The 72089-nt window shown below is 32.1% G+C and overlaps 1 protein-coding gene and 1 pseudogene across 1 annotated transcript; both read left to right on the forward strand.

Moving 5' to 3' along the window:
- Positions 1–26927: 26927 nt before the first annotated feature.
- On the forward strand, positions 26928–42925 carry LOC108487814 (uncharacterized; annotated as a pseudogene).
- An 8162-nt stretch (positions 42926–51087) lies between these two features.
- On the forward strand, positions 51088–51716 carry LOC108488904 (flowering-promoting factor 1-like protein 3). The gene has a single exon (XM_017793179.2). It carries the CDS (start codon positions 51214–51216, stop codon positions 51550–51552), a length of 339 nt encoding a protein of 112 aa, XP_017648668.1. The 5' UTR covers positions 51088–51213; the 3' UTR covers positions 51553–51716.
- The last annotated feature ends 20373 nt before the right edge of the window (positions 51717–72089 follow it).

Here is a 72089-nt window from a genome sequence, read left to right on the forward strand (position 1 = left end):
AATAAAAAGACTTAATCGCGTAAAATGAAAATTTGATGGTTTATAGTAAAAGGGCTGAATGGTGGTTGATCTTTTAATGTGGAGGGTTTATGTTGCAATTAGTCCATTGACATATTAAATGGATGGCATTAGGCTTATATTATATGGTTTTGTTATAAATTCATTAAGGTTAAAAAGGTAAATTAAATGTTAAGTTATTATATATCATAAAACATAAAATTTATAATATGGTTTATATTATCATCTTCATCCACTGAAACTTAAACAAAAGAAAAGAGAAAATATTTCTAGGGTTCATCCATTTCAAAGCTCAATCAAGGTATGTGTTTAGCTCGGTTTTTGATAATTTCTACGTTTTTGAGATCGTTGCTTCGAGTACTAGTAAACCCATGCTTGAATTTTTTATTTTGGTGAATATTTTGAGTTATGTCATTGTTGTGAGCTTGTGATTTTTGTTGTTTGATGATGAACTATGAAAAATATGTTTTAGATTAACATGTTTTGTATTGAAGTTATTGATGATTTTGAGTAATTAGGACTAAATTGCAAAAATAATAATTTGAGGGACTAAAATGTGAAATAAATGAAATATATGGACTTGTATAAATATGGGTAAGATTCGGCCTAACATGGGTATAGTGAAATTTTGCATATTTTGTGTTTTGTGCAATAGGGACTAAATTGTAAAAAAGTGTAAATGTCAGGGATAAAATGGTAATTTTCCCATTTATGTGTTTTTGGACTTAAATTGAATGAAAATATGTTTGAATAAGCTTAATTTGAATATTTTTAGATCAAGAACCAAAGAAATCAAATTTGGATCAGGGGAAAACAAAAGTTGTCGACTAGCTATCCTATTTCGTTTTATATCGTCCGAGGTAAGTTTATAAGAAAATAGACGTACTTAATTTTAATTAAATGCAAAGTATATATGCTGAAATGAAATATATGAATTTATATATGCTATTGCCAAATGTGTATAAGCATGGTAACCATGTTCATGCATTCGTTTCGACCGAGTTACGACATCCGAAAGCCTCGTATGAACATTAGGAATAGTTAGGATACATATTTCATGACATAGGATTCCAATATATGTGTGCAAGTAAGACCATGGCATCAATATGTGATTCTGATATATGTGTGCGAGTAAGACCCTGTCTGGGACAGTGGCATCGATATGTGACTACATGTAAGACCATATTTGAGACGTTGGCATTGTATGATATGTGTGATTATCTGAGTGTCCTATCCAATTCTGAATGGTTCATCGGGCAAAGATAAGTTGTGTTCGAATGTCTAAAATGAACTAAATGGCCAGGTATGAATCAACTTGATATCTACTTGAGATAAGGTAAGTAAGTACTTTTAATATTTGTTTTAAATCATGTATGATGCAAATGAAGAATATATGTGTGTGTGGTATGTGTATTCGGCTTGTGAATGAATAACTTGTGTATCATTGAAATGTTTCTTAAATATGTGCGTATATGATTTGGTATATTCGGTCATATAGGTAATATATATATATGATGTTATACTATGATTTTTGAGCTTGCGTATATGAGTAAATGTATATATGGTTTATTATGACTATTTGGTTTGGAAGTTGATTAATAATATGTTAAAATGACTATATGAGTATTCGGCCAAGGTGGGCAATTGTCTATGAAAATGTATTAATTATGGAATTTGTAGGTTTGAGGTCAAGCATGGAAATGTTAATGTAATTCGTTTAGTTCATATGAGTTGATTATATTATTGAATTGTTAATTTGCTTATGATTTACTAAGCTATGATAGCTTACTCTGTGTGTTCATGTTTACTCTGTTTTATAGATTTTTGGAATTCAAGTTACGAGCTCGGGGATCGTCAGCGAAGCCTATCACACTATTGACTGTTTTCGGTACCTTTATAAGTGAACTATCAAATCTATGACATGTATAGGCTATCTTTGGAGTTGGTTTATTTTGAAAAGTGTATGTATAAAGGCCATGCGAAAATGGCTTAACTTCCATGCTTAAATTTAGTTTGTTGGATTATTACTTAAGTTCTTTTGGTTATTATGCAATGTGTCATGGTTGACTATAATTTATGTTATGTGTTTGTATTTTGTGGTTGGTTGTTGAATTCGGATATGGCATGAATGAATCGGCCATGTTATATATAAGTTTGGTCTTGTTTTGAACCTATATTGAAAGTGTAACTAAAATATATGATGTTTGTGAAGATGATGTATTCAGTCATATGGTTCATAATGGAAGTTAATTGAACTAAGGTAAGTCATGTATTTGTTAGGTAAAAATTAGGACATATGCATGATATAAATTTGGTGTTCACTTATGGATTATATTAAGATATGTGTACATGATATTCGGCCTTATTATATTAGTTGAATTTTTATATGCTTTACATTTGTATGAAGGTGTTTATGATATGGATGTTATATATATAGGTATGACAATATAAATTGTTAGCTACTTGTGAGTTTACGAATATGTACAATTCACCTATGTTAACCGAGTAGACAAAGAAATGAGATGAGTTTATTTATGACTGAATGTTGGTTTTTAATTTATGTTAATATGCAAAAATATATGAGTTTCATATAGATTAATATATTAATGTCGCATATATGAAAAAAAATATTAGTAAGGAAATTTATTTCAATTGATGTTAACTTGTGTATGTGCATGTCTTATATAAAAATAGGTTTAATATTCAATAATGAAGTTATTGATGTCTTATATGTTAAGTATATGTATAAGTTGTTGTAACACCCCTTACCCGCGTTCAACGCCGGGATAGGATACGAGGCATTACCGAACTTAAACATGCATATACATGTAAAACCGGGCCATAAAATTTCAATCATATCAGAATCATTTGATCACATGCAAAATGTCTCATACACGAGCCTTCGAGGCTCTAAACATGCATTAAAAGCGATTTGGGACTAAACCGAGAACTCACGAACATTTTTACAACACTTAGAAAATTTTCATGTTTGGAGAGTCACACACCCGTGTGGGTAGGCTGGGTGGTCTCACACGCCCGTGTCCTCAGCCCGTGTAACTCTCTGTTTATGAAGTCAACAAACATTTAGGGTCACACGGCCAAGTCACACGCCCATATGCTAAGGCCGTGTCCTCCACACGGCTGAGACATACGGTCGTGTCTTTGCCTGTGTGGTTAACACTTAGGCTATTTTCCAAGCCTTTTTGTTACCCTTTACATGCACACACACAAACATGGATCCAAAAGCATTCAACATCCTCAATTATGATGTAGACATTTCATTTACCTATCAACATTCATTTGTTACACACTCTCACATTAAACCAAGTCTAGACACACCATATCTTATTCATTTGGCTTTGCCAAATACCTTACCACTTGTACTTTTATACCATAATTATCTTTATACTTTTATACCATAATTATCTTCATGTCCATTTAATTCTAACTTATCATCAAGCATACACCTTCTAGCAAGTCATTTCTTTATAGAGTATCCACATTTCAAATGCATAAAACAATATGCTCGACTAAGACATTCTACACCAATTCCATATTCAGTTTAACATTCTACACCAATTCGATATTTAGTTTAACATTATTACAATTTCTCACTTTATACCATTGTGCCATGGCTATCCAACTATCCATCAAATGTCCATGTTCAATGCATTATCATTTTATTTCCATATTACACATTTAAGTCATGGTCATGACCACCTCGATTGGTCATAAAACATGCATTCAACACACATGACATATTACCAACCATGCATGGCAAACAGGCATAGTCACATCACAATTATTAGACACAACATGAATAGCTAGATTCACAAGTCATAATCAATAGCTCAATTTAGGCCAATACGTTTGGCCAAATTATAATAACACATGTTATAAAACTAGGTCCCTATACATGCCACTCACTTGATATTTCTAACTTATGTATAAATACTCCAAAGGTATTGGCTTGATAGTGTGATGCTGCCTCCGATGATCTCCAACCCCGAGCCGACCTGAGAGCACTAAGGAATGGAAAGGAGGGAGTAAGCTTTATGCTTAGTAAGCTCGCATGAAAAAATAATAAGCAATGTATTAACATGTTATTTTTAAATTCTTTCTATTTATTCAAAGTCCAGTCAAGTTATTTTCTCGAGTTGCAGTGATTAAATTATTTATATCCAGAGCTACAGAATTCCAAATTAAGATCTGTTAATTTTATCTAAAACTAGACTCATATATCTTCTTACCATAAAATTTTCAGAATTTTTTGTCTAACCAATAAGTACAGTTTATTCTTTAAATTCACCCCTATTTCACTATCCAACAGTTCCGAACCCTCTGCACTAAAAATTAATTATCTCTTCGTATAAGATTTGGATAATGTTCCCATTTGCTTCTTTCAAAAATATACTTATTAAGGATTTTATGCATATAAATTATAACCCATAATTATTTTTGTAAAATTTTTAATGATTTTCCAAAATCAGAATAGGGGATTTTGAAATCATTCTGACTCTGTCTCACAAAAATTCAAATATCTCATAACATGAAATTATTTTGCTTACATCGTTTCCTTTATATGAAAATAGATTCAATAAGATTTTATTTCATATTTAATTCAACTTCTAGTTTAATTTCCACCATTTTTGGTGATTTTTCAAAGTCACACAACTGCTGCTGTCCAAAACTGTTTTATTACTAAATTTCACTCTTTCATGTTTTCTTTGTAGTAACTTTCATTGTAACACTTACTCCATATCAATCTTACCAAAGTTCGATCACATATCGAGCAAGTTGCTCATAAGTTTACACACATGAAATTTCACTTATTCATCACATAGTCATGGTCATATATATTTTCACTTAGTAAATTTCCCGTTGAAGTCATCGGAAAATAACAGATACCCAGTGGCCAGTACATATTACCACCCTTGTAACCGAAGATCTCTGGTATGCATAGTAGCCTGCACTTAGCCCTACACATGCGACCTAACAATCTGGTACACGTAGTAGCCTGCACTTAGTACTACACATGTGACCTAACCATCTGATACACGTATTAGCCTGCACTTAGTACTACACACGTGATCGAAGCTATCGGGTACGCATAGTAGCCTGCACTTAGTACTACACATGTGACCTAACAATCTGGTATACATAGTAGCCTGCACTTAGTACTACACACGTGACCTAACCATTTGATACACGTAGTAGCTTGCACTTAGTACTACACACGTGATCGAAGCTATCGGGTACGCATAGTAGCTTGCACTTAGTACTACACATGCGACCAAACAATCTGGTACACGTAGTAGCCTGCATTTAGTACTACACACGTGACCTAAAACCGTCTTAAATACATAGTAGCCTGCACATAGTACTACACATGTGTTCTCACAATGAATCATTTGTATCGTTTCTATTCCGAAGGTCCAACCGGGAAATTCTTCACTTTTCACAATTTTACTAATTCATTCTTAGTCAATTTCGATTCGTAATTTACATCAAATGATCATTCTATAGGCAGGTACATCTCATATGATAACAAAAGATAATAACATAAAAAAAGAATGGATATATTATTTACAGACAAACTTACTCGTTTCAAAGAAATATCATGTTTCATCAAATTTCCATTATATTCAATCATCCAATCACATGTTATCGACATTTAAGCTATCGATTACTTCATGGGTACATCACGTTCCCGTACACAATATCATTAACATATAAATCAATACAACCATAGCAAAATAGATTTCAAGTGTAACAACAATAACATGACTATCATGCTTATTTAATCACATGAACTTACTTGTCAAAATCTCATCGGGTACAACCGTGTAGCAATTCATACAACTCATGTAATAGTAATTTAACATTCATCACATTTTCCACATCATATTCATCATCCATAAATTCTTTTAATATATTAAATCAAAAATGTTATGCCATAATAAGATATAATTACAATTCAAGCATGATATTGCATTATTATTACCATACGAACTTACCTCGGGACCAAAACAGCAAAAAGGAACCTAACTGTCGAATTTCCATTTTTCACCCGATCTAGGTCCAATCCTCGTTTTCCTTGATCTATAATATCACATTTAGTCTAATTATTAGTCACATTATTTAATGTGATCCAAAAACCATATTTTGGAAAAATTGTGTTTTTACCCCTAAACTTTGTCAAAATTACACTTTTCCCTTAGCCTCATAAAGTGATTTTTATTCAATTTTCTCACTCTATAGGCCTAGCCGAACCATTTTCATAACTATAGAAAACTAAAATTCTCATCAAAACATCATTTTATACCACTTTTACAACTTTTACAAAATGGTCCTTTCGGACGTTTTCATCGAAAATCGCTTAGTAAAAGTTGTTTATTTAACACCCAACACTCATTTTCTACCATTAGACATCAAAATTCATGCACGTCATACATGATTCAATTTTTAAACATGAACCCTACCTCAAATTAATGGTAGAAATAGATAGATCTTGTTACGGGGATTGCAAAAATGTAAAAATCATTAAAAACCGGGCTAGAACGGACTTACAATCGAGCTTGGAAGCTTTAAAACCCCTAGCCATGGTTTCTCCATGCATGGTTCGGCCAAGAGGTTGAAGATGGGCAAAAATTGACTTTTAATTTTGTTTTTAATTCATTTTAATAACTAAATGACCAAAATGCCCTTAATGAAAAACTTTGGAAACATGCCTACCATATTCATTTTTGTCCACCAACTTAACCAATGGTCTAATTACCATATAAGGACCTCCGATTTAAAATTTCATAACAATTGGACACCTCTAGCATGTAGAACTCAACTTTTGCACTTTTTACGATTTAGTCCTTTTGACTAAATTGAGTGCCCAAACGTCAAAATTTTCAAACGAAATTTTCACAAAATCATTCTGTGAAATTTTAAACCATAAAAATATAATAAAAATAAAATTTTCCTCATCGGATTTGTGGTTCCGAAACCACTGTTCCGACTAGGCCCAAAATCGGGATGTTATAATTGTTTTGATATATTTTGGATTATATTTTATTTATGCTATGTTGTGAATGATATAATTTTTTTTAAGTTTTGATATTTGATTTTATTATAAAAATTGATGTGTTTATAAATCTCGAACTGTATTATAATGCGTGTTTGTATGAATTGTAATATGATCTGTAATGCCTCATAACCCTAATTCGGTGACGGATACGGGCTAGGGGTGTTACAATAAATACAAAACTGAAGATGCTAGTGCTAAAATATTCTTAGTTGCAAAGTTTTTAAACTTTGTAATGGTTGATTCTAAAACTATTGTAAATTAGGTACAAGAATTCCAATAGATCATTCACGGTATGCTCGCAAAAGGGATGGGGATAAGTGAATCCTTTCAGGTGGTGGCCATTATTGAAAAACTTCCCCCTACTTGGAATGACTTTAAGAACTATTTTTAAGCACAAGAGAAAAGAAATGACAATGGCAGATCTAATTGTCAAACTTCGAATTGAAGAAGACAATCGAGGTGCGGCTAAAAGGATAAACAAAGCAACCAATCCTAACTTTGCCAAGGCAAACGTAGTGGAAGTTAAGAAGGAATCTAAGAAAAGAAAACATTCACATACTGGGTGTAACCCAGGACCAAAAGGCGGTGTTTTTAAGAAACCAAAATTCCAAGGAAAATGCTTTAATTGCAATAAGATGAGACACAAGTAATCCGATTGTAGGCTTCCAAATAGGGCTAGAACAAACAAGGCCAACACTGTGGAAAATATTTCTAAGGAAGTATCTGATCTTGACCTCTGCGTTGTGATTTTTGAAGTCAACTTGGTTGATTCCAATCGAAGAGAATAGTGGCTTGATACTGGTGCCACATGTTATATTTGCTGTAACAACAATTCCTTTATTGAGTTGGTTCCTTGTGATAAAGGAGAGAAACTCTATATGGGCAACGCTACAACTTCCAAGATTAAGGGGAAAGACACTGTGATTTTGAAGTTGACTTCTGGAAAATTGCTAAAACTTCAAAATGTGCCTGACATACACAATAATCTTGTCTCTGGGACCCTCCTAAGTATGCATGGCTTTACGATGGTATTTGAATCCTAGAAGTTAGTTTTGTCAAAAGGGGGAACATTTGTGGGAAAAGGATATGTATTAAATGATATGTGGAAACTCAATGTTATCTCTGTAAAAGCTAATACTATGAATAAGAATAATGCTTCTTCTTCTGTTTATATGCTTGAGTCATTTGATTTATGGCATGGTCGGCTCAGACATGTTAATTCTAATTCTTTATGTAGATTAATTAACTTAGAGCACATTCTTTCATTTCACATTAATTATAATCATAAATGTGAAACGTGTGTTGAGGTAAAACTAACAAGGTCTTCATTTCAATCTGTTGAAAGAAATAGTGAATCACTTGATCTAATACATAGTGATATTTGTGACTAAAAGTTTATTCAAACTAAAGGAGGGAATAAATATTTTATTACCTTAATTGATGATAGCACACAATATTGCTATGTATATTTGCTTAAAAGCAAAGATGAAGCTATAGAGAAATTTGTTCTCTATAAGCAAGAAATTGAAACCCAACTTAATAAAAGAATTAAGAGGATAAGAAGTAACCGTGGTGGTGAATATGTTGAACCATTTGGTAAATTTTGTGCACAACATAGTATTATTCATAAAGTGACACCACCATACTCTCCTCAATCCAATTGAGTAACAGAGCGTAAAAATAGAACCCTAAAGGAAATGATGAATGCAATCCTACGAAGTTCTGGGTTGTCACAAAACATGTGGGGGAAAGTTGTTTTATCAGCGAATTACCTTTTAAATAAGGTGTCCCATAAGAAAAAGAACAAGACACCATATAAGTTAAGGAAAGATAAACCTTCCTACAACTACTTGAAAGTGTCGGGGTGTCTTGCAAAGGTAATGGTTCTTTTGTTGAAGCAAATGAAAATAGGTCCTAAGACGGTAGATTTTATTTTCATTGGTTATGCATGCCACAGCAATGCATACTGATTTTTTGTACATAAATCAAAGAATCCTGAAATTTAAAAGAATACGATAGTGGAATCTAAAAATACCTCATTATTTGAAAATATATTCCTTTGTAAGACTAGGGAAGATGGGTCAAGTTCAACAAGACGATCTTCAGAAACTATTAATAGTCAAGACTTCCAACAAGAAGTTGAAATCAAGGCAAAACCAAGAAGAAGTAAAAGGGCAAGGGTGAAAAAGTCTTTTGGATCAAATTTTCTAACCTATATGCTAGAAAATGGACCTCAAACTTATAGTGAAGTTATATGCTCATCTGAAAGCATTTTTTGGAAAGATGCTATCAAGAGTGAAATTGATTCCACCATGAAAAATCATACGTAGGAATTAGTGGATCTACCCCAGGGAATTAAACCACTAAATTCTAAATGGATTTTTATACGAAAAATGAAAGTAGATGGAACAATTGATAAGTACAAGGCCAGATTGGTTATAATAGGTTATAGACAAAAGGAAAGCATTGATTACTTTGATACATTTTCTCCTGTATCAAGAATAACTTTTATAAGGATGATTCTTGCTATTACTGCTTTGCGGAATCTAAAAGTTCATTAAATGGATGTTAAGACAACTTTTCTAAATGGGGATCTTGATGAGGAGATTTACATGGAACAACCTGAGGGTCATGTAGCTCTAGGGCAAGAAAGAAAAGTCTGTAGATTGGTAAAATCTTTGTATGGACTTAAGCAAGCACCAAAGCAGTGTTATGAAAAGATTGACAGTGTCATGATATCAAATGAATTTAAAATTAATGAGTGTGACAAATGTGTGTATGTCAAAACCACTATTGATGGATATGAAATTCTATGTTTATATGTTGATAACATACTTATTGTTGGAAGTAACAATAAAATGGTAAAATGTAACACCCCTTACCCGTATTTCACGCCGGAACAAGGTACGAGGCATTACCAGACTTATCATACGAACAAACATACAATTTTAAGTTATACATTTGTATCCAAATTAAAACCATTCTCATCTAATCATAAAGTCCCTAATATGAGCCTATGAGGCCCAGAACATGCTTTGGAAGTGGTTTGGGACTAAATCGAGAAATTTAGACAATTTTACAAAAACTTAGAATTTTTTTCATTAAACAAGGGTCACACGCTCGTGTGGATATGGGACACGCCCATGTGGGCAGGCCGTGTAGTCACACACCCCTGTGTCCCGAACCAGTGTAACTCTCTATTTGTCACCCAAGAATAAATTGTAGACACACGGCCGAGTCACACGCTCGTGTGCTAGGCTGTGTGGTCGATTTAAAATTCATGATTTTTCATTAAATAGGTGGAAACTTCACACGCTCGGGGCACACGCCCGTGTCCAAGGCCGTGGTCCTCACACAGCTAAGACACACGACCGTGTCTCTACCCGTGTACTCAAAATTGGGCATTCTATTTTGCAAAAATTAGGGTGCATGCGACACATAGCCTAAACATATGCACATGGGGCAAGCCGTGTGTCGCACACGGCCTAGACACAATCCCGTGTGGACAAAAATAAAGTTGTTTACCAAGCCATTTTGCCCCCCTTTAGTGGTCACACCTACACAACATAATATAGCACCAATCCAAACATATACATACAACCAACATCCACAATCAAGATATCAACACATCATTCATGAAAGGCATCATTATATAAATATTCTTATAGCCAATATTAGTTCATTTCCACTGGCCTTATACAAAATGAACTTCTAACCAATATAAGCCAACACATTTGGCCAACACAATTATGACACATAACAAAATCACCAAGTCCCCTATACATGTCATAACTCAAAATGTTGAATTCATTAGTACCAAAATAATTGTTGATAGTGTGAGTGGACCTCTGACGATCTCCGAATCTCGAGCTACCTTGGTGACACTATAAGATAAGGGAAAGGAAGGGGAGTAAGCTATATAGCTTAGTAAGTTCCTATGCAAATAATAAGCATCATAACCACACAATTAACATGATGAAGATTAACATGAACATTATTAAAATCTCATAGTCATAACTTACTCAATCATAATCCTACCAAGGGTTTATCACATGTCAAGCTCATTACTTATGAGTTTTACGTACATACCTGTACCAACTCGCAACATAACCATATCCTTTCACAACTTTGATCTTCTCGTTGAACACTCAGAATATTAACAGATACTTGGAAAACTTGCACATTAGTGCCATTTATGTAGCCAAAGCTACCTCATATCTCATAATAAATATTGGCTCGTTTTCGAGCTATTCACGGGTCTGCTCACACAAGCTGTCAGTCAGAACGTAGCTACACAGCGTTGCTCACACAAGCTGTCAGGTATTTGCAACACATGCCTGACTACCCAGCCACTGGTAGCACATACGAGACCAACACCCAGATTACATAATCGCATATACATAAGGGTTCCTAGTGACATGTCACTCATATCCTATTCTATTCCTAAGGCTCAACCGGGAATTCTTGCTTGTCGAAACTTTGTAGAATACGTCGAAAGAGTCAATCACAATTCATACAATATTAAAGCACTTAATACATAAATATAAAAATGCATTATTTACATATGAACTTACCTCGGTACAAAAATAGTAGAATTGGACCTAATCGTCAAACATTTTGTTTTTCCCCCAATCTAGGTCTGAACATCATTTTTCTTGATCTATAATGAAAATTTTAACTAATTTAATATTTACATTGTTCAATTCAGTCTAAAAATCTATTTATGGTAAAATTACATTTTTGCCCCTAATGTTTCACATTTTTACAATTTAGTCCCTAGGCTCGTAAAAAGAAATGTATTCAATTTCTTCAAAATCCAAGCCTAGCGAACCATTTTCATACTCATACCAGCCCTCAATTTTCATTTAACCACACTTTTACTACACATTTTTGTAACTTATACAAATAGGTCATTTTCAACATTTCCATCAAAAATCACATAGCAAAAGTTGTTTATCTTGCATCTAACATACATTTTCTACCATTAGGCATCAAAATACACAATTATCTATCATGGTTAAAAATTTATACTTTGATTATTTCTTAAATTAGTGGTAGAAATAGATAGATCGGGTTACAACGACTTCAAAAACGTAAAGAGCATTAAAAATAGGGCAAGAACATACTTACAATCGAGCTTGGAAGATGAACAAACCCTAGCTATGCCTTATTTAGAGATATTCGGCTATCAGAGAAGAAGATGGACAAGATTTTGGCTTTATTTTGCTTATTAATTCATTTATTAACTAAATGACCAAAATGCCCCTAACTTAAAACATAAAAATTCTCTTACTTCATGTCCATTTTGTCCACTAACTTAACAACTAGTCTAATTACCATCTAAAGACCTTCAATTTAAAATTTCATAGCAATTAGACACCTCTAGCTTCTAGAACACACATTTTGCACTTATTGCAATTTAGTTTTTTTTTTACTAAATTAAGTGCCTAATCGATAAAATTTTCAAGCGAAATTTTCACGAAACAATTCCATGAAACTGTATACCATAAAAATATAATAAAAATAAATCTTTTTACGTCTGATTCGTGGTCCCGAAACCACTATTCCAACTAGACCCAAAATCGGGCTGTTATATCAAAAGTACCAAAAACTTGTTAAATTCAAGATTTGATATGAAAGATATGGGGCTTGCTGAATGATATTGGGCATCCAAATCGAAAGGTCATGTGAAGGTCTCATATTGACTCAATCACACTACATAGAAAAGATTCTTGAGAAATTTGGCAAGGATGATTTTGGTGTAGTAAGAACTCCGATAGATAAAAATCAACATCTGTCCAAAAAAAAAAAAGGTGAAAGTATTAACCAAGTGGAATATGCAAGAGTCATAGGTAGTTTAATGTACCTTATGAGTTGCACTAGACTTGATATTGCTTTCACTGTAAGTAGTTTAAGCAGATTCACAAGCAATCCAAGGGAGAACCACGGGAAAACGATTGTGCGGGTACTAAGATATCTCAGATATACTCGAAACTACGGATTACATTATTCTAAAGATGCTGCTGTGTTAGAAGGATTCTCCGATGCCAATTGGATATTTGATATTCAAGATGCCAAAGGCACAAGTGGTTATATTTTCACATTGGGAGGATGAATTGTGTCATGGAAATCCTCAAGGCAAATGATTCTAACCAGATCCACAATGAAATCTGAGTTTGTAGCTCTAGACAAATCTGAAGAAGAGGCAGAATGGCTATGAAACGTTTTAGAGGATATTCCTAAATATCCAAAGCCTGTGCCCACAATATGCATATATTGTGATAACCAAGCAACAATTGGTAGAGCACAGACGTAATGTATAATGGTAAGTCGAGACACATTCATCTTCGACAGAATATTGTTAGACAATTGATCTCAATTGAAGTTATCTCTATTGATTTTGTAAGATCAAAATATAACACTGCAGATCTGCTAACCAAAGGGTTAAACTGAGATCAATTTGATAAAACATCGAAAGGAACTGGACTAAAGCCCATGAACATTTAACGCGCTATGTGAAGGAAAACCCAACCTAGTTGACTAGAGATCCCAAGATCTAGGTTTAATGGGACAACCTACTTGCATAAACCTTGTGAGGTCACTATAGGGGTTCTTGTCCTGAGTCCATTCCTATGATGAAAACAATGATTAAAATGCGCAAAAGGTTAAGTAATGCTTTTAATGACCATTGTCTGTTTTGGTGAAATGGACAACATAAGTCACCTATGTGAGAGTGAAGTGGGGTCGCTTTAAGGAGACTATTGGGGCATAATTCTCTAAGCTCTTGTAGAACCAGGAGGATGTTCACGGCCATATGAACATTCCCATTAGAACAAAAAATCTTGCCAGTGAGGTATTTGCATGAAGAATATCATCGTTTACACAAATAGCAAAACAGTTCAAGGACATCGCGTCTACTGGTTAACTAGTAAAGTAAATATACTTTCACAAGGGAAGGTTCAAGGGTTAATGCCTACCTATCCTATGCAAATATTGAATGTAGAATTTATCACCTCTTTGAGTATTTGAGTCTCGTTGATCCATCAATTTCATTCATGTAGGGGATTGTTGAAAAATAATTATTGAGTGAAGAATGATAATTGAATATTGTTGGAAAATAATTATTGAGTGATGAATGATAGTTGTATCTCTTCGTTTAATATTGTATTTTTCCATACAGTTGTATCTTTTGAAAAAAGTATCTCTTGGTTTAATCTTGAATTTTTTTCATTCATTGTCTCTATTCACCCATGTCTATTAATTTTTCAAAAAATCTCTTTATTTATTTCCTCCTCTCTATATAAAGCCAAGTTAAGAGATTTCAAAAACATTTATCAAAAACTATCAATATCAAAACTTCTTTCTAAATTCATTTCTCCTGATAATTAAGAAAAACAAGATTGTGTGTGATTGATCACTATTGTTGTGCTACGACTATGATTGTTTGTTGTTGTATCCTGGGAGACAAATGTTTAACGTTACTCAAAGCATCGAGAAGAGGACGAATCTATCTTAAGGAGACTGTTTATACAAGCCTCAATAAAATTCTTCTTCTAATTTTCAACTTTTTCCTATTAAAGGTATTCTATTGTGTTACTATTACTGCATTATTTTGCTTATCATTGTTACTGACATATTAATACTACATACAATATCAGATTTTCTTACATGTATTTATGGGCTTAATTCAATAAAAAGTCTTCAAATTATATTGATTTTTTGAGTTACTTACTTACCCTCTTTTTCATCAAATTAGGTATTTAAATTATTATGTAACTATTATGTACCTCACAGCTTATTTTATTTTAAAAAACTCATTCAATCAATCAAAAGTTGACACATGGTAATTTTGTATTAATCTTATATTTTCTCATAAAAATCATTAAAAATTATTTTACAATTTTTATAAAGACCTGGCTGCAATTATATTCAAAGAAATCAAAAAAGAAAAACAAAACAAAAACAACATAACCAAAGTCATGGCCCAGGCTAAAAAGCCCAAACCCATCCTAACTAGAAAAACAAGCCCTAAACAACTAGAGAAATTCATTTCAAAATAAACCCTAAAAAACAATCATCATAGCCAACCACCATTTCAGAGGATCTTTTTTCTTCTTTGCAACGCTTTTTCAAGCAAACCATCATGATTCTTAACTTCTCTGTCCTTGGTAAAAGTATTTCCATGATAAGTGATTTTTCTCACTATTATGGTCGTTCCTCTATTGGATCAACATAGGTCTTGAAATACTTTTCCATTTTTTGACTTCTATATTTCTTTAAAATTCCAGAACCCAATCCCTAAGTCTTTCAAAACAAAAGAACCATCCTCCTTTTCCTTCTAAAAATTTCACCAAAGAATCTTCAATATGGTTGACCAGCGCCTTGCCTATCGATTTCAACGGCCCTTACAACTGTACTGGAGAGGCCAAAACTAATATATGTATTTTCACTTTCCTTTAAACCTTCTTTTGCTAAAAGATGAAATACTTTATTTTTTTTGTCTCCTTGCATGTCGAAAATCACAAGTAACTAAGTTACTGCATAATAATTTAGCATCAACAATATACGCTCTAATTTTAAATCCATCTTCCTCCCCACTTTGTAATTTTCTAATGATAACTAACGCATCACCCTCGACTTCAACTCGTATGTGTAACACCCCTAACCCGTATCCATCGTCAGATTAGGGTTACAAGGCATTACCGTACAAAACACAGTTCAACACAGTCATTTATCACTCTTCATGCACTAAAGAATAACGATACATTTACAACATTATCAAACTTGAATTTCCACAATTCAATTATTTTAAATTTGAATGCATGAAACATAATTCCAAATCAAATCAATCATACCCTACTAATCATGTATCACAAATAAGCACATTTCAAAATTTTCAACTAATTCAATTAGGACATACATCAAAACTCAATTGAACATGTTCCATACTTACCAAATTCTAACCAAACTTGTATACATCAAAGCCATGTTCACATATTTAACACTTTCAATATTCGATTCCCTATATCCATTACATTAATGGCATTTTCATAAATAAAACATATTCAAGCATATATCCTCACTTTTCATATACAGAAAATATGCTAGTACATAATTTCATTAGCTAAGTATCAAACACTTCATTTCATAACTTCTATATATGTACATAATGAAACCAATCGAACCAATATGTATACAACTTAATATCCAATCACATATATGCGACATTAACAACATTACAATATGGTCGTACCTACCTTTGATGTCATTATAATATACTCATTTTACCTTAAATGCAACCGCCTTTTTTATGTATATTTACCGAATCTATATTAACCTTTTCCATTAATTAAGTCATGACTAAACCAATTCACATGTTATACATGTTTGTCTAGATTTAAACATCCACACGGCATAATAGGCATGCGTATATAATACACATAAACAACCATATTCATTTAGCCACATACAATTATGATTATAAACAATTTTAAACACTAGTATCGAAGCAAATCATGCCAAAGTACCTATTTATTATATACCAAATTATTTAACCACAAATATGGCACAATTTCTAATCAAATATTAAACCTAACATCTTGACCTTTCATTACTGAACCTTAAACAAAGCATATCAACCAAACCAATCATATAACATATTCATTATTTGCCTTCACTAACCGTACTTAATTAGCCAACCATTCAAGCATAATATATGCACATACATTGCCATTACAAATCGAATCAAAATAACCAATACACAATCGAATATATAATTATCATTTTACCCCATTACTAAGCCGAATTATAAAACCATTCACAAAGACAAAACATACCATGCATTAAACTTACCGAAATTGAGCTAATCATAGGCTATTCTTATCATTACTCAATCAAGCCATATAACCAAAACACAATACTTACATGCCATTAAACACACTTGCCAAAATGAGTTTATACCATGATGGGATATACACCACTCCCAAAAACACATCCATCAACCACTTTGATATCACTCTCGATATTATAAACCAAGCATTACACAAGATATATCATGAAATATACTTCTCAAAATGAGTTTAAGCATAACCAAATTCGCACCAGCAGTAACAACAAACTCAAGCCATTTTCGCATGGCTATACATACATAAATTCAAAATACAAACACATTAAAACTAGCCTATACAAGTCATATGTTCAAAGTTTCAAACTTCAAAAGTACCGAATGATAGTCGATAGTGTGATGATGATCCTTAATGATCCTCGAGCTCATAACTAGCTTCCAAAATCTATAAAATACCGAATGAACACACAAAGTAAGCTTGGATAGCTTAGTAAGTCATAAGCAAATAAATTATCAAAATAACATTTATACTTAATTCAATTAGGCCGAATACCTCCAATCTCACATACATATATATATAGTAACATATCACAAATAGTTCACACGATCATATTACGCAACAACACTTACCTTTTTCTTTCTAATTTCATATAAACTTAAAACATACCTGAATTATTTAACTTGAACTCACATTTGATTTTTGCCATGTCATTGGCCGTTGAACCATTCGAAATCAATAAAGATACTAGGATAACTTGGAAAGCTAGTACAATGCCAACGTCCCGGACGTGGTCTTACATGTAATCAAATATCGATGCCACTATCCCAGACAGGGTCTTACACAAAATCATATACAATACTGATGTCCCAGACATGGTCTTATACATAAATCTCAAATTAATTCCAACGTTCTAGACGTGGTCTTACACGATAAAACATATCAGAATCCTATGTCATGACATATGTATCCTATACTATTCCTATGGTTCGTACGGGGCTTTCGGACGTCATAATTTTGATTGATTAAAGTTGGACACAAGTTAATCCATGTTTATATCAATTCGGCAATACATATATATAATCATAAGATTCAATTCAATAATATAAAATGTATTCATATGAAATTTAAACACATTTATTTACTTATGAACTTACCTCGTATGGACACGAACAAACCAGAATGACTATTCGACAACCTTCGACTTTTCCCGATCCAAGTCCGATTTCCTCTTTTATTGATCTAAATAAATTCAAATTTATCTTATTTAATCACACATTTAATCAATTTAATCCACAAATACATAATTAGGCCTTTTTACACTTTGGCCCTTTTAATTTCACACTTTGACATTTTAGTACTTATTTCATAAAACACAAAATATACATAATTTCCTTATACACATGTTTGGCCGAATATTCCATTAATTCATATAAGTCCATATCTTTCATTTATTTCACATTTTATCCCTCAATTTACAAGTTTCACAATTTAATCCTTAATACACATTTTATCAAAAATCACATAATTAAACATAATAATCTATCAACAAAGATTTATTTTTCATCATCCACAAAAATCTCAAGCTATCAACAATGGAAAATCACAAAATCCACAACCAATTCAAAAATCCAAGCATGGGCTAGCTAGTATTCGGAGCAACGATTTGAAAAACGTAAAAATTATCAAAAACCGAGCAAAACACATACCTAATTCAAGCTTCCAAAGGTGCCAAATATTCACAGATTTCAAAGCTTTCTTTTCTTCTTAAGTTTCAGCCAAGAATGATGAATGCATGGCCATTTTAATTTTTTTGTTTTATTATAACATCATTTATTAACTAATTACCTTATTAACCTTAATGAAATAATATAAATGCTTTATAATGGTTTTCCACTACCGTCCATGCTATTATTCAATGGCCTAATTTCATTTTAAGGCCTCCACATTAAAAAGAACATAGCAATATAGCACTTTAACAAATAGCAAGTCATTTTACATTTTACGCGATTAAGTCCTTTTGTCAAATTGAGCACACAAACAGTAAAATTTTCACACGAAACTTTCACACATATCAATTAACATACTGTAAACACCAAAAATAATATTAAAATAATTTTACATCTTCAGATTTGTGGTTCTAAAACTACTATTTCGATTTAGTTAAAATCGAGCTGTTACAGTAAGAATCCAGATTCTGCCCCAAATCAAATCGCCTAGACGCATGAAAGAGCTTTTGCTGCGAATACTGTTTGTATGTGTTTGTTTCTATATATTTTCATTTTTAAGACTTGATCCAAGGAATTTCTAATAACAATCCTTGTACACGTTCTACTATTCTGCCTTTTAAATGCAACGTCAAAATTGATTTTGACATTCAAGCAGTCTGGTGGCCTCCAATTCTTATTAGCTATTATGTTGACAGGTACCTTTCTATTTACCCCTTCAATTTTCTACATGAAGTCTAGAATAAATTGTACAAATCTCTCTTCTGTTTGTGCCTTATTTTCATGAAGCAACTTATATTTGGCTGACCTTAAACCTCATACAGTACACATAATACTTTTTATCTAATTGTTTGATTTTCTTTCAAATAAGTAATGCATCCAGTCCTTATATTGTACCTGATTTTGTTCCAGGGGCCATCCAATTCCTAGCCTTGTCCACACACCTGCTACAAAAAATTAGTCCCGAAACACATGTTGTCTTATTTCATCACTATTTTTGCATATTAGGCAAGTCGCCGAATCTTGTATTTTGCGTTGAAACAGATTAGAAAGAGTAGGCAGGAAATTATTTAAGGTCTTTCATACCAAAATTCTTTTTTTAGGCAACAAGCTCACCTTCCATAATTCTTTGTACATAGGTTTGTAAAGAATTTGGTTTTGCTGTAAATTTGTTGATCTTTTCGTTTGTATTAATTTTTTGTATCCACTTTGTACTGTGTAAACTCCCGAAACCTCACCTCACTATATAAATTTGTCCAATTCTTTCTCAAGCGGGAGTGGGATACAAAGAATCCTTGCTGCGTCATCTTGGTGGAAGGTTCGCTGAATTAATTCCTTCTTCCATTGATTTGAGTCTTGTTCAATTAAATCAGAGACTAACACAAGATTTTGGGTAATACATAGAAATTGAATCTTGTAGTCATCTGAGCCCGGAACCCATGTGTCATTCCAAATTTGTATCTATGTTCCCGAGCCAACTCGCCAGCCCATCCTCTTGTTAAGAAGTCATTTTGTCGACCATAGGCTTCTCCAAGTATATGATGGTAAGTTCCCTAACCGTGCATGCATAAAATCTGAGTTTGGATAATATTTGGTTTTTGAAGATTTGGCAAATTATGAATTTGGGTAATAAATTAAGCACTAACTCTATTTAGCTAGCATTGCCACATTAAATTTTGAAAGGCATCGAAATCCCATTTCCCCATCCTCTTTCAACTCACCAAGCTAATTCCATTCGCACCAGTGGATTCCACGTTTTTCAAGACTTTTTTGCCACCAAAATCAGCTTATAATATTTTCCAATTCTTTGCACAGTGATTTTGGTAATAAAAAAATGCCATAGAGTAGATTGGAATAGCCTGCAATACTACTTTTATGAAGACTTCTTTTTCCCCTACCGACAAGAATCTAGTGCTCCACCCTCTAACCTTACTAATCATCCTGTCCTTTAGTATTTGGAAAGATTTTTTTATCCTTTCCAACTATATTGGGTAAACCTAGATATTTTTCTAGGTTTCTAAAGGTTTGAATTCCTAATATGCTAGCAACTTGTTCTCGAATTTGCTTAAAGACATTTGTGCTAAAATATGCCATTGACTTTTCAAAGTTAATACATTGACCTGAACATACTTCATATTCCCGTAATACCTCTTTAAGATTATTTTCTCCCCTAAATTTTGCGTCCCCAAAAAGAATGCAGTTGTTGCAAACAATAAATGTGTGATTAATGGACCTTTCTGACAAACCTTTACCCTTTTAGAGAACCTTCCCTAGCTGCAAGCCTCATCAAGGATGACAAACCTCCATTACATATTAAGAATAAATATGGACTTAAGGGGTCACCTTGACGCAAACCCCTCATTGGTCTGAAACATTCACCTATCACCCCATTCAAACAAACTAAATAATTAACTGTTCGTACACATATCATGATCAAAGACACAAAAGATTCTACAAATCCTATTTTTTGCATGACTTTTTCCAAGAAAAACCACTCCACCCTGTTGTATGCCTTACTCATATCCAGTTTTAGTGCTAGATTTCCATTATTGTTTATTCTTCTTTGTTTTAATAAATTCATTAATTCATAAACCAAGAGAATATTGTCAATGATGAGTCTACCTGGAACAAACGCACTCTAGGCCTTATCAATACATTTATCAAGAACTTGTTGAAGCATATTTGCCACCATCTTAGCAATAATCTTGTACACAAATGTGCATAGGCTAATAGGTTGAAAATTCTTAAGGTTGGTAGGACTTGCCACTTTTGGTATAAGCACAATAGCTGTTAAATTAACTCCATCAACTGGTCCTCCCTTATTTAAAATCTCGAGATAGAAATTACCAACTTCTTGTCAAATAATATGCCAAAACCATTGGAAAAATAAAGTTGGAAAACCATCACATCCGGTTGCTTTTATTGGTCCCATGCTCTTAAGAGCCGAAAAAAATTTGTCGCTAGTAAATCTTTACTTAGAATCTGAGATATGCGTATCAGTTCCTGACAATATGTATTTAAGATTACCAAAACCTTCTGATAAAAACGAATTTTCAAAATACCATTTAGCCACCTCCTTCATTGCTCTTTTGTCAGAAATTAGTTGGTCGTGTTCATTCTCTAGTTCTTCAATCTTGTTTACTCTTTTTCTATGGGAAGCAAATTTGTATAAAAATTATGTATTCATATCTCCTTCTTTCAACCAATTCAACCTAGCTCGTTGCTCCCAATATTTTTATTCTTTATCAATTTCTAAATTTAAATGGATTTTAGCATCAATTAATTTAGCCAAGTTTTCAGCCGTCCTTTCGATTCCATCAAGGTCTTCAATTCGGGTTAGTATCTTCTTTGTCAATCCTTTTCGTAACTTCCTGATTCCCATAGCCCATTTTTGTAAACCTTTACCTACCAATTTTAATTTCTCCATCACCCTTCCATTATACATTGCCCAAAGTCTTTTCACTTTTGTCTCACAAGAAGTTTCCATAGTCCATCATGCTTCAAATCTAAATTATTTACTTCTTTTAAGCATCCCTTCAATTTCGGCTTGTAAAAACAGAGGGAAATGGTCTGAGAAAGAATGGGGCAAATGCCTTATTGTGAATTCAGAGAATAACCATTTTTATTTATATCCCCTTTGTCAAGTCGTTCTTTTATGTTTGTTGTTGGGAGATCACCACGTTCCCATGTAAACCACTTTCCAGCATAACCCACGTCTTCCACTCGATAATCATTAAGAACTATCCAAAATTCTTCCATTCGACCTTCATCTCTTGGTAAGCCCCCTTCCTTTTCAAAAGTATATAAAATCTCATTAAAGTCACCACAAACCAACCAATTTGACTCATGTTCTCTCCCTAACCTCCTTAGAATATCCCAAGCCTTGTTCTTCCACGAGCTTCTGATGCACCATAGAAACGATCAATTTCCAATTTTCCCCTACTTCACTATCATCAATATTAACGTCAATGTGATGTTTGGAGAAACTTCTTAAATTGATCTCTACTTCACTTTTCCAACCAAGACTTAACCCCCTTCTTGTTCCCATTGCTAGAACACCAATACCACAATTAAATCCACACCGTTGTCAAACTCTTTCCATTTGAGAATTATCTAACTTTGTCTCCATGAAGAAGACAATTTGAGGATTATAAATTTTCAGCATATGCTGAAGTCTTCTAACGCCCTATGGACTCCCTAATCCACGGACGTTCCAACTTAAGATTTTTATTGTATCCGGTTGGCTTACCTATTAGCAACTGCCGATATCTTATTTTTATAATAGGTTCCTCTTCGTTCCCCTTGTCCATCCACAACTATATGACTTTCTGACCTAAATCTCTTTTTCCCTTCTTCGTTCTCTATAGTAATCTCTTCCATATCCTCAACCTTATCTTCCCTCTCATCATCACTTTGCCATATTACCCCTTTTCGTTTTTCTTGTTGCTTCTTTCTTTTTAAGTTAAGCCCCAAAGTATGACTAATAAATCCCAATTCTTGTTGTAAACCAAAGCTATTACAAACATCTTCCTTACCAGCCCTTCTCCCAAAAGTACTCCCTATATTATCTTCCCATAACCAAACGCTTAGAGTAATGCTCACCTTCCTAGGTTGTGCCTTAAGTGAAATATCCCATCCGTATTCCACTTCTTTCAATCCTAGGTTAATCCTATTCTGACAAAATTTGTCTCCATGTCCTAGACATCCATAAAGAAAGCAAAATAAAGATATTTTTTCATAATGAAATCTCACAAATACCGGATTTGAATGGGGAATCAAAATCTTCTTTTTCCTCTTCAGCGGATTTCTAATATTAATCTAAACTCTAATTCGTATGAAATTTTTGAAGCCTTGATTAAGCTATTTCGTATCATGTTCCAAAAATTTGCCAACAAAATTTCCCAATAATTGCGCCACATGATCAGTAAAAAAACTCGTTGGAAGGTCATGAATTTGCACCCAATAATCAGAAAAAACTAATGGAACAGAACTCGGGTCCTCACCGTTTTTTAATTTATAAAGGATAAGAAGATGGTTATAAAAAGTCCAAGGTGTTCCACTTATCACCCGTTCCAAGTCAACCTCATAGAAAAATCTAAACATATATCGTTTTTCTCCAAGTTCAAAGATTTGAATTCCCCCCAACGGATGCCATAAATTAGTCGTCGTGTTTTTCATAGCGAAAAAATTGACCACGCTTACTGTAAGAGCACATCCGACTAAGCATAAATCATATAGTGGTTGTTGGGGTCCTTCCTTTACTGCGAATTGAAACCTTCGTCTTCTTCCTCATCAAGACTCAAGTTTGCCAAATCATTGTCCACTAATGCCATCTCAACCCGCATAATAGATTAATGTATCTTGGATTGAAATTAAAGAACCTTGGATTCTTTACAAAGGTAGTTTTGTGTAATCGCACCTATGCAAAAAAATTTCCTAAAAAATAAAAAAAAAAACTAAACTTTATTGTCGGCAAAGTAAAGAGCGATAAACACAAATCAAAAAACACAATCGTAACCTAAAACTTTGCTAGACGGAAGAACGTGCCACTTATCGGGTAGGCTCTTCAAGTCATATCATATATATATATATATATATCATTATATTAAAAATATTTGAAATTACTAACTCCTTTATATATCATATAAATATCAACTTTTTTTATATATTTTTCTCCATATATAATATTTATATGTCAAATATTTATCTTCTCCACCTATCTGTAGGTATGGTGATTTCTAATATTATAAAATGAAATAATTATTTCAAATATACTTATTATTTTATATGTAAAATATTTCAAATATCATTATTTTTCATCCACATTGTAGGTATAATATTTCAAATACCATTACGTTTATATGTGTTTCAATACACATACAAAAATATATAATACTAAAATTTACTACAGTCATGATATGGATTGAAGAATAAATATTACACATATTAAAATTATACTTATTAAACATAACGATGTTTACAATAATTATTTGGTTTTATAAATAAAAGAGTTATTAATTAAAAATAAAAACTTAAAAAATATATTTACTAATTAAAATATTAGTTAAATTTTTGAAAAAATCTTGAAACAACATGAAATAACAAATACAAATGTGCTTAGAAGAGAAATCAAATTTAAGATTCAAAGATGAAATCACTATAATTTAACCATTTAACTAGAGGAGCTAATGTATTAAAAATATCAATTAAAAGTAAAAAAAAAAGAATAAGCTTGAAACAATATGAAATAAAAAATATACAAATGTGAGTAGGAGAGGAATCAAATCCAAAACTTAAAAATAAAACCACTAACATTTAATCATTTAACCAAATGAGCTGATATGTTAAAAAAGCCAGAAAATGACCCCTATAGAATGCACTTTCAACTAAGGTGGCTGAAAATATGCCCTGTAGGACGCATTTTCAATAGAAAACTCATCAACTAAGGCACGTTTTCACTTTCTCTCACCAAAATCGATCCATTTCCTTAATTTTTTTTATTTGGATATTTTCAGCAAATTTAGCCTATTGTTTTACTTTTTTAAAAAAAAATTATATTATACTTTACCTTTTAATATAATTCTAATTTTCTAAATTGATGTATATACCATTTAAATGGTGTAGTAAAAAAAATATTTTGATAATTTTATTAGGGTTTGCTTGGATAACACAGAGTAATTGGTTGAAAGTGTAATTATAACACTCTCTTGTAATTACAAAGATTTGTAATTCCTATTTATATTTGGCTAATAGAGTGTAATTACATTATAATTCTATGTTATGTTTGGTAGTGCAAATTATAATTATACAATTACATAATTTATATTTTAAAAATATTAATTATAATAAAAATTATCAATACAATAAAAATTTTAAACAAAAACAAAAATTAAAATAAAATTATCATATATACGATGTTAGTCTAATAAAGTAGCCAATAACTAATTTGGATACCCATGTGATGCATGGGTTGATTATATGTATCAACCAAAATAATATTTGATTGTTTTGTATTCTTTTATAGTGATGTTTTAAATAGATATTAGTTTTAATTTTTTAAAAATTAAAATGTTTATATAAATAATATATATATAAACTTCTCAAATTTTATTCCAAATATATTTTTATAATATTTTAAAATTTAAATTAGTCTTTTTTTGTAAAAAATATTTTATTGAAAATATATTTATAAATATAAATAGTTTTAAATAATTTGAAAACATCATGTTAATATTAAATAACAATATATTTTTATTTTTACTTTATATTTATTAATTTTTTACTTTGTATAATATATAGTATATTAATTTTTTCTTGCTATTTTATTTTATTATTAATTTAATATATGATACCAACTAATTTTATTTATAAAATATTATTCATTTTAAATAGTATTTACCTTAAATATGTTATATATTATTATTTTTAATTTTTTTAAAAAGTAAATTTATATATATATATATATATATATATATATTTTGACTGAAGTAAATTTATATATTCACTTAGAAAGCAAATAGGTATAAATATATTATTAACTATAATATATTTTTATTTTTACTTGGGTATTGTATTTTATTATTAAATTAAATTATCATACCAACTTCAGTTATTTAAAAATATTATTTATTTTAAATATTATTTACACTAAATATATTAAATTATATACCGACTTCATTAATTTATTACCACATGCAACAAATTTGATTAGTTGCAAATTGATACATCCCATCAAAACCAAACTTGATGGATTCATTGATGGTTATAAGGTAAAACTTGTGGCTCAAGGGTTTCATCAAAGACCAGACATAGATTATGTTGAAACTAAAGATAGACAATTTGGATTGCGGATTCAGGTATTAATTTGAATTTTGCAAACTAAGATAATATGTAAATTCGGATGTTGAAATTACTACCTGATGCAGATTTAGAGCGGATGTGGATAGACCCTTTCAAATTTGGATATATCTTATTCGAATATACTAGTTATAAAATATCTAACAATTTATTAATATTTTTAAGAATTTACTAATATTTCTAAGGATGTTAGAAAAATTGGTAAATGGTTAAATATTTTGGTAAAAAATTTTCCTAAATTTTTTTTAGTGAAGGTCATAGTAGAAATACAGTAACCTACAAGAAGATAATCACTCAATTATAACCTTGAGCACTACAAACGTCCATGAGCTTCATCGACCCCGTTTAGGGTAGAAATAATTGAATGTTGTTAGAGTCGAAGCTAGCCGGCTCACTTAGAAATAAATGGAGGTATTTTCTATCATTTATTTATTATTATTGTAATAACTCTCTTCCTAAAACTTTTGTTTTAACTTCTCGACTGGGATCGAAATGTGAATTCCGACAATCTTATAATAAATCTTTCACTTCTAGGATCATAAGAAACCCGGTTTAAACTTGCCTGAAGTCCAACCTCGTTCTCTAGCTGCCCAACCTTACCAAAAACACAGCTCAATGTGGATCTAACTATTGGTTTTGGGGCTTCTAGGCTCATGCGATACGATCAGATCATTTAAAACACATTTTCTAGAGGGGAAGAAATTGCAGATCAAATCTTGGTCTTGAGCTGGAACATTAAAATTCAATCATTTAAACATTATTATAACCCAAAGGATTTGTTGCTTAATCTGGATCCAACTGGTGGGCATGAGCTACAACATAAAAATCCCATCATCTAAAACCCATTTTAACAGCTATTCATTTGGCTATTACTCCCTTTACTTTGTGAAAATTATGTATTTAGTCCCCTTTACTTTGTGGAATTTGTGGATTTAATCCTTATACTTTAATTTGATCAATTTTAGTCTTTTTACTTTTCGAATTGGTAAAATTTAGTCCCTTATTTTTCAAATTTTGAAATTTTACTCCTGACTCAAATAATAGTAGTTAAATTTAATTACTAGTCTTGTATTATGTGTATAGTTTCAAATTTAATCCATCATATTCTCAGGTTGCATCATTCTATATCCTTATACTTTTCAAATTTTGAAATTTCAATATTGACACAAACAAAATTTGTTAATCCATTAACTAGATTTTTAATGAATAATATGGTAAAATAACAAGATGACATGGCATTACACATACAATAATAAGTTTACCACACCAGATTTGGGAAATAATATAACCTAACATAATGAATTTAACATTTATCCTTAGGCGGGAATGAAATACATGAACTAAAAATGACTAAATCGACCCGAAACCTAAGTATCCCATCATCTAAAATCCTAGTGTGGTGAGATTTAAAGAGTAAAAAAAAAAATTGAACTGCAATGCAACTTCAGTTGAGGTGTTTGGCAACACACCAGTGAACATTTCTCACCTCACTGTAACCCAAAATATTGACCAGAGTTAAAAGCTCCAGGGAACTGATTTGGAAGTCCAAAAATAGGGATAATTACTATTTTACCTCTCCAATTCTTCCTTTATTATTTATTTTATTTAATACACATAACATACTTTTAATATGACATTATTTAATATAATTCAATTTTTAATAAAAATATTTTTTATAATTTTTATTTATATAGCATAAATACAATTTAATTATATTTAATTATTTGATTTAAATATAATTTGTAAAATATTTTAATATTCTATTATATATACATTTTAATTTAATGTTATCAATAGTAATTTGATATTCTTATCTCACCATTAAAGTTGTGTTTGAATCCAAACACATCCTACCTTTGATTTTAATCTCACTATTACAATAACTAATCTCACTGTCATTACAATTTTTAATCTCACTGGAATGAATCACACTGCCCATCCATAGGAAGAGCTAGTCAACATATGCCCAAACCTTGAAGCAAAGATTGTTCAAATTCACCTCCAACAACTTGAACAACATAGTCCAAAATCCATCTCATAAAGGACCCGATAAAGACCCAGGTCACTACTTCTTCAGGCTCAACAAGAACAAAGTCTACTACGTTAGTAACTTGCTAGTGAAATGAGCCACCAACATAGCCAGACCCAACCTGGCTTCTATTGGAACCTGCATAGATATGGAGGCAACTTCCATTTAACCATCTAATGTTTAAACCGGTTGGATGCAAATTGAAAGCACAAGGTGTGGCTAAAACTTACTGCCAAAATGTTGTTTCTTTACACAAACCATATTTTGAAAGGTAGGTTAAGGAAGATAACTGAGAGCATTGTGTCATGGGGCTAGAACTTTAGTCTGGCAAATCATACAACCTTAAGCAAATCCTTTGCTTCAAATTTGCCTAAGTTAGCCTAACTCTCAAAAGATGAGAATTCACAACAAAAATTCTCCAAGTCACTTAAATAAAGCAAAAACAAACTTAAAAGACAAAGGAGCTCGACTTGAACAAAAAAGCCATAAGAAAGTAATGCACATAAGGCGTTTAAGTAAATGCTCTCTAATATATTCAATAACTATGAATGAGATGATTACAAATGAGGGAGAAATCTTCTATTTATAGTTGAGCTCCTTCAGATCCAACGATACAGTTTAAATTATATATACAGTCAAGATTAAAGCCTATTTACAAGATGAAAGTCCTAAGGGATTTAACTTTATACAATCTTATCCTTTAGGATTACAAATATTAACCATGATGTAACACCCCTTACCCGTACCCGAGATCGGGATAAGTACAAGGCGTTCCCAGACATATACTCGGACACTTTCGGAAAATACATATTATAAAATTTCATTCTAATATAAAACCGACTAAACGACATCATAGTGTCCCGATTATGGACCTACAAGGTCCAAAACATATATTAAAAGCGATCCGGGACTAAAGCGAGAACTATAGAAAATTTTAGAAAAAAAATTACTAGGGTTATGCCTCACACGCCCGTGTGGAGGCAAAGCACATGCCCGTGTGCTTAGGGACAAGCCTGTGTGACCCACCCATGTTGAATTATTTGGATTTATTTTTCATTTCGAACTTATAGGGATTTTAACACGACCAAGCACACGCCCGTGTCCTTCATACGACCTAGACATGCCTGTATCATTGCCTATGTCCAAAAACCTGGACATTTTGTTTATGACGTCATCATTCATTTTGAGGCACACGGCCAAGGCACACGCCCGTGTACTAGGTCGTGTCCTCCACACGGTTGAGACACACGACCGTGTTTCTACCTGTGTGTTTACTACCATGCAAACTGACATAAAATTTTAAGTGTAGGGGACACGCGGTCGAGCAACACGCCCATGGGGGCTGATCGCGTGTCATACACGGCCTAGACACATGGCCGTGTGTCTACCTGTGTGGACCTTTTTAGGGCTATTTTCCAAGCCTTTAGTCACCCTCTAACATTTATACACACTTAGAGACTTCAATGGTATTTAACATGGCCTAATTATACTCTTAAACAACCTTGACATAATTCACTACATGTTAACCTCATCTAATTGGTTTAGTACATGCTAAAATTTTCTTTTCGTATTAGGGATTAACATGACACATTTTACTTTTTACACTTAGGCCATATTATATCCATATACCATTGTACGCTATGTCCACTATCAAATTATTAGGTCCCATTTCAATCATCCACTCATGATAAGCCTCATTATCATATTTCACGAGACATTTAAACATAGACATGCATCATTAATAGGTTTACAACCTACATCAATATGAGCCATATCTCATGGCCATATATAAAAGAATAAGTATACCATTTAGGCTCTTACATTGGCTAGCCAAATGACACATATAACAAAATAACCAAAAATTTATACATGCCATTAAACAAAATAAAAGTATCTATATACCAAAGCAGAACAAGTCGATAGTGTGTTGATTCTCCAACCGTCTTCCAATCTTCACGAGTCCACGAGCTTTGTAAGATACGGAAAAGAGAAGGGGTAAGCATTTATATGCTTAGTAAGTCAGGATAACTGGAAAGTAAAGTTACTGGTTAATTAGCATACAACCATATTAGGCACTAATTCCAACAAGCATGAAATAGTTTGTAACACCCCTTACCCGTTACCGTCGCCGGAACAGGATACAAGGTATTACCAGAACATAACACATACCATTAAACATAACCGAAATATAAATATGTCATCCAATTTGATAGTGCATCGTATAATATATGTCTTGAACAATATTAGCCAACTTTAATGGCTTGTACAAATTAGCTGGTCGAGCATCAGTAACTAATATTTTAAACCTAGACAAATATGACACGTAACAAAATAATTAAGCCTACTATACATGCCATAATTCAAAACGTTTAGTTCAAATACCCTAAAGTATGATAGTGCGGATAGATCTTCACGATCCTTAACTCCCGAGCAAGTCAAGAACACTATAAGACAAAGAGAGAAACAAAGTAAGCTTATAGCTTAGTAAGTAAGTATGTAAATACTAATTAAAAAAAATCTAACATGTTTACACAACAATTCAAGTATATCTACTTTAACTTCACTATTCATTCCACTTTGATTAAGCTGTCTCTGCTGCGTCATATTCACTAAATAAATCATAACTCGAGTTACAAAACTCGAAATTAAAATCCGTAAAATTTCCCTGAATCTAGACTCATAAAGCTTTTAGCTAATGTTTTTCTATAATTTTTGGTTTAGCCGATTAGTACAGTTTATTAGTTAAAGTTTCCCCTGTTACACAGCTCGACTGATCTGACCTCTGTTCACTACAAATTGAATTTCTCTCAGTACACAATTCAAACAACCCTGAAGTCTGTTTCATTTAAAACTAGTCTCAATAAGGAATTTAGGCATGTAAACTATATTTCTTAATTTGCTTTGTACAATTTTTAATGATTTTTCAAAGTTGGAATAGGGATCACGTATTCATCCTGAGCAAGTCACATACAATTGTAAATATCTCAAAATATAGAATTCCTTTGCTTGCTCTGTTTCTTTTATATGAAAGTAGACTCATTAAACTTTAATTTCACATCTCATTCAACCTCTAATTATATTCCTCCTATTTTTGGTGATTTTTCAAAATCACATCACTGCTACCATCTAAAAACAGTTTTAATGCTAATTTCACTCTTTCACACATTCTTTATGCTAACCTCATTTTATCTTATATATGTATATACCACAAATCATTTTCACCACATTTCATTCACCATAAGTGTAGGTCCAAACCACAATATCACCACAAAACCATCCCGTTGAACAATTCGGATCAATCCTCGATATTTAATGGTTTCAAAGACACACCCCACCATCATACTTCGTTTAGTTCGGCTCTCTTGTACACATGGTGAACACTTAGTACCACTCATGCACCCAACCGATTTGTCTCGTAGCTCTCTTGTCTACATGGTGTCCTTCACTTGGAATCACGCATGCGACCTAGCTACATTTATCTTTCACGTAGCTCTCTTGTCTACATGGTGTCCTTCACTTGGAATCACGCATGCGACCTAGCTACATTTATCTTTCACGTAGCTCTCTTGTCTACATGGGATACATCTCGTATCACACATGTGACCTAGCTACTACAGGGTGTCTCGTAGCTTTCTTGTACACATGATGTGCACTCAGCATCATACATGTGACCTAGCTACGCTCCTCTATTTCATTCGATCTCTCCAATGTTCAACCGGATCTCTCTCTATATTTATTTCCATTCTTCCAATAGCCGATTTATATTTTAACATCAGCTAGTATATTTATATAATAGGCTGAAATATAAGAATGTACATGAAATTATTGTAATATTTACATACAAACTTACCTTGGTGCAAAATGTGGAAATTTTGCAATTTAGTCCAAAACTTTTTCCTTCCCTGCTCGAGATCAATTCGCGTCTTTCTTGATCTATAATAACACATTTAGCTCATTTAATACTCATACTATTTATTTCAATCCAAAATAACATCATGGAAAAATTACATTTTGCCCCTAACTTTTCAAAATTACAATTTTGCCCCTAGGCTCGGAATTTAATTTCAGCCCTTATTCTTATATTTTATGATATGCTGAACATTTTCTCTTCTACAACAACATCAAATTCTCACTCTATCATATAGTTATGAACAATAGGTATTTTACCGATTATGTCGTTTTACTCGTTTTCACTTAAAACCGAGTAGCACAAGTTATTTAACATAATTTAAAACCTCATATTCTATCATAAAACATCAAAATACACAAATTTCACCTATGGGTATTTTTCCAAATGTGAACCCTAGGTTAAATTATTACTAGCATAAGCTTAATCGAGCTTCCGGGATTCCAAAAACGTAAAGAACATTAAAAACGGGGCTTGGAATCACTTACTATGGAGCTTGAAAATTGAAGAAACCCTAGCTATGGAGAGAGGGAGAATTCGGCAGCAACTAAGGAGGATGATGATCAATTTTGTGTTATTTTTCCCATTTTATTTCATTTAATATCCAAATGACCAAAATGCCCTCCTTACTAAACTTTCAAAAATTCCTTCCATGTCCTAATTTTGTCCATGAACTTAAAATTGGTCAAATTGCTATTTAAGACCTCCTAATTAATATTCCAAAACAATTTCATACTAAAACTTCGGGATGCAAATTTTGCAACTTATTCGACTTAGTCCCTACTTTCAATTTAAGCACTTTAGGCATAGAATTTCATCACGAAATTTTCACACAATCATGCAATCATATCATAAACCCCAAAATAATTATAAAACAATTATTTCTATCTCGGATTTGTGGTCACGAAACCACTATTCCGATTAGGCCCTAATTCGGGTTGTCACAATTCTCCCCTTTTGAGATTTTCGTCCCGAAAATCTTACCAGAAAGAGGTTTGGGTCTTGTTTCCTCATAGCTTCCTCAGTTCCCACGTAGCCTCTTCTATCCCATGTCTATGCCACAATACTTTCACTAAAGCTATACTTTTATTTCTTAACTGTTTAACCTCTCGAGCCAAAATCTTTCTTGGTTTCTCCTCATAGGTCATATCCGATCGAATCTCAATTTCGTTGGGAAATCACATGTGAAGGATCGAACGATAACGTCGCAACATTGATACATGAAACACGTTATGAATTCTTTCTAACTCTGCGGTAAGGCCAACCGATATGCCATGGTCCAATCTCTCAAGAATCCGTGCACGACCCAATAAAACGCGGACTCAACTTGCCTTTTCGACTAAATCTCGAATCTTTTTCCATGGTGACACCTTCAAGAACACTTTATCACCCACCGAAATTCAATCTCTTTTCTTTTAAATCGCATATGACTTTTGTCGATCTGAAGCGACTTTCAAGCAATCCGAATTACTTTTATTTTCTCTTGGTTTTTTAACTAGATCAACTCCATGAATCTGTTTCTCACTAAGCTCGGTCCAATATAAAGGAGTTCGACACTTACGACCATACAAGGCTTCAGACGGTGCCATTTGTATACTTGATTGATAAGCTGTTATTGTAGGCAAACTCAATCAAAGATAGATATTTCTCCCAACTACCTCCAAATTCTAAAACACAAGATCTAAGCATATCTTCGAGTACCGGATTACTCTTTCCGCTTGACCATCTGTTTGTGGATGAAATGCGGTACTAAAGTTCAATTTTGTACCCAAAGCTTCTTGTAACTTTTTCCAAAATCTCGAGGTAAATCTTGGATCTCTATCGATATTATAGACATAGGTACTCGTGCAACTTCACAATTTCAGCAATATATAATTCGCTAATTTATCAAGTGAGTAATCGGTACGTCTTGGTATAAAGTGGGTGACTTTGTTAATCTATCAACCACTACCCAAACAAAGATCCTTCTTTTTAGGAGTTAAAGGCAAACCGGTTACAAAATCCATGGTAATCTTGTCCCATTTCCACTCGTGCACCATTACGGTTGAAGTAATCCCAAGGCACTTGATGTTCAACTTTTACTTGTTGAGATCAAACACTTGGTTACAAATTTAGAAATGTCCTTTTCATACCGCCACCAATATGACTTCTTTAAATCATTATACATTTTGTGCTACCAGATGAATCGATAAATGACCATTGTGCGCCTCATGTAATATTTTTCGAATCAATTTATCGTTTTTAAGCACACATATCCTGTCTCGAAACATCAAGCAGTCATCCGGTCCAACTCGAAAATCTGAGTCGTAACTCGATTCGCATTGAGTTCTCATGATCCGCAACTCACTATCATTCTTTTGAGCATCACAAATCAACGGAGAAATAACGGTTTAGCTCTCATCTCGCTAAGATTGACCCATCATCGACAATGCTAACCCCGTGTTCATGGCTCTCAAAGTAAAAAGAAATTTCGCTCAAGGTGTCAAGAACTACATTTGCTTTTCCGGATGATAATCAATCACTAAATCATAATCCTTTAATAATTCAAGCCATCTTCATTGTCGCAGATTCAGATCCTTTTGATTCATCAAGTACTTCAAACTTTTGTGATCGGTAAAAATTCGCATTTTCACCGTACAAATAATGTCGCCAAATCTTCAAGGCAAAAACAACAATGCCGCCCAAATCATGTGTAGGATAGTTCTTCTCATGCGGTTTTAACTGTCTCAAGCATAAGCTACCACTTTACCCTCTTGCATCAACACACATCCAAGGCACATCAATGATGCATCACTATAAATTACGAACTCCTTTCCGACTCGGGTTGTACTAAAATTGGTGCTTCATCAATCGTGCTTTCAATTTTTCAAAACTTTGTTGACATTTATCAGTCCATTCAAACTTAACATTCTTTTACAACAACTTAGTCATAGGAGAGGCAATCATCGAAAATCCTTCAACAAAACGTCTATAATACGGCTAAGCCTAAAAGCTTCTAACCTCGGATACATTCTTGGGTGGTTTCCAATCAACGATCGCAGAAATCTTGCTTGGATCCACCGAATACCATCACTTGAGACTATATGCCCAAAAATCCGACTTCACGAAGCCGTAACTCACTTTTACTAAACTTGGCAAATAGTTTCTTTTCTCTCAAGATCTGCAATATAGTTCTCAAGTGTTCGGCATGTTCGGACTCATCTCGAGAATAAATTAAAATGTCATCTATAAACACTACTACAAACTTATCCAAATATGGTCGGAAGATCCGATTCATTAAGTCCATAAATATAGTGGAGCATTTGTTAAGCGAAAGGCATCACAAGAAACTCATAATGTCCATACCTTGTCCTAAAGGCGGTTTTCGACATCGACTCCTTAACTCTCATTGGTAGTAACCGGACCTCAAATCAATCTTTGAAAACACTGTGGCCCCTTTAACCGATCGAATAAATCATCAATCCTCGAAGCGGTACTTGTTCTTTATAGTCACCTTATTAAGTCGACGGTAATCAATGCAAAGTCTCATTGAACCATCCTTCTTCTTTACGAATAATACAGAGCACCCGGGAGAGAAACTCGGTCTCACAAATCCCTTGTCCGTTAACTCCCTGCAATCGAGCCTTCAATTCTTTTAATTCAATGAGCCATTCTATATGGAGCAATCGAGATCGGTGCAAGATGCCGGCAACAAATCAATGGCAAAATCTATCTCTCGTTCGGAGGCAACCTGCAATTCCTCAGAAATACATCCGAAACTCACAGACTATGATGATCGATTCAAATTTCAGTTGAGGCAACTCAATATTCATTACATAAGCCGGATAAACTTCACACCCTTTTCTCATGTATTTCGTGCAGACATGTGCGAAATCACCATAGGCAATTTATTTGATTCATCTGTTTCAACCCACGTAATTTCTCCATTTTCACATTTCAACTCTAGTGTCTTTTGTTTACAATCTACCTTAGCATCATACAATGTTAACCGGTCCATTCCCAAGATAACGTCAAACTCACCAAATGGTAACAAGATCAAGTTGGCCGGAAAAAGTGACCTTGAATCATTAATGGGCAATTCTTGCAAACCTTGTCAACTAGCACATATTGGCCTAAGGGTTCGACACTTTAATCGTAAACTCAATAAATTCAACAGCAACTTTTTATTGGATACTAAATTCATGCAAATATAGGAATGAGTGGACCGGGATCAATCAATGCAATAACAATAGTATCATAGAGAAAATGTACCAAGAATAACATCGGAGATGATGCATCTTCTCGCACGATAGCATAAGCTCTAGCAGTGCTCTAGCTTCGATCTTGCCGTTAAATCTTTCATCACCGTTTACTACTAGTCCCACCTCCAAGATTTCTCGGTGGTCTACCTCTACTAGCGGTGGTATTCGCCTAGCACTCAAATCTTTCTTCTTTAACTTTCTCCGGACAATCTCTAATAAAATGCTCATGAGAACAAGACTGAAACAAGCTCGCTCGGTCCCCAACACTCACCATAATGTTGCTCGCCACATTCTTCGACACTCGGGCTTTCTAGGTCGCACATTAACCACACTTGCCACCAAGTAGCTTGAGCTTTAGACCCGAATATGCTCTACCACGATCTCGTGTGAATCCCCAATTGAAACTGTCATTCGAGGGTTTGTCTCTTTGGACCTCTTTGGTTGAGATTGAAATGGTTTGCTTATCTGTCTTTTTCGACATCTCGGGCCTCAATAGCAGCTTTTCTTCTTTCTTTGTTCAATTCTTGCTTTAAGAGCTCGATCAACCAATACTACAAATTCTTTCAACTCCAAAATTCCTACAAGCACTTTAATGTCCTCATTCAGCCCATCTTCAAATCTTCTACACATAATGGCCTCGGTGGACACACATTCTCGGGCATACTTGTTGAGTCTTACAAATTCGCTCATACTCGCCATGACATTTTCCCTCGCTTCAATTCAAGGAACTCCTTCCGCTTTTTATCAATAAATCACGACTTATGTATTTCTTTCTAAATTCTTCTGGAAGAAATCCCAAGTAACTTTTTCTTTTGGCACCACTGCAACCAAAGTCTTCCACCGGTGGTAAGTCGAATCTCTCAAAAGTGATACAAGACACTTTAAGCATTCCTCGGGTGTACATGAGAGCTCATCAAATACACGGGTAGAATTTTCAAGCCGAATTCCGCTTCTCGGGATCATCATCGACCTTTGCTCTAAACTCTTGACCCCTTGTTTTCGAATCTTGTCAACCGGAGGCTTGTTCATTCTTACCAAATCTATACCTTGAGCACTCTGAGAATCGCCCGAGGTATAGGAAGGGTGGAGGAGGTTGAGCATTTGGATTTGCTCGAATAAATTCAAGATACCAATTGTTCATCATTTGGAGAAAGGCATCCCGAGCCTCATCTCCTTGTCTCAATGTCTCAGGTCTATTTTCCACAAGCGGTCCCTTGTGCGGAGCGGCGCATTACTAAAGATCATCACCGCAGTTCCTTCAGATCCATTACTATATTAAAACAAAACACGCTTTAGAATAATCGAGTCACCACACTATCACAATATTTTTATGGCATGTATAGCTAGACTTTTACACACACTTTATTAGTCCGAGAATCGACTAAACCATAGCTCTGATACCACTAAATGTAACACCCCTTACCCGTTACTGTCGCCGGAACAGGATACAAGGTATTACCAGAACATAACACATACCATTAAACATAACCGAAATATAAATATGTCATCCAATTTGATAGTGCATCGTATAATATATGTCTTGAACAATATTAGCCAACTTTAATGGCTTGTACAAATTAGCTGGTCGAAATCAGAACTAATATTTTAAACCTAGACAAATATGACACGTAACAAAATAATTAAGCCTACTATACATGCCATAATTCAAAACGTTTAGTTCAAATACCCTAAAGTATGATAGTGCGGATAGATCTTCACGATCCTTAACTCCCTGAGCAAGTCAAGAACACTATAAGACAAAAGAGAGAAACAAAGTAAGCTTATAGCTTAGTAAGTAAGTATGTAAATACTAATTAAAAAAAATCTAACATGTTTACACAACAATTCAAGTATATCTACTTTAACTTCACTATTCATTCCACTTTGATTAAGCTGTCTCTGCTGCGTCATATTCACTAAATAAATCATAACTCGAGTTACAAAACTCGAAATTAAAATCCGTAAAATTTCCCTGAATCTAGACTCATAAAGATTTTAGCTAATTTTTTTCTATAATTTTTGGTTTAGCCGATTAGTACAGTTTATTAGTTAAAGTTTCCCCTGTTACACAGCTCGACTGATCTGACCTCTGTTCACTACAAATTGAATTTCTCTCAGTACACAATTCAAACAACCCTGAAGTCTGTTTCATTTAAAACTAGTCTCAATAAGGAATTTAGGCATGTAAACTATATTTCTTAATTTGCTTTGTACAATTTTTAATGAGTTTTCAAAGTTGGAATAGGGGATCACGTATTCATCCTGAGCAAGTCACATACAATTGTAAATATCTCAAAATATAGAATTCCTTTGCTTGCTCTGTTTCTTTTATATGAAAGTAGACTCATTAAACTTTAATTTCACATCTCATTCAACCTCTAATTATATTCCTCCTATTTTTGGTGATTTTTCAAAATCACATCACTGCTACCATCTAAAAACAGTTTTAATGCTAATTTCACTCTTTCACACATTCTTTATGCTAACCTCATTTTATCTTATATATGTATATACCACAAATCATTTTCACCACATTTCATTCACCATAAGTGTAGGTCCAAACCACAATATCACCACAAAACCATCCCGTTGAACAATTCGGATCAATCCTCGATATTTAATGGTTTCAAAGACACACCCCACCATCATACTTCGCTTAGTTCGGCTCTCTTGTACACATGGTGAACACTTAGTACCACTCATGCGACCCAACCGATTTGTCTCGTAGCTCTCTTGTCTACATGGTGTCCTTCACTTGGAATCACGCATGCGACCTAGCTACATTTATCTTTCACGTAGCTCTCTTGTCTACATGGTGTCCTTCACTTGGAATCACGCATGCGACCTAGCTACATTTATCTTTCACGTAGCTCTCTTGTCTACATGGGATACATCTCGTATCACACATGTGACCTAGCTACTACAGGTGTCTCGTAGCTTTCTTGTACACATGATGTGCACTCAGCATCATACATGTGACCTAGCTACGCCCTCTATTTCATTCGATCTCTCAGAATGTTCAACCGGATCTCTCTCTATATTTATTTCCATTCTTCCAATAGCCGATTTATATTTTAACATCAGCTAGTATATTTATATAATAGGCTGAAATATAAGAATGTACATGAAATTATTGTAATATTTACATACAAACTTACCTTGGTGCAAAATGTGGAAATTTTGCAATTTAGTCCAAAACTTTTTCCTTCCCGCTCGAGATCAATTCGCGTCTTTCTTGATCTATAATAACACATTTAGCTCATTTAATACTCATACTATTTATTTCAATCCAAAAATAACATCATGGAAAAATTACATTTTGCCCCTAACTTTTCAAAATTACAATTTTGCCCCTAGGCTCGGAATTTAATTTCAGCCCTTATTCTTATATTTTATGATATGCTGAACATTTTCTCTTCTACAACAACATCAAATTCTCACTCTATCATATAGTTATGAACAATAGGTATTTTACCGATTATGCTGCTTTTACTCGTTTTCACTTAAAACCGAGTAGCACAAGTTATTTAACATAATTTAAAACCTCATATTCTATCATAAAACATCAAAATACACAAATTTCACCTATGGGTATTTTTCCAAATGTGAACCCTAGGTTAAATTATTACTAGCATAAGCTTAATCGAGCTTCCGGATTCCAAAACGTAAAGAACATTAAAAACGGGCTTGGAATCACTTACTATGGAGCTTGAAAATTGAAGAAACCCTAGCTATGGAGAGAGGAGAATTCGGCAGCAACTAAGGAGGATGATGATCAATTTTGTGTTATTTTTCCCATTTTATTTCATTTAATATCCAAATGACCAAAATGCCCTCCTTACTAAACTTTCAAAAATTCCTTCCATGTCCTAATTTTTTCCATGAACTTAAAATTGGTCAAATTGCTATTTAAGACCTCCTAATTAATATTCCAAAACAATTTCATACTAAAAACTTCTGGGATGCAAATTTTGCAACTTATTCGATTTAGTCCCTACTTTCAATTTAAGCACTTTAGGCATAGAATTTCATCACGAAATTTTCACACAATCATGCAATCATATCATAAACCCCAAAATAATTATAAAACAATTATTTCTATCTCGGATTTGTGGTCACGAAACCACTATTCCGATTAGGCCCTAATTCGGGTTGTCACATAGTTTCCCTATCACATGCACTCATTCATCAAGTTAGTCTCATGCACTCATTCATCAAGTTAGTCTCATAACAGTGCATCTTATCATTAGTCTTATATGAGCTCATCAATTCAATATTTCCATTTCTATTTCTCATGTTAATCCCGTTGAATTTCTCAGAAATCTCGATGGATAGCCCAATTACCGTCAAGTCATACAAGTGATCATCTTAAGTACGCACTCCCGTGAACTTTATTTCTTACGGCGTGATTACCAGTCCAGGCTAAATCCCTCTTAATGAAAATTGCTCTCATAAGCTCGGATCTGAATTGCCAGTCCAGGCTAAATTCAGTCCTCAATCGGATTACCCACCGGGCTAAATCCTTAATGCACCTATATTCTTCGGGAGGCTCGATCACTCAAGGAACACCCGTCTGGGCTAGATCCTTTCTAGTTTGAGATCATCGAATTACCCGTATGGGCTAAATCTTTTTCTGCAACACATGCAGGATCTCATGTCATGTAAGCCATAATTTACCCATCGGATTTCCCTTTCTATTTCAACCGGGACATTTATCATATTTCATTCACACAAACACATTACATGAATTATCATGCAATGAATATCTAAATTTTCATACATTCAAGAACATGCATATTTAAGTATATTAAGGATTTACTTCGGGTTATACGAACTTACTTGGTAATTGCTTCAATTTCATATTTCGGCTATTCCGAAACCTTTCGTTTTCCACGGTCGACCTCCGGGATTGGTTCCTCGGGGTCTATATCAATAAAATTTGACTATTAATACATCACATTTTTCATTTTAAGATTTAAAACTCACCCCGAGCAAAATGACCAATTTGCCCCTAACCTTTCACACTTTTACAATTTAGTCCTAAAGCTCGTATAATGAAATGCATGAAATTTCTAAGTTACCCAAGCCTAGCCAAATATTTTTCTTCCCTATAACAGCCCATATTTTCTTTCATTTCACATTTTTCTACCCATTTCACAACTTTTACAAAATGGTCCCTTAAGCCATTTCCAAGAAAAACTACTTAGTAAAAGTTGTTTACTATCCTTTAAACTCTCATATTCCTCTATAAATCATCAAAACACAAACATCTCATGCATGGGTAAATTTTTTAACATGAAACCTAGCTTGAAATATGGGTAGAAATAGAGAGAGCATGTTACGAGGATCTTAAAAATACAAAGAACGTTAAAAACGGGGCTAGGGAGCACTTACTATTGAGCTTGAAAATGTTGAAAACCCTAGATATGGAGACCCTTAGAATTTCGGTAGCATGGAGAAGAAAATGAGCTGATTTTAGCTTGGTTTTTCCCTTTTTATTTAGTTTATTACCAAATGACCAAAATGCCCTTCCTTACTAAACTTTCAAAATTTTCCATGCAAGCCCATTTTTGTCCGAAAACTTAAAAATTGGAAAAATTACTCTTTAAGGACCTATAATTAATAATCCATAGAAATTTCATACTAATTGCTTCTAGAACCCAAGTTTTGCAATTTATTCAATTTGGTCCCTAATTTCCAATTGGACACCTTACATATAGAATTTCTTCATAAAACTTTAACACATGCTTATTTTCATATCCTAGACCTCATAATGATCATGAAATAATTATTTTAACGTCAAATTTGTTATTCTTAAACCACTATTCCGACTAGGCCCTAATTCGGGATGTTACACATGATAGCTCTAGTTTTCCTAGAGTGTTCCACTGGGCCACCAAGCTTTAAGTAGATGGTCTTCTCCATATGTTCCATGAATCAGGTCAGTTCAAGTGAGTCAAATGAGCCCTATTTAATTAATTGACCTCCATGGAATAGTTTGTGTGCATTTATCACGAGCTTTGATCTGTGGCTCGTGACAATTGCGCTTGGTGATGGAGTTGTCATTTTTTCAATGTCGGATTTGCCTTTAAGGTTTGGGATTGTAGCTAAGAGTACTCAAGATTGTAGGAAATTGGATCCTAATGCCATTGTTGTGCTTCATCGGGCTGATATTGGGGAGTATTTGAGGATGGAGAATCAAACTAAGCACCTAGTTGAAGATTAATTTGGGTCTTGCACTCTGGTTTTTCTAATTATAACAACTTTCTACTTCTTTATATTAATTGAAATGACATAAACTTATTCATAATATTGTTTAACATGGTATTATACTTTTCTTCCGGGTTGAAGCATATAAAAAACATTATTTAAGTCTGAAAACTGTGATTTTTTGGATTATCAGAGTTTCAGTTTGATTCCCTTGACATTCAAGTCAAATTCATTGTTTGGGCATCAGAAATATCTCATATGATTGTGTTTTGATTTTTTTTAATTTTGTCTTTCTTATATAAATCACTGAGTTGTATAACTATTAAACTATATTTACCATCATCCTTGTTAACGTGGTTTTAGATAAAATCTTTTTTGAGTTGTTGGTTTGTTTTTGAATGCTTTTACATTCTGCATGATCTTGATGTTAAGATTTAGGTTTTCTAGTTCATATATCCCTATACTCAAATCAGTGCTTAATGTTAGCAATGTTACTTTAATGCCTAGAACTATTCCTAATCCGTAAACTATTTATAATCCTTCTTTAAATCTTAAATAGGAGGATAAATGGACTTCAAAACATGTTCTCCTAAACGAGAATGACTTATTTTAATACAAATATATTTGAAGTAAATTACATCTCATGTGAATATACTTAAAAGATAAAGGCTCAAGGGTATAAAAAGCCCTTAAACTTTTTAAAAAAAACAATTAAGCCCCTCCTCTTTTTTTCTTTTTTCTTTTTCATTTACTTGAGCACTTAAACGTTCAAAATACATTCAAAAGGCCCTCAAACTTCTTCAAAAAAAGCAATTAATCCCCTGCTTTTTTTTCACTCAATTGGGTACTTGAACTTTCAAAATGTATAAAAAGACCCTCAAAAATTTTCAAAAAGCAATTAAGCCCCTACTCTTATTAAAAATTAGGAAAATATTAGAAAAAATTAAATTTTAGAAAAAAATTAAATTTTAATAAAAATATAAAACTTTAAAATTGATTAAAATTATATTTTTTATAAATATCATTAAAAATAAAAATGAAAAAATTATAAAAATCATAAAAATGAATGACCTCTAATTTTTTCAATTAAAGTTATCATGTGTCGCAACACAACGCGACATGTGATGAAAGATGATAACAAATAAGAATCTATAAGAATTATAGAAAAATTATAAAATGCTTCTTTTGGTACGATAATTTTATAAAAATTATTACGAAATTTATATTTCTTTACATTTTGCATAATTTTCTTTTGACTTTATAAAATTTTATAATTTTTATTATATTTTATAATTTTTACAATTTTATAAAATTTACAATTTTTAATATTTTTACTTTTTATATTTTTTCTAATTTTAATAAAATTTAATAAAATTTATAGATTTTATAGATTTTTTCTAATTTTAATAAAAGAAAGGTCTTAATTGTTTTTTTTAAAGTTTGAGGATTTTTGATGCATTTAGAAAGTTTAAGTATCCAATTGAATGTAAAAAAGTAGATGCTTAATTATTTTTTTAAGACATTTGAATGTCTTTTTATGCATTTTAAAATTTAAATACACAAAAGAGTGCAAAAATAAAAATAAAAATACAGACTTAAAATTTTTTTAAATTGACGACTTTTGCACCTTAGAAGATAAATTTAAAATTCATTCTTAACTTAAAAATATTTATATTGTCTTTTAGAAGCCGATCCACTAAGGTGTTGGTATAAATTTAACAGTCATAGGGCACAAAAACTAAGTTTGCGCATCCGGGGAATCGAACCCCGGTCAGTATCGTGGGATGGTACTATGATACCACTACACTAGATGCGCTTTGTTGAAATAATCTATGAATGTTTATTTAAAACTTTATTAAATAATAAACCTTGAGAAAAGAAAGAGATATTTAAACAAAAAGAGAATTAATTGTCCAAATAAAAAACCCCAAATTGCTGAAACTAAAACTTGATAACCCTCGTTAAAGGGACTAGTCAGTGGCTAACTTCAACAAATTGGCATAAGAGTGAGGCTTATGTTAAATCATTGTTGTTGAATATTATTTCTTGACATTAATTAAAACAAAAATAATATATATTTGTTCATAATATTCCAAGCTTAAAACTTGCAAAGATACCCTTCGTTGCTTTGCATGCATGCACATTAATTGGGGTCGTTGTCTATGAGAATTCTGAATCTTATTTATTTCTTTGTGCCATTTCTTCCAATGATTTATATACACTATAACTTTATAAATTCACTGCTTGTTAATCATTAATATGCAATACCTTTTTTTTGTTTGGCCAATATATGATACATTTAATCTTGTCATTCTCAATAAATTATGGAATATATATGATGATATATATAACTTTGTTCTCATATATATATATATATATGAATTAGGAATTGATCCTACATTCCAAATGTCTTTAGTACTTTATTCTCAAAATCAATGTAAATGGCCTAATTCCATCTTATTTTAATCAAAGTTAAGCATAATCCTAGCAAGAGATAAGCAAAGCATTCTTGATTTAACTTTTATTATTAATTTTATTCCTAACAATATATTATACGAAAAATTCTTCTCTCCAAACACTAATAATAATAAAGTTTCAATAATTCTCCACACAATCCCCCATTGAAATCAACGATCCGAAACTTTTATGCACCCAATGAGTTTATATATCTTCATTTTTTTTAAGTTATAAGTTAAGTTCAAGTATTAAGAGGGTCCATAAATATATATAGAATTTTCTTTCAACACACACTATATATATATATATTATTAGTGGGTTAGATGATTTCACATTATTAAATTTTTTAAAAATAAATTTATTTTTAATAATTAAGTCAATAAATAAATCAAATACAAGTCTATATATATTATAAATTATATATTGGATTAAGGTGGATACCTTCTTTTATGAAAGAATTTTCCTTTTGGTATGTAAACAATGATCACTAAGTATGCAATAGTGGTATCCAGTTGCTCATCAATATTAATTAGAAAATTATAAGGAAGCTTGTCATATCTAAGAGCCTTAACACTTGTAATAGTTTTTAAGTTCAAGAAACTAATAAAATAGGGAAAATTTTAACTTTGGGGTTTATATTATATATATTTGAAAGTTTACATTAATATGATAATTAAAGTATAAATACAAATCCTTAATTAATAGAATAGAAATATTACAGTGCAATTGAGTACAAAGATATCCCAACAAGTAAAATCAAATCATTACCGTATAAATGGACTAAAACCTAGAAAAATGCAAACAAAATTGATTAACTACTAAAACCTACACATGAGTCATCTACATATTATGGGACTTTGAAACCCACACACATAATTGCACATGATGAGTTTCAAACCTAAGACCTCATTGACTATATTTAATATTTGTATATACCGGTGTAATAGAATTAAATGATACTATCTGGTCAAAAGATTTAAAATGAAAACAAATAGCTTTGGTTTTAATAATACAAAATATTATTTAATTTACAAATATTATATATATTTAACAATGCATTAAATGCAAAATTTTAAATTCATAGATGATTGAGTCTTAACTCGATAGGCATCGACATTGTTGTCAATGCAGTAGGACGTAGGTTTGGGTGCGCTAAAACGTATTATCCTCCTATTTAAGAGTTAGAGAGGAACTATCGGTAATTCTAGACATTATTTTAAAAATAGATATAATAAAAACCTATAATAAAATTAATATTAAATTTTTTAATTCATATTATTAATTACAAGCTATTAATATCTTATGGTCCCTATCAAATTAAATTTACATAAAAGTCAATATATAGAATATAAAACTTTTAACAATAACATATTATTTTAACACCAGAAATATTAAACAAATGAAGGTATCAAGAATTTATATTTATATGTATATAAAAATATATTTATGGTACAAGTATATATTTATATTGAATGTTAAAGGATCGAATTCTGGTCATTACACTCAGAATATAACACTATTCATAGTGGCGACAAGACATTAATATTAAATTTTGCACGTGTAAAACTGTAATTTAATTTTGTACCTATCAAACTAAAACAACTATATATATCTATATCCTTAATTGAGTTACCAATTCAATTAAGAAAATTACAAAAGTGACTACTATAATTAAAATAAATTATAATATTCGAGATAATTTAATATTTTTATTTTAAAAACCAATAAAAATATGGGTATGGTTGAATTTGAACTCAAACCCATTGCATTAATAAAACCTTTAAGTAGCGTGGTATTTTCTCATATTATGATTCTAATAGAATGTGATTGCCAGGAAGGTGATTGTTGGGAAAATTATTTTATAATGTCTGGTATACTTTAGAAGGAATTTGATTAAAATCCAAGAAAATTAAATTTTCATTTTGGTTCACTAAGTATTTTCTTAAAATGTAATGATAATTTACAAATTTACTCTTATTGAATAAAAGATAATATTCATGTATTTATATTTTATAATAAACTTTATTCTTAACAAATATTTGGATTAAATATGTAATAATAAAATTTAATTGATAATTCTTAAATTATTTTTTAATTTATAATTTTAATTGAAAGTAAAATTGTTTCAAATTTGTCTTGCATATATTTTTAAATATAATAATGTATTTATAAAATCATGTACATATAAAACTTGTTTTGGGATAAATTTAAAAAATAAAATCTTGAAATTACATTTTGTTTTAGCTAAAGGTTAACTATAGAAATATAAAAAAATACTTGACTCTAGGTATTGCTCTAAGTAAAACTACAAAAAATAAATCATAGGAATGTAAAAGCGATAAGTGGTCTAACCTACAATTCTTACACAGCTTAAATGGAACAATTATACCCATATTCTACAAAAAATAATAAACATTTCATACAAATATAAGTGCTAAATCAAATTTATAGCTAGAAAAATAACTTACTTGTAAAGAATCCGTCAAAGTAAAAGAGAAAATCAAGTAGTAGGAAGGAGGAATGAGGCAATAACTTTATTTTTTTTTACGTTTATTATAACATTCTTATACATTTCAATTTATGCACACTTTATTACCTCCATCGATTGTATATATATATATATTAATGTATTTGACCGAGTCAATGTCACAAGTTAACTCGACATGACTCAAGATTGATGGTAACACCATGATAAATAATTTTAATCTAATTTTTTCAATTTTATTTCGTACATATTTTATGTGTTATTATTAATTAGTTTCAAACCGTACGTTTCACTCCTTATTGTAAGTTATTTTTAAACACTTATTTATATGATAAATTTGTGATTTTCAGACATATACACTAATGATAGGATTTCTAATAACTATAAATTGAGATCATATATGCCGGTAATCTTACTCTTACTATATACAAGAAGAAATCCTACAACAGACTTCAATTATCACAATGGACGAAATTTACTGAGAATCTATAAAAAATATATAAAAGATTTGAAATCATAATATTTCGAAAGTTGGATGCATTTCTTTTTAGGATTGATAGAAAAAAAAATATGAAAGCAATGGTCAGGAAAGGAGCACCTGAAACTATGGTGATTGGTAGGGAAATTGAAAAAAGTAAAGAAGCTTAAATTCTCCAAGGAAACAAGTGGATTGGATGAAGGGTGGTCCAGCAGCCAATTGAGAGGGAATTTTTAGAGGAAGATGACAAATTAAGTTACATCAAAACCTTAAAAAAGAAAGAAAGAAAAAAAGAACAGGGAAAAAAGACCAGGAGATCTTGGTCATGTGAAGTGTGAATGGCAATGTCGGCTTTGGTCCGAATTAGAACAGCGTCGTGGATGAGAACGAAGATTATGGGGTTGCGAAGAAACATTAACTCGCAAAGTATTGTCTATTTCGATTTATCAAAACTGGATATATACATGACTACGTTTGCTGGGAGACCGTGAAGGTGGGAAAAGGAAGATGATGTGCGGAAAAGGCTTGCAAGGCCATGCGTCATGTGTTAGGATTTTTGCTTTTATATATATATATATATATATATATATATTCAGCTTGTTGCTGGCTTCTTCAATATAGATATTCTACGGATTTCAGCTTTTGTGTTATCATGACTGAAATTTGAAATACGTAAATTAATTAAAAGTGTATGCAGTCTTTGTGGTTGAGAAAGATTTGGGTTAGTTTTTTCTTCCTAAAAATTTTGATACATGATAACTTATTCTTAGTAGGCAATATTTTTCAAGATAATTAAATTTTAGGGTCTATCGAGATACCATAATTAGATGAAAGGGTAGGATATCATAAAATTTTATGTTATGTTTAATAGTATAAATTATAATTATACAATTACATAATTTTAAATTCTAAAAATTTGAATTTTTATAAAATTGTCAAGAATTTGAAAATTACCCAAACAAGTAATAGAACTTGATCAACTCATCATATATAATATGTTAGTTGAAGAAAGTATTGTACAATGTAATTACTAATAAAATTAAGAAAATAAACATAATATGTAATTTTATCTAATTATTCTAGCATTCTATATTTGTTGGCCTAATCATTCACTCTAACATTAAACATATATACTTCTTGTCACCATTCATTGATGGTTAGCCAAGTAATAATCATCTGTAATAAATAGTATATAATTTAACTAAATTAGTATAAATAACACTATATAATTTAGTTAAATATTTAGTAAGGTTAAAATGTATGAGGAATTATATCATGTCAATAAAATTTTCATATTATTTAAATGAGACTATTAAAATAATATATAATTATATGTCCTAATATATATAATTTAAAAATAAAATATATGTCCTAAAATTAAAATACTATTATTGTTATATAAAAATATAAGAATGATTGAATTTGGATGTAATTATTTATAATTACCGTGTAATTATCTCGATTCTCACCCTTCTTAAGAATTATTTTAAATTTTTCTTAAAAATTATTTTATGTACACATTTAATTCATTGATATTTAACACTTATTTAATATTATTTTATTAAACTTTTGACTTCCACTGATTTATAATCATAAATTTTCACCATTTAACTTTTAGTTTTATTTTTTCAAAACATTAGCCGTTATATTCAATTTTTTTTATCCTATAATTGAAGTTTGGAATAATAATTGATAAAAAAAATATTTTAGAGGCAACAATAGTCAACAACAGTTAGGCCAAAGTTAGGAAAACCCCACAATGGTGAAGTTCCAATGCAAAAGAACTTCTCCCCTTTCCTAACCAATCATAAAATTTAGAATTTTTTTCATTTTGGTCCCACCTTCACTCCTTACATTTTTACACAAAAACCATTCATATAAACATTGTTAAATACACACACAAAATAAAACATAGCAATATATGTTCATAGTTTGCATGCAAAAGATTAATTTTTTTAAAGAGACCAAGTAAATAATGTGAGTTGCAATTATTTAATTTACTTTCACCCAAATAGTCTAAATTTTATGTGTTTTCATAGGATTCTTAACTATCTTAAAACAATTTCTTATATACATAATAAAATAAACATGAAATTCAAAAGGGTTAACTCGATTCTTATTCTTGTAAAAAAAATTACATTGAGATGTTTCAAAAATCATGTATATATTGTACATTTAATAGATAAAATGGATATTCATTGGAGATTAAACACACATTGTTGTATAAGGAAGACATATATATTGATATAGAGATATATTCCTAATTTACTTTAAATAGTGAGACAGCATTTATTCATGTTGCATATTAAAACCAAAGGATATTTGATTCCAAATGGAATATCGACAGCATTTAACTCGATGATACGTAGTCATGTGTATAGTTTTTGCGATAGTTACGCCCACAAAAATACACCTATATATTATTACACACTTGTTTAATATAATAATACATGTACATAATATAAAGTCATTTTGGTTTAGGTTTCTCTAGAACTAGTCTCACACAATTCTAAGTACATTTTACAAAGACAAAGATTCCCATTGTGGGGTTTGTTTTAAAGACTTGCCAAAAAGAAACGTGATTCCCTTCAATCCTCTTATGCCCACATTGATGGAACAACTTGTTTTGTGCTTTATTTTTTGTATGTAAATATTTAATGCCAACTAGACCGTAATTTAAATCCGTATTCTACTTTTACTCCTCCCACTCTGGGCCTACCCAACCATCCTCCATACAATTCCTCTAGTCACCCTATTTATATGCCCTACAATCCCATCACTCCATGTATCCCATCCCCAAGAGCTTTGCTATACCCTAGGACTATAGTCTTCTCTTCCGATCCATCCATTACTTTCAAATTTTCTTCTTAGATCAAACAAAACAATGTCCGGTGTTTGGGTTTTCAAGAATGGTGTGGTTCGCTTGGTTGAGAATCCAGCGGCTGAGTCATTAGACGGAGGCCGACAGAGTTCGAACACTCGACGCAAAGTGCTTGTGCACACTCCTTCTAATGAAGTGATCACTTCTTATGCAGTTCTCGAACATAAGCTATGGTCTCTTGGGTGGGAACGATATTACGAGGACCCTAGTCTTCTTCAATTCCATAAGCGATCAACTGTCCATTTGATCTCTCTCCCAAAAGATTTTAATAAGTTCAAGTCGATTCACATGTACGACATCGTCGTTAAAAACCGCAACGTGTTTGAAGTTAGGGATGTGTAGTTGTATAGTTTAGAGGAGCTAATTTGGACGTCTTGGTGATTTCTTCTTCTTCTTCTTCTTCCTTTTTTTTTTTTTTTTTGTATGTGATGATGGATTTATTTTAATATTTTGAGATATGGGTATTTGTTTGTAAAATGGCTTTTATATATACGTGTGGAGGGGGGTGTTGAAGGGAGAAAAGCTTGTGGGGATTAGGGTTTAAGGAAGATTGTTTGGTTGGTGACTGAATTGCTTTTGTCATCCTTTCTGTAAATTAGTATTGTGATCACGATGAAAATGGATGTTCCCTTGTGTGCTATGTTTACGGTCAATGCATCTTGTTAAAGTTTTTAGTTTGATATTTAATGCATGGTAAGCTTGAAATTAAATAATGAAAGCTTGTTAATAAAAAACAAAACTATATTTTTTTTTTGGCAGAAATCAAGGTATTTATGGTTGGTAATAGTGACAATCTTCTTAATTTAAGTATTTTTTAAAAAGATAAATGGTTAATTATAAAATATATTTTATTTTCATAGGCGGAGATCAAATCTCTATTCTCATAATTATAAGAGGAGGTGAACAATTATCAAATAAGTGATTAGGAAAAGGAAAGGTTGGATTTGAAGATCAAATTATGAATGATATGGAGTCGGAGAAGGAACCTTGCGTTAGCGGCTATCATGCAAGATTGGCTTTGAAACCAATATTTTATACGAGGAAATGTGGGTTACAAGTTTGTTGTTTAGGGTGAGACTGAGATACATTAAAAAGAAAAAAAAAAAAACAGAGCAGGGCAGGACAGGACAGGACAGGACAGGACAGAAAGGAAGGAAAAAGGTTCACTTTGGGTTCAATTGCTTACCATCAACGTGGTTAAGCTACATGTTTAAAGAAAACCCAAAATGGACATGTCACTCCAACAAAACCACGTGTCTGAGATTAAGACTGAAAAACTATGGCCGAAAATAGTAATTAGATTTCCAAGAGAAATTGAAATAGCAGTGATGAATGCATGCATGAAAATCCCAAACATTTAAGTCAAGGTGGGGAACATATAGTTCCAAAAGTAAAACATGTGGCCGAAAATGCTGTTGGACCAGACCTAGTCTTAAGTTTACATGCAATAATAAACTTGTGTGGTGGATAAGAGCTTTATAAACATACGTCTGCTGCAGTTGCAGAGAAAAGCCCACAATAAAAGCATTTCTTTATTTAATTTTTAAACTTGAATATTCTGTTTCAGAGTTCGAGTTTTGGGAGAGTGGAAGAAGCCCATTCCTTCATAGAATGGGGGGGTTGCATTTAAACCTTCGTTCAGTAGTCACACTCATTTCCTTCAATTTTGAGCTGTTTTATATAAAGAAGGTGATGGAGAAGAGAAAAACTGCTGCTGTTGATCCTATCCACAACGCCAAGGCATGGACCAACTGGATGACACAAGACATCTTAGTATTTTTTCTCCTCAGTTTTAGTTGAGTTTTTGTTATACATGTTAGCCTTAATCTATATTTAAATTATATATTTTTTATTTTGATATCTAAAACTTTTTGTTGTCATAAATGATATTTTTTTCTAAGTTTGATATCTCCATCAATCAAATCATTAAATTTATTTTAAAAACAAAATAACTAATTAAAATTTATCATATGGTAAAAAAAAGTTTCACTTTATATATATATTTCATTTTTTTTCATTTTAGATTTTTAATGATTTTTATCAAAGTTTTTAAATTTAGACTAGTGATTAAATTGGTGAGTCTATTAATTTTTATTAGATCGATTCGATCAAATAAATTATTTTAATTCATAAAATTAATTACATCATTTGAGTAACCGTTGAAATCAACTTGAGAGAGAGAAAGTATAATTTAAGTATAGCCTATATGTTAATATATTTTCCATATGATTTATCTATTCTATTTATTAGATCTATTTGTGAGTTCTTTTATTCTGTTAACGGTTGACAAGATAATGATTTGTATATATTTAAATACCAATTGGGTCAAGAGATAAAGGTTGGACATCTCTTTAAGCAAGCCTTAACCTTCTTTGGCTAAGTGGTATATTCATCTTTTAACTCCCTCTAAAATTAATAATTAAATTTAATCTCCTTTTAACCCTTTAATTACATGAAAAAATATATTTTTTCCTCCAAAAATAATAATTTAGTTAAAGACAAAATTTCAGCTTTAACTCCTCTAAAATTTAAAATTTAAATTAATGTTCTCAAGACAAAATTTTAATTTCACCCCTAATCAAATTCGAATATTGTGACAGGAAAAAATTAACACCGAGGATATCTTAAATGTTTTGCATAAGTTATATAATATGAGTTTAAAATGTCATATTCATCAAACTATTTTCAATTTCTTTTTATATACTAAAGATGCAGTTTTGGAATTTAAACTCAAAAGTCACGTTTACTTAAAGAGTATTATTATTTTTCATATATCTTACTCATTGGTTAGCTTTAAACTAATTACAATTGGTAATCTTTATTCTCTCATATTTTTGTTTATGGCAAAAGAGAAGGAAAGCTTTTCTCTTATTTTGAAGATGTCTTATTTTTTACAAGAGTTTTTACACATCTTTCTAATTGTATGTTTAAATTTGTACTAATTATTCTTTATTTTATAATTAACTACTTTAGAACATGTGTTAAATAAAATTTTTCTCATATTATTACATTAGTAACCAAAAGTAGAATAAAACCTATATCAAGGTAGTTGCATGTACATAACACTCAAAATTAACTGTAAAACCCCTCATCCCTCACCTGTCTCCGTCGCTAGATCAGGGTTACGAGATGCTATCACTCATAACAGAACATAACCATGCTATATAAATGTAAAATTTCTCTAAACAATTGTTAATCATCAAGCATATAATAAAAAACATGTTATTAATATATTATCAGGGTTAAGTCGAGCTTATGGAAGCTCTAAAATAATTTAAAACAAAGCAAGGACTCATTTAAAACATTTTAGAAAAAAGAGGTAAAAATACAAAACATGGGTCACATGGCCGTGTGACAGGTTGTGGTTGTATGGAGCAGAACCACATAGCCGTGTCCCTAGATCATGCTACAAACTGATACCTTGTAATCCTTGTCTTCAAGCCATGTAACTGATTGTGGCTGTCTTGGATGAAATTGTAAAACTATGTAAACTTTAACATGGCTGTGTGGCTGGGCCGTGTAACTCATTGATGTTGTGTATACTTATTGAAACCTAAATCACACAGATCACATGGCCGTGCCATATACTTGTGTATAGCACACGGCCGTGTGTCAGGTCATGTATCAGCCCGTGTGTACCTAAAAGAACCTTACCAAACAAGCAAAGTGACCTAGGCTCACTTAATCCACAAGCAACATTGTACCATCATTCAAACATGTTCAAAAATCATCAAAACATACCCAAAACAACACTTATCTCATTAAACCTAAGTGTCTAACTAATATACCACAATTGACACCACAATTCAAACATTTATCATCTAACATTCATCACCATTCATTCATTCATAATTTCAATCACCTAAACATTACCATATAACCATCATTCCATGTACCAAATATAACATTTTCAAGTAATTCCATTAAACTTACCATAAAGATCAAATAGACTAAACTCTACCAAATTAAAAATCTACCTTATCCAAGTAATCTACATGATCAAACACACACATCAATTACACCAACATATATCTACGTTTCCATGTTACTTTAAAACTTAACCTATAGAGCATGATCAAAGCATTAAAAAAAAATCCAGATCTATAAGATTACCAACTTAACCAAAATACTATATTATCATTATTATAACCATTTGAAACCATAACTTGCATATTTACATATGAAACCAAAATAACTATTGTAACACCCCTAACCCATGTCTGTCGTCAGAATAGGGTTACGAAGCGTTACCAGAACTTTCAGAACATTTTTAAACAAATTGTATAAATTACTATTTATTTACCGAGATCATTCGTAACGTCTCTTGTTTGGGCCCTCGAAGTCCAATACGATCATTAAAATTGAGTCGGGACTTAATTGGGACCTCTAAGAATTTTTTGCGAAATTACAAAATTTTTCAATGTGCAGGGCTCACATGCCCGTGTGGTCCAAGGGACACGCCCGTGTGACCCTGGGACATGCCCGTGCTAGAGGTCGTGTTCGACCCCGTGTAACTCTCTGACTTGCACACACGGCCATGCCACACGCCTGTGTGCTAGGTCGTGTGGTTAATTAATTGAATTCGAAAATAGGTGCAGGTGGCACACGGTTGAGACACACGCCCGTGTCTCTGCCTGTGTGCCTAATTCTGAGCATTCTCTTTTTCAAAATTTAGGTGCAGGAGACACACGGCCTAACCACATGCCCATGTTACCAAGCTGTGTGTCACACACGGTCTAGACACACGCCCGTTTGTCTTCACGTGTGGAAAAAATAAAGCCATTCCTAGTTTCATTTCTCACTCAAAACTTCACCTAAGACCTGCACTTGAAGCACACAACCAATATAAGCTATTCCAAGCATTCAAACTAAACAAGCTTCTTCATTCAACAAGGCAAATCATTACCAGCATACATGATCACAACCTTACCTTAGCTTAAATTAGGCATTCATAACATTGATCACATATTCTTAACATAACACATGTGTATATATATATCATAATAATCTCCTTAGTCATACCCAAATGAACCATTACTAGCCAATCCAATAGCTAGGTTACAAAATAACATTTCAAACCACTATTGGCCAAGTTGTCCTATACATGTCATTATGCCAAAATAATTTTTACTAATTATACCCAAAATAACTAGTTGATAGTGTGACGATGCTCTCGTGATCTCCAACCCTCGCGAGCTTTCGAGCACTATAAAACAAGGGAAAAATAAACGGAGTAAGCATTATATGCTTAGTAAGTTTGTATAACGAAAACTAAACTTACCAATCCTGTTTATTAAATCTAACATGCAATAACAAGTTTTCCATCCATTTGGCTAAATTGCCTAACACATACATCCAATCAAACATGTTAGTCACAAGGTTTACATATACATCAAGTAAGCATAGATGAGCTCATCATGCAATACACTTCCAAGACATTATCATTTCATTTCATAATTTTCATGCCATGTCTAGAGTTATATGTCTGTTGAATCATTGAATTCCGATGGAGGCTCAAGTAGTACGCTAGAAGTGTATGATTCAATAATCCGTCAATTTCTTATTCAAGGGTACCCATTAAGGCACTTAAATAAGAAACACTCTCTCGAGCCACATATCGTATAACAGGATTACCAGTCCAGGTTAAATACTTTATATAACGTATGCTCAGAGGAGCTCGATTAGGATTACCAGTCCAGGCTAAACCCTAATCATATCGTATGCTCGAGAGGTATTATATCAGGATTACCCGTCCGGGCTAAATCCTTTCTATAACATGGTTAATAGGATTACTCGTCCGAGCTAAATCCTGTCCGCAACAAATGCAGGACCTTATTAGTTTCGAGAAAGCGCATATAATCATCGGAATTTAACATTCAATTGAGACTTAACCCTCTCAATTTCAAGCATTGTATCAAATTTTCCATCATGGTATACAAGTAAAGCACATCAATATAAATAACATTACATACAAACAAAACATGCAATTAACATAATTACATGCTCGATTAAGTTACACGAACTTACCTCGACACTTGTTCGCGTTAGAAATCTACTAATCCGAAACCTTTTCTTTTCCTCGATCTAACCTCGAATTAGTGTTGTCCAGATCTATATAAATGAGTTTAACCATCAATTTCACATATTTCATATTCAAATGGACTCAATTTACGTCCTAAGAAAAATTACCATTTTACCCCTAATTTTTCCATAAATTCTAATTTTTTCCTTAGGCCCAGAAAATGAAATTTGTGCAAATCACTCCCTATTTCAAGCCTAACCAAAACCCCATTACAAATTTTACAGCACAAGTATTCATAACATTTTAGAATTTTTCATTAAATTTTACAACTTTTCATTTTAGTCCCTAAATCATGTTTTCATCAAAGATCACTTTGTAAAAGTTGTTTATCTATCAATAATATTTCATTTTCTACCATAAATTTCTAATTTCTAGCATATACATCCATGACCCATTTTTCATACCTTGATAACTTGTCAAATTAATCCTTCAAATAGAGAGATTAAGCTATCCCGGTTTCAAAAATACCAAAATTACTAAAAATAGGACAAGAAAACTTACCCAATTAGGCCTTGAAAGTTTCTTTTCTCTCTCCTAGGGTTTCCATGTGTTTTAAGGTTGAAGATGATGAAAATAAGATGATATATTTTCTTTTCATCTTTTAATTAATTAAGTATTTTGTTATTTCCAATTTCGTCCTTACCCTATTTCTATAATTCCATGGATGAGTTTACCATATAAAGACCTCTAGTTTTGATTCCCATTGCTATTTGATCCTTATAGCTACTAGAATTCAACTTTTACATTTTATACGATTTAATCCTTCTTGTAATTAGACATTTAATCGATAAAATTTTCGTATCAACATTTTCACACAACATGCCTATTATAATGTGGACCATATAATGAAATAAAAATAAACCTTATTTTTGGGTCGGATTTGTGGTCCCAAAACCACTGTTCCGATTTCACTGAAAAATGTGCTGTTACAACTATTTACATGCCACTTATAACCTATCACAAAATGATAAAAAAATCTACCGAGTCATTGAACGGATAGTGTGAGCTCCAACTTGAATTCCAACTGACTGTAAAATTTCTGATAATCTACCAGAAATCAAACAGAGTAAATGTAAGCAACACAGTGCTCAATAAGTTTGTACATAAACTTAACATACCTTACCCTTGTCTAATATAACATATGCATTGAACATAGAATTTATAAATTTAAGTAACATGGTTATCATTGATGGCCTATTCAAACCACAAACCAACAAGGTTAGTTCCTTCACAACACAAACATAAATATGAATTAATATTCAAATAAACATGGTTCATATATCACCATTCACATTTAGCAAATTATATTATCATATCAAATTCAAATAAACATTTTCCATTTCATATATCCATTTTCCACTCGATGAACCACAGTGAAATAACATTGGATATGCGGGACAATAATGCACGAGTTGTGAATATAATGCTCACACGAGTTGTGAAAATGGGCATGCTCACACGAGCTATCGTTCGAGATGATAATACTACACGATGCTGCTCACACAAGCTGTGAAGAATCCCCAACAAATGTAGGATCTTAGCCATTGGTAGGACATCCAAGACCAACACTTGAAAAAATAATAACCCTAATAACATGTCATTTGTATCCTAGCCGTTCACTAAGTTCATACGCGCCTCAATTTATAATCACATCATTTATTTATTCAAATGTTATCACATTCACATGAATTCAACTATAATATTTCCATTTCATTTCACAAGCCTCAATTATAATATCTTTACATTCTGACCCATTCCATGTTTAAGATTATTCTATAAGGAAATTCAATCACAAACATACAAAAACATATTAAATCACAGAAGGAAACAATTTAAATCGGTTTATACACTATACAAATTTACCTAAACCGAATCAAAAGCAACTACAAAACCAAGAACTACTTAGCAATTTTTCTTTTCCGTGTTAATCTATCTGTTGATCTGTTTCTTGATTTATAATATAATTTAATTCAATTATCAACATCAAATACCCTATAATGTCTAATTACATGTACATGACCCTTTAAAAATATTTTTCATTATTACCTTAATTTTTTATCTTTTATTCAATTTAGTCATTGAAACTGAAACATACATGTTTTGCACAATTCAACCAAAAAAATTAGTGCCAAATTCAATATACTCCTTTAACAGCTCTTAAGTAACTAAATTTTTAAAAAAATTCATGGCTAAATTCCATACTTTATCAACTTAGTCCCTAAACTTAAAACTAACTAAAATTTCTTTACAAAATAGTCTTATTTAACAACCAAACTCATAAATCTATCATTTAAACTCATGAAAATCTAAAACCATTAATGGAAAGTTTTCTAAACCTTTAACAGTTTTACAAAATAGTCCCTAGGTTAGCTAGATTAAGCTACAACGATCTCAAAAACATAAAATTTACGAAAAACGGCTTTGAAATTCATACCATGCAATAGCTTTTCCCCTTCAACTTGTTTATTTTCAGTGGTGGAAGAAACAAAAGCAAAAGATGATAACATTTGTTTCTTTTTACATTTTAATCATTAAAAAAATAAATTATAATTTAACATTATTTTAAAGAAATTAACACTTAACTGTCCACTTACTATTAAAAGGGATAAATTTTCCTAATAGTCCTTAAACATTCATTTACCAAGTACTTTAGTTAATAAAAAAACATTACTAATTGACTTGTACGACTTTTACGATTTAATCCTTTTTACCTAATTAACCAACCAAACATCAAAATTACTAAACCAAATCTTAGCATGACACTTTAATATACTCGTAAATAATAAATAATATTTACTAACTCATTGGTCGGAGTTGTGGTCCTAAAACCATCGTTTCTGATACCACTGAAAAATAGGTTGTTATATTAACTCTAAATACTTTGTAAACATGTTATATTCTTCTCGCATTACAACAAAATAGGCCTACCACAACACTTTTTTTTGACACTTTCTTAAGTGTGGGGATAGACTTGTCTATATACGCTTTGTCCAACTTTGTGTAAAGGTCGGGATATCCATGTCTAAGGCAACGCTTAAAAAAGTGTCAATTTTTCCCAACACTATGCCGGCATTTGTTATACCTTTCCCAACTACATAAAAGTGTTGTCATATGAAAAGCCTAAGATGACTCTTTTTGGATTACATCGACCCTTTTTTAGGTTATTTAAATTTGTATCTTTAAGCAAATTTTTAGGTATTGGAAAAATCTGATTATATCCCGACTTTTTAGAAAAATTTGGGAAAATATAACCTATCCCAACTTTTTTTTATGTGTCGGCAAATATTTTATTCAACCCAACTTTTTTTGTGTTGCATTTGTGATTTATCCCAACCTTTTTGAACTATGTCGTTCTAGATTTTACCCTTCCTAAACCCGCCAAAATCAAATCCCTGAAACTTCATCTCTTCTTTTTTTTTCTCTATTTTTCCTATCCCCTTTCTTACAATTTTGACCCAAAAATCAATAAAAAATCTCATGAGGAAAGCTGATAGCCATGAACGTTGCAGATTCTATGGACTAAGGCTTAGTTTGGATGGACGATTGGGGGTGGTGCAGTGCGTTTAGCTTACTTTTTGTCTCACGCTACAGTATCTAATCTCACCGCCACCACTGTTTTTACACTAATCGCAGGTAAACGCACTGCCCATCCAAACTCGCCCTAATCCCTTTCTCTGCTCACTGTCATGCTCAACCACTCTAATTTGGCAGTGAAGCTTTCGTCTCTTAAATAGGCCAAGGACATTCTTTCCTCTCTCGATTCTTCTTCCACCGCCGAACTCTTCCCCTACCTTTCCGATCTCCAGCTTTATCCTCATAGCCTCGTTAGGAAATTTCCTGCTGAGTGAGTTTTAAACCCTAATTCTTTCCAATTTTGTATGTTTATGTTATTTTATATGCTGCTGTTGTATGCTTAACTGCTTTGCTTCTTAGTTTTGATATTTGTGTGATTAATGAGCTACATTTCTTTGACAGAAACGTGAAACATAATGATCTCATGGTCTTATTTCTTTGACAGAAACATGAAGGTTGAGTACTTCTTAGTTCTTTCCTCTACAAATTTGTTTTTTCATTGGGTATTATGCCCTGTATTTAAAATGGATAGAAATATGATCATCTCATGAATCTGCGTTTGTATAAAGGTATAGGTTTAAGTCTTCTGGCCTTAGTTTGCTTCCTAATCTTTTTGAATGATGAGGTTATACCATGGGTGGTATTATTTTCATCAACCCAATGTAGTTTGAATAAGCATCCATAATACAACTAACATTATCAGATTACTGGTAAGTTTTTACTTGTTTTTGTACATATGATATAACCTTCATCAACAAATAAACCAGCACTTGTCTTTTCTTTTGTTGTCCTGTTTTTACTCAGAATATTTGAATTGTTAGAAATGCATGTAACCAGTCTTAAGAAGTTAATAGAGTGCCACAATGTGAAATATTGATCATGTTATAAGCATAAGCCTTAGAGCTTGCTTGATCTTTCGAGTCAATTGGATGGTCATAAGTTAAGACTGTAACTATAGCCATTGATCAAATTGATTTGATGCTAGTTTCAGTAGCTTGTTTTTTCAATAAATTCTGTAAGTAATAAAAAATGACACATCAAATTATGCATCTTGCTTTGGGTTGAGGATGACAATGGAACTTACCACTAACATAGGAACTCTTACTACTGATATATTAAATTAGCTCACTTCCTTTGATGATAATTTTGGTTTTTATCCATTTTCCCTTTATTTTTATCAAATTTCGTTGATCATTTCATGCTTTTATCTATTTTTTAAATTTATTTTTTGGTTGAAAGATTGCAGGCGTCAACTCTTTGATGGGAGAACTTCGAAATATAAGTTCAAATGAGATTACCTGACCACTCTCAAGAACTTGTATCAACAATTGCAACTATGCAGGTAAATATCTTATTTACATCCATCATTATTATTGAGATAAGCATCTGATGCTATTTGAAGTGCTTAATTTCAATTTAAAGCATTTCGCCTCATTGTTATATCTTTGTTGGCATTACTCATGTCTTAGCTGTTTTTGTTTAATTAAATATACAGTATGCAATGTCAAAGAAGATTAAATTTATGGTAAATATCTTGATTTCTTTTACTCTCCGTAGTGGAAGCAAGATCAAGCTTTTGTGATTGCAGTGTGTTTGCGTTCAGTTATAGTCTTTTGCACTAGAATTTTCAACTGCAATCACACTGACAAACTAGGCTTAAACTTTTATTTTATGTTGACCTTTTTTTACCCTTATAATTTGTTTAGCTCTGCTATATTCTCTATGTACCTCAATTAAACTGGCATAGGAGAAGCCTATTCTGTTTTCATTCTTGAACGAATTTGTTTGTTTGGAATGCTTATATATGGGTATTTAATTCTCAAATGCTTGCTGGGAGGAATTTCAGAATCACAGTAAGGGGAACTACTTAATGGATGTTACTGTGCACTTGGATGTTTCTTTTCCTTGTTATTTCTTGACCAAGCGCTTTCTTCCCATATATGTTATTAAGTATGTTTGATTGCCTTTCTAACTAAGAGAGTCTTATGATTTCAGGAGATTCAAAAGATTGTAGTCTTCGAATGTGCATTTGAAAAAAATTTAATATCACGAAGGAGGAAGGAGGTTTTGATGGGGTGTGGTTGTGCAGGTGGTTCATCAGATTTAATTTTGGACCTCAATGAACTTGTTTTGGCTTGTTTGCTGTTAGAACAATTATTTTATTTTCTTTTTTTTTTCGTAAATTCTTTTTACAATGTCTGTGGCTTTAACAATTATTTTATTTTTTTTTTGTAAATTCTTTTTACAATGTCTGTGGCTTTTTTAGCTAAGTCATGTGTTAGTGTATTTTGATTGTTAGATCAATTTTTGTAATAAATATTCAAGCTTTATTTTAATTTTAATTTTATATTTTTTAGTCGTATTTAAAGCACAATTTCTATCATTATTCAGTGTAAATGTTTATGAAAATATATCAATATTGAAATAAAAAAAAATAGAAAAAAATTACCTTAGACGTGTCTATTCCAACTTTTTTAAGGTTGTCTTAGAAGGGTCTATCCCAACCTTTTTTAAAGGTTGCCTTAGATAAGGTCTATCCCAACTTTTTTAATGTTGCCTTACGAGTCTATCTCAACTTTTTTTAAAGGTTGCCTTAGACATGGTCTATCCCAACCTTTTTAAAGTTGTCTTAGACGGGTCTTTCCCAACCTTTTTAAGGTTGCCTTAGATGAGTTTAAATGTCGGTATTGACTAGATTTTTGCCAACCCTTTAATAAAGGTCGGCTTTTGTTGAATTATGCCGACACTTTTTCAAAAGCGTCACAGAACTTATGCCAACTACATTATAGACAATGTTTTTAGAAGCGTCGGGATGACCTACGCCAACCTTTTTGATTCATCTAAAGTAAAAAAAAAAAAAGTGTCGCGATAAGCCTATTTTGTTGTAGGTCGTATTTATATTTCTATAAATTTGATGTAAGGATATTCATATATTCATGCCATATATATTTTTTATCATGTTATGCATTTTTTTTGTGTATTGTATACGATATTATCTACATTGTGGTGATGAAGCTCTTCGATAAAAGTACCATGGGAGTTCTTGTATTAGGAGTCAGATTGCATTTGATCCTCTCTACATTAAAAATGGATAAATTAGTTCCTATACTTTAGATCAAAGAGCAAACTAGTCCTTCTTTTAAAAATTTCATCCATTTTTACCATTAAAAAATGATCATTGTACGTCAACATGAATTACATATGGCATGACACGTATAACTGTTTAGTTATTTTGTCATCTACACCAGTTTTTAATAATAAAAATGGATAAAATTTTTAATAGAAAGGACCAATTTGCCTTTAGTCATGTACAGGGATTAAGTTACTCATTTTTTCAATAGAATAAACAAAATACAATTTGACTCTTAATATGTGAATCACTATAATACTTTTCTATGATACTTTTACGGAAGCTGTTTTGTCATAAAAGAAAGAAAGAAAGAAAGCCACAAGGTTATTTAAGAATTTTGTTTTGGTCGGCTGAACCATGACTTTTTAACTGATTCAATATTCTAAAGTTACAATAAACAAAGGGTTAGTTGAGAGCTTTATACTTCTTTTGTGCTTCAATACTCATGATTTGTGTTGAAATCGTAGGTAATCTATTCATAGAGTGGAAATTACCATTCCTTTATATTTTCAACTTTTTATTCGTATTAATTGTATAAATACGAATGTCATGTAAATTATTAAATATGCTATGTTGTTTAAACACATTTTGTGTTTAGCCTGTCACTCTTGTTGATTAAACCTTCTTGTTAATCTGATCATTTATTTAAAGAATAATCTGAGTTTATTATTATTCTAAAAAAAAATTGAAAAGAATATTAAAACATAAAGGGTTTTGGATTTGGATGGGAGAGCTCATTTGTGGGTTTTGAAAGAGTCAATGTTAGGACAACTTTGAAAATTATAAAAGAAAAAGGTTGTGGCCGAAAGTTGTAATAGAAAATGAGGATGTAATTTTATTTTTATTTTTTGGCTTCACCAATGGGAGTAAGAGTATTTTGGTAAAAAAATATTTTCTTTTTTTAATTTGAATTGCATGCATGATAGTCGGTACGATATTGGTATCAATTGTATCAGCTGGTATGTACCGTTTCAATATCAAATTGGTACAAAGTAGTCTATGTTCCATTTCGATCAAAATTTCGGTGTGTTTCGGCTCATTTGGTTAATATCGTCTTGTACCAGTGCGTACAAGCCCATATCGGTTGGTATGAAATTTTAATATTTTAAACAAATTTTTAAATTTTTAAATTTTTATATTAACCATTTTAATTTTCTATAATTATATTTAAAGTTAAAAGCTATTAAATCTAGTTATTGAACTTAATCAATAATTTTAAAACTTTTATTTACATATAAGTATATTTATATGGATGTAATTGAGACATATCTTAAGAGTATTATATTGTAGGCATGACGGTTTGGGTTCGATCCCAAGCAATCTCGTTCCCCTCCCAATTATTAGAAATAAAAAATAAAAATTGAGATATATTTGCATGTATATATAATAATAATATATTTGTGTTGGGGATCTACTCGTATAGACAACGAAATAGTAAAAGTAGAGAATAAAAAACACATATTTTTATGTGGAAAACCCTCAAAGAGGGAAAAAACTACGGGCAAATGAGGCTTCCACTTTTGAGTAAACAAACAATCGTACAATATGGAGAAAACAAACCTAAATGTAAAATCTCTACATTACCCAAAACCCTAAATAAAAGCTCAAAATCCCAAAGAGCAAATAAGTAAGCAAAATCCTAAATCTCATAGGACACTCACAAAAGGGGTACAAAATACTCTCTATAATTATCATGAAACTCTCACCAAAAGTCATATGCGATTAGATCTTGTCGCCTTCAAGAAAAGCCCTTACTGATTGGCTTGTCAAAACAGGGATACAATGACCCCTTTAAATAGAGTTAGATTAGAGTTCTAATCATACTAAAATATCCTAGAAATAATCCAACTGGGAGAAGAAGTCCTGCTTGAAGTCTAAAACATGACTGCCAAATAAAAGAACACATCATGACGTCGCAACGTCCCAAACACATCATGACGTCGCAACGTCCCATTCACATCGTCACGACGTCGTCCATCACATCATCACAATGTTGGGGACCTCCTCATCTCGACATTGGCACTATTTCTAGTCTTCTTTCGTCACTCGTGGATTCTTGTCTAAGTTATTTGCAACGTGTCCGATAAATGCTAGGCACACCCCACAATTTGTTTTATCAAAATAATATATAATTTATTAAGAAACTACAAAAATTAAACAATAAAGATCTATGAAAAATATTTAAATGTATATATAATTTATCAAAACAATAACATATGAGACTATAAATATATATGTGAAAAATATTTAAAAACACCGATAAACCTAAAATGGTACACCAAAATATGTTGATACCATTACATATCAGTACTAAGGAAAAAACGATACACTCATCGATACTGTATTGACTACTTTGATTGCATACATTTTTAGCAAGCATTGGTCGATTGAGTTTTGAAAAAAAAAACACAACAAATTTGGCCTTCTTGAATATACTACAAAATATAAAAGGAAAATTTGCTATTAGACCCTGTCCTTTGCGTTAGTTGTAGATTTAGTATATGTACTTTAATTTGATCATTTTTAGTCCCTGTAGTTTTAGAATTTGAAAATTTTAGTCCTAAAAAAAATAACTATTAAATTCATTAAGTTTATTATTTTTAAAATTTGATGTGTCAAATGTAACACCCCAAAAGTTGCTATGCCATAAAAGTGGCAATAAGTTGAAACCGTGTGTAGTGGATTTCTTAGTAAAGAAAATTAAGACATAAGATCGATTAAAGGAAGGTGTTGGATGCCAATGGAAGTTGAATTAAGAAGTATGAGATGATGTAAGGTAGGCACTAAATCGTAAAAATATAAAGAGTGTTGTGACCTTAATGTAATTATTTAAAAATTTATGAGGGCAAAATATAAATATAGAAAATTTGAGGGGCCAAAAGTGAAAATACCCAAAAGGGGGATGGGACCAAAGTGTAAAATAAATCTAATAAGTAAGGATTTAATTGAATAAATAGAGGAATAAGAAGGACTAAATTATAAATTTTACTAAGAAGATCTCATGGAAAGGGTGAAATTGTAGATAAAATACAATGACAAGACAATCATTTCTTAAATAAGATAACTATGAGAAAATATCATTGTTGTGGGAAAATATGGACCATCAGATTAAATTCAAAAGTAAGAAGAAATTATGGCCATTAGATTAAAATTTTGATGAATAGATTTTTCATAATATTTTATTGTTAATAAATTAATTAATTGAGATATTTTAAAGGAGTAACGAATAAACTTCTTCATCTTTTATATATATAGTTCACACCACTTTTTATACAATTTGGTCCCTTGTCATGAAATCCCACTATTTCTTCCAAAATTCTTGGAAATTTTGTCACACCCCAAATTTTGGTTTGAAAGAATTAAGGTTTGCAAGTGAGTCATTGGTTGTTGGTAGACTTTTATGTTTTCTTTTGCATGTGAGAGATAATGATAGGTTTAGTGGTTTAGTGGTTAAGCTTTAGTTGTTTTCTCTTAGATCTCAAGTTCAAGTCCTTGTGTACGCTAAGTGGGAATTGTTTTGTTTTTGTTTTTGCCAATTCTGGAAATTTTGATAGGTTAGTGTGTTATTAAATTGGTTATTATTATTATTTTATTTTTGATTTTTGGGAAAGATACTCCTAAAATCCTTGTTCATGTCCTCTACTTCCTCTCACATTTCCCTTTCACTCCCACATCAGTTTCTCTCATCCAAATTGAGATTTTTGGTGTTTTGTTGTAATAGCCCGGTTTAAGGCCTAGTCAGAATAGTGGTTTTGGGACCACAAATCTAAAGTCTAAGAGATTATTTTATTATTATTTTGATTTTCTAGCATTAATATATTAGTGCATGGAAAATTTGGTAAGTTAATTTTGAAGTTCGTGAGCCCAATTGCGAAAAAGGACTAAATCGCATAAAGTGTAAAAGTCCCAAATTGATAGTTGAAGGTGTCAAATAACTAGAGAACCTAAATTAGGGGTTTTAAAAGGAAATTAGACCCTCAAAAGTAAGCATAGCTGGCCATGGGACAAGGAAAATCAAGTAGTCAAAGTGTTAGGTATTGATGACATGAACAAATTGAGTAAAATAAAGAAAAGTTGTCATCTTTTCTTTTCTTCACCCATACACCACCGAAAATATCAGCCATTGTTGGGTTTAAGAGATTCAAAATTTTCAGCAACTTTGAGCCCTCTCAAGTAAGTGATTTTGATAGTTTCTCTTAATGATTTTTACATTTTTAGACTCCTTGAAGCATAAGCTTCCAAATGAGGGGTCTATTTTTGCAAAATGATTAAGAGTTTGGGGTTTTTACATGAATGGGTTTGTGATATTTTCTGAGTTTTTATGGAAGAATATGAGTCCTAGTTGTGTTATAAACAACTTTTGTGAGAGGTGTTAACATGAAAACACCTAAAGGGACTATTTTGCATAAGTTGCAAAATAGGTAATAAGTGTGTGAAATAGTGGGATTTTAAGGTTTCTATAAGAGTAAAAAGAGTTTTTCTAGGCTTGAAATATGAAGAAATTCGATAAAAATCGATTTCTGAGCATTGGGGCAAAATGGTCATTTTGTCAAGGTCTAGGGGCAAAATGGTCATTTTACCAAATGCGTGAATTTTGGATTACCTGATTTTATTCAGTGACTAAATGAGTGTATTTTTCTAATATAGATCAAGATTTACCAAATTCGACCCTAGATTGGGGGAAGGCTAAGCAAGTAGATTAATTGACGAGTCGTTTACATTTTGTAACCCGAGGTAAGTCGTATATAAATAGTACAACTACATTGTTACTATATGTGTTTGAATTGTCATTGAATTGATATATCATGAACTGGTTGATTGTGAATTGAGAATGCATAAATAGAAATTGTGATAGTGGAAATCCCGTGGAACCTTTGGAAATAAACCAGATATTCAGGCCATGACATTTGGGTCACTTGTGTGAGCTAGTGTAAGACATGTCTAAGACATGCATCGGCCAGATTATGAGAGCCAGTGTATGACCATATCTGGGACATGGCATCGGCATTGAGACGAGTTCTAGTGTAAGACATGTCTGGGACATGCATCGGCCTCGAGATGTAAGCCAGTGTAAGACATGTTTGGGACATGCATCGGCTACGAGATGTGTCAGTGTAAGACCATGTCTGGGACATGGCATCAGCATGGACATGTGAGAGCTAGTGTAAGACCATGTCTGGGACATGGCGTTGGCCTCAATTTCGATAGTCAGTGTAAAACATGTTTGGGACTTGGCATCGACTTGATGAATGAGCCAGTGTAAGACTATGTCTGGGACATGGCATCGGCATTATACCCTATGTTTGAGGCTTAGTGAATATCTGATAACTTTCCGAATGGTTCAACGGTGAGTGTTATGTTCTAGAGTTAATGAGGAAAGTATAACTGTGTTGTGAATGGTACAGGTACCTAATTGGTACGTATGAGATATGAGCTCCATATATATATAATGTGACTTGTATGGATGGTAGTGAGTAAGTTACATTTATGCCTACTTTGGTGATATGATCATGTTGATTATGAATAAATGTTGTGGTATACTTATTTAGATGTGACTTATTAAGCTTTATGCTTACTCCCTTCCCTTTCCCTTTTCTTCCAGTGCCGCCTAATTAGCATCAAGGATCACCTGAAGTCAGAGATATCGATCACAATATCAGCCAAAACATTGGTATTGTTGGATTTATATTTTTGAATATGACATGTATAGGGTTAGAACTTATTATTTTGAGTCTTTGAGAATTGGCCAAATGTGTTGGCTTGGATAAATCCCACACTTAGTACTAAGCCATGAGAAATGGCTAATATTGATTTTGAGTTTATAAAAGTTGCATTTCATGGTTGAATGATCATCTATGGTTACTAATTTGATTTTGGAAATTATGCTTGTTTTGGTATTGGATGGTTTTTGCATGAAAATAGGTATTCAAGGATGGTAATGAGGCTTGGTAAATAGCCTTATATTGTCCACACGGGTAGACACATGGGCGTGACACACGGTCAGCCCCATGGGCGTGTAGTCCAGCCGTGTGTCCCCTGCACATAAAAATTTCAAATCAGTATGTATGGTAGTAACCACACGGGCAGAGACACGGCCGTATGTCTCAGCCGTGTGGGGGACACGGCCTAGCATACGGGTGTGTGCCATGGCCGTGTGACATTTTGGGGCTGCTAACGTCAGAAATAGAATGTCAAGGTTTTTAGACACAGGCTAGAACACGGGCATGTCGTGGCCGTGTGAGGGACACGGGCCATTGACACGGGCGTGTGTATGGCCGTGTGAGGGACACGGGCCATTGACACGGGGGTGCGTATGGCCGTGTGAAAACTCTTGTAGGTGTGGATTAGAAATTAATTCTACACAGGTTAGGGACACGGGCGTGTCCCAGGGTACTTAGGCCGTGTGAACCACATGGGCCATTAGCACGACCATGTTAAAAAGGTCACACGGGCGTGTTACCCTTCCACACGGGCGCGTGCCCTGTTTTATAAGCAAAATTTCTAAGGTTGGTTTAAGGACCCTGAATGGTTCCAAATAGTTTTCAATGGTCGATTTGGGGCTCGTAGGCCCATAATAAGAAGTTTAAAGTAGAAATTCAAAAAGTTTTAACTTGGACCGAGTCTCGGTGACTTGAGGTTATTCGAATGCATGAGATCAGGTTAGGTAATGCCTTGTACTCCGTCCCGGCGTGGGTTATGAGTATAGGGTGTTACATTGGTGCCATTGATTTTCATTCTTTCCACCATCTTCCTTAATTATTTTATTGTGTTCTTCTCTTTGTTCCACTATTAATATTTTTTCGATTCTAATAAGTTGGAGTCACTTCTTTTGTTCTGAAATTTTTGTCAATTGACATTCTTTAGAGTCGTCTGCTTTCCCATTGTAACGACCCGAATTTTACCGTTACCGAAAAAGTGTATTTTCGGGTCTCCGTTTCTGAAAAATGGATTTGTAAATATTTATTAAAAATATTTACGAAGTCAATTGAGTGGATAATTAGAGTTTAATTAAGTAAATTTAGTTTAATTAAGAGTAATTAGGAAAAATGACTAAATTGAATAAAGGATGAAAGTTGAATTGTAGATTAAAAGAAAATAAAGAGGACCAAAATGGCAATTATGCCATTTGTCCTAAGTGAGGCGGCAAAACATAAAAATCTGAGATTTTTATGTGTTAAAATATATATTAAATTATTATTATATTATGGTATATTATATATTATATTATATAAATAAGTAAAGAAACATAAGAAACAGAATGAAAGCAAACGAAACAGAGAAGAAACAGGGGAGAAAGAAAGAAAGAAAAAGAAAAAGGAAAATTTGGGTTTCAAGGCTCAAAGTTTAATTTGGTAAGTCAATTAAGTCATTTCTTCTTAAATTTTGATGTTTTAGAAGCTTTGGAACAAGACTTTGATGAAATTAAGTTGATATTTTGAGAGTTTATAGATTTTCAAGTATAGTTCATGTTGAATAAAATAGTGAATTAAGGGTTTAATTGAGTAAATTTCAAGCTAGAATTGATAATAGGATCAAATTGTAAAGTAAGTTATAAGTTTTATGTTGTAGGGACTAAATTGATGAAATTTTGAAATTAGGAAAGTATGCTGGAAATTTAATATTTAAATGAGAGTATGGATGAAATTTGAATAGAAATAAAGTATGAATTAAGATAGAAAAGTAAGTGAATTTAGTTAGAATTAAATTGAAATTAAAGTAAATCAACATCTATTTTGGACAGCAGCAGTAGTCTAAGTTTGAAAAATCACCAAAAATTGTAAAAATTGAATTAGAGGATGAATAAAATATGAAATTAAATATTATTGAGTCTAGTTTCTTATAGAAGAAACGATATAAGCAATTGAATTGTAAATTATGAGATATAATGAATTTTGTGAGATAAGGTCAGAATGAATTCGGGTTCCCCTATTCTGACTTTGGAAAATCACCAAAAATTGAATAAAAATAATTAGAGGCTTAAAGTTATATGTTTAGAATCCCTAATGAGTCTATTTTCATTAGAAATCAACAAGAATATTATCCGAGTTCTGTACTGTGAGATAATTAATTTTTAGTGAAGAAGGGACGAAACTG

This window comes from Gossypium arboreum, chromosome 10 (assembly GCF_025698485.1).
Source record: "Gossypium arboreum isolate Shixiya-1 chromosome 10, ASM2569848v2, whole genome shotgun sequence".
NCBI lineage: Eukaryota > Viridiplantae > Streptophyta > Magnoliopsida > Malvales > Malvaceae > Gossypium > Gossypium arboreum.

Excerpts from the sequence above, each read along its gene's own strand:
- LOC108488904 (XM_017793179.2), top strand. The coding sequence starts at position 51,214 with ATGTCCGGTGTTTGGGTTTTCAAGAATGGTGTGGTTCGCTTGGTTGAG.